Raw genomic sequence first — 68735 nt, 5'->3', positions numbered from 1 at the left:
TGCTGAACAGTGACCACCTGTGGCCCCAATGGTACTCATGTTGCCAGAGTCATGTCTGGAGGACAGGCTGGCAGGACACAGGTGGTGAGGAGAGGGCTGCAGGTGGCCAGGGATTCGTGGGGTCAATACTGCGACACTGTGCCAGGGATGACCAGGCTCCTGGAGCGAGGGGAAAGCGAGGAGTCAGTGGTGGTGGAGTGGGGTATGGAGCGACTGCACGTGCAGAGAATGTTCTCAAACCCTGCAATACCCAGAGGACAAGTAAGGTCCCGGGTGGGCTTTGGGAGTCCTCACCTTCCCATGAACCCAAGCACCCAACAGAGCAGGTGACCGCGCCCAGCGAAGTGGCCCGGTTTGTGGAGCTCTGGTTTGTGCGCCCTGGCTGGGGCGGAGGTGTGCGGAGGACGCTTGCTCAGGGTTCAAGGCCTTGGGGGGGGGGGGGGGCGCAGGCAGGCGAGGAGACTAGGCCCGGTTAGGAGCTGAAGCGATGTCCCAAGAGGCATTTTGTCACCCCTGGGCGTCTGTGTTCTTGGCGCAGCTCCTGCGGCCGGAAGCTGTGCCCAGCCGCGAACTCAGCCCCCTCTCCGCGTGCCTGGGCACCTCGCTGGGCATCTTCCATTCACACCCGGGACCTGGGGGCGTGGTCACCGGCCTCATGATTTCATTGGCTGCTGGCTAGCCTCGTCATTGGCTGCATGTGGTCAGGTGCTCTGTGCTGTCCAATCAGCTGTGGCCATGGTGACAACCCGGATGAGGTGCCCCGGGGCCACCACGTGGGCCTGGGGTTGCTTCTTTGGGGGAGACGTGTGGATAGTGGATGAGGACCCCTCACAGGGACCCAGGAGGGGTCCGAATTCAGGGCCGTGTCCAGTACACCCCTTGACTTCATCCACCTACCAGGTCCGGGGAGCACCCAAAGCCCCCCTTTCCCCTCCGAGTTCCTCGCCTGGTTGCACCGCTTAGTACCAGTGGCACCCTGCTGGGCGGTGCGCCCGCTGGGCCTCAGGTCAGGTCTGCAGGGCATGCGCTGTCCTGGGAGTGGTGGCAAAGATTAGTGTGGGCGCTAATCTCCCCGAGGCAGAGGGCTTGGGTTGCGTAACTCCGTGGAAAGCTGCGTCCCCTGCGGGCTGTGCTGGCCTGATCGCAGATTCAGGGTCATTCACAGATGAGTTAACTTCCTCGAGTGTCCAGGGGGCTGCTGTTGTGCATTTGTTGAATCTCCCAGAGTAAATGCCGTCAGCACACTCACTTCCTGCCCCTGTGAGCTGGTTGGAACCGCTAAGAGCTTGTCCTGTGCATGAAAGTTTTGCCTCAGGAATTAGACTGACCTGATTGGATCTCACTTGAAAGAGCAATAAGCACCCGCGTGCGTGATGGCACTTGCCTGTAACCTCAGCTACTCTGGAGGCCGAAGTAGGAGGATGGCAAGTTCAAGGCCAACCTTAGCCACTTAGTGAGACCCTGTCTCAAAATAAAAAGTAAAAAGGATTAGGGAGGTAGCTCAGTGGGAAAGCATCCCTGGGTTCAATCTCCAGCACTAAAACAAAGCAAGCAAGCAAACAAAAAATCCCAGTAGTACCCTCAGCATCCATGGCTTCCAGCTTGAAAGGAAAGTGACCACAGCACTCGGAGCAACCAAAAGATCTTTATTGCAGCACTGCAACAAAGAGAAAAGAAGGAAGGAAAGGGGGGGGGGGGAAGCGCATGCAGGAGAGAGACAGAGAAAGCAAGAGAGATAGCGCAAGAGAGAGGGAGCAAGAGAGAGAGAGAGAGAGAGAGAGAGAGAGAGAGAGAGAGAGAGCGCAAGGAAGATAAAGAGCAAGAGAGAGGGGGGCCTGGCAGGAGGGAGTTTTTACAGCCCAAATCTAATGGGGCCTCTGGGTCTGCAAGCTGCCTTGTTGGCCCAAGGGGGGTTGAGTGCTCAGCCTTGAGCAGGGTTGAATGTTCAGACTTGAGGCAAACAGGTGATAAAGGACCAGATAGAGGGGGGGTTTGAGTGCGTGGGCTGTCTTGCAGCCAACATCTGTTCAGCCTGCCCTGCAGACAACACAGTTCAGCCTGCTCTGCACCCAACACAGCTCAGCTGGGTGGAGGCGGGAGGCCATAGTACCGGACTGCCCCGCTGTGGCTCGGGACTTGGGTTCCTTCCTGCTTCTCCGCTGATGAGCTCATCCCTGGCAGGTTACTCAGCCTCTCCAGGCTCAGTTTCCCCTACTCCAAAAATGTAGTGAGAAGATGTCATGGTGAGGCAGTCACAGAAAATAAGCACTTTTCAGACCGTAAAGCTTGACCTCTAGTCTGGCTTTGTGATCACAGGCCAGAAGAGTTTTTTATGTTTTTTTAACAGTGATTTGGATTTGCCGGGGTAGGTCTTTAAGGCCAGCTAGCTCAACACCAGCTCAACAACACAGACAACAGTAATGTCCTACTCCCTGGTATGAGATATGAGCCAATAGCAGGTGCTTCATCCGAGTCCAGTCGCCTCTGGGAACTCTGTGTCAGGTGTCCGAAAACAGTAGGAAACCAGAGAAGCATAAGCCCTGGAGCACTGTATTAGCCAGCGAAAGGCAGACCACATTATCCTTGCCTCTGTGTGCAACTGTGCTGGCCATGAGGCCGCTGCAGGTCAGATGTGGGCACTGGCTCCCCAAGCGTACGGAGTCCAGTTGAGAAAGGCTGTGAGTGTAAAGTCCACTCGGGATTCAAGGCCTACTACGAAGGACATGTGAAATATCTCATCAACTTAAAAACATTGATTGCACTTGAAAATAATATATTGATAAAAGAACCACCCACCACCGCCACTGCTGCTCAACACTTCTGACACCAAATACACGGATTTTCCACACCAAGAAATTCTGACACTAACTTCCTGAAGTTAGGACAGCCCCAGAGAATCCAGGCTCACGAGACTACAACCTCTGTTTCAGATGTCCATTGAAAGTCTTCTGGGTTGTAAATCAGAGGTTCTCACAACACCCTCAGCAGGTTTAGGGTGAGAAGGTGTGTTATACTCCAAAAGAACTCCTTGAGTTTTCTACTGAGAAATAGATAGAATTCTGGGTACATGTGTAAAAACATTGAAGGAACATAAAGGATCGGACGTTCTATATTGACATTGATTCGGTCTTAATCTGTTCTCAGGTGCTATAACAGAATCCCTGAGGCTGAGTAATTTATGAAGAAAAGAAGTTTATGTCTTAGAGTTGTAGAGGCTGGGGAAGTTCAAGGGAAAGGGCACATCTGGTGAGGGACTTGGTGCTGTTGGAGACTCTCTGCAGAGGTGGTGCTGGATATCACAGGGCCAGAGGAAAGCAGCTGCCAGAGAAAGCTCCTTCTGTAAGCAAGCCACTCCCTCCGGAACCGTTAACCCATGAGTGGATTAAGCCACTCACCAGGACAAGAACCTTAAGACCCAGTCATCTCCAAAGGCCTCACCTGCAAATGCCATTATTATCTGGCTTTGGGGATCACCTTTTCAACACGTGCATTCCAGGGAACACACCCACACCCACACCCACAGGCCTCCAGGGCAGGGATCTGCGTTCATCAGCTCAACTCAGGGCGTTAGAAAGGGCTCTTGCCGTTTGGTGGACTGGTTGGCTGAACCACGACCCAAAAGAGGCCCACCGTGATCACCCGTGACTGAGTATGACAGTGCATGGCTAGGATCCTACCCACCAGGAGGACCACAAGTTCAAAGTCAGCTTCAGTAACTTACAAGACCCTCTCTTAAAGAAAAATAGGGCTGTGCCTATAGTTCGATGGTAGAGTATCCCTGGGTTCAATCCCAGTACCCCCGAAAATTTATATATATATATCTATACACTTATGGAACGTAGCTAAACTTATGTGCTCTGTGTCTTCAATACCAGCTCCAGCCCGTGACCAGTCGGAAACAGACGTGGCCAGTGTTGAGAGCGCCCCTTCCCAGGGCTCTGGGTGCCTGTCCCTGCGGGGCCTTGTTCTCTCCCCTCCTGTTCTCCCGTGGTGCAACCTGTTCTGATCCTACGTCACAGGGTTGAGGCTAAGCAACCTGGAGGGAAAAGGGAGGTCACTCCAGCCTCACATCCTCTTCCGGGAGGGGCAGGGTGGACGGTGGTGGTTAGGCACTTAGTGGGGCTGCGCCTTCACCTTCCCGGGAGCTGAGGGGAGGTCAGGAGGCCTGTGCCTGGCGGACCCGGGTGGATTTTTGGTGGTTGATTTCACGCGTGGACTTGGCGGGCGCAGCGGGCCAGGTCAAGCCTGCTGTGTGTCCGTGAGGTCCTTCCAGAGGAGACTGCTCCCCTCCGTAGCACAGAGCGCCCTCTCCAGTGCCAGCCTCCATGGGTCCACCGAGGCCTGGAGCCGAGGCGGAGGAGGCAGGACGGAGCTTTTCCCTCCTGCGGCCTGAGCTTGCTGGGCAGATCCTGCGACTCCCCAGGAGCCAACTATGAATCATCCAGAGTCCTTCCACGTGGGAGGCTGTATAATGTGGGGACACGAGCATCTCCTGTCGGGTCTCTCCCCAGGGAACCCTACCTAATACGGGCCCTTATTATGCTCGAATTTGGGACCCCCAAAAGAGCACCCGAGACCGAGGTCAGTGTCAGCCGCAGAGGCATTTATTGCCAGCTAGCACAGCAGCTGCTGACCCTGAGAGGCCAGAGCCCAGGGTTTGCAGCAGTTTTATACACTTTTTGGGGAAGGCAGGGACTTTACATACGTCATAGCATCTCTTAGCAAATCATCACACACGCGGGAAAATCATAAAACATGATTAGCACAGTCACTGGCGGGAACAAGTTGGGTAAAGGTGGTTGGCTAGTACAAGAGGGGGATTCGTTCGATTGGTTTAGGCCATGAGGGGTGTAAGTGCTGAACGACCTGGTTTCCCAACACGTTATCAACCACCATAAACTACTGGGAGGGTCACCTGGCATCCCAGGTATTTCCCTGTCTCATGCTGATTAGTGGCTGCTAGGGGGTTGCTGTGGGTCCTCACCTAGCCTGACTGAGTCAGGGACACCTGACTCCACAGATCTCTCCTGTTATTTATAGATAAACAACTCAGAGGGTGGGTATGTGCCTCGGAGTGTTCTGGGGGTCTTTCCAAGGACAAGGGTCACAACCGCCCGCTTCCTTGGACAGGCTTTGCTCTGAGGTAGAGGCTGGCTTTTCACAAACCTTTTTCCGAGTGAGGTGGATTCACAGGTGTGGGGGTTAGGGCTTGGATGTACCCCTTTAGGAGACACTTCCAGCTTACTAGAAGCAGGTCATCTGGGTTCACTGGCAAGGCTGGATTGCAAAGGGCTCACAGCACGGGGTGGGCCAATGAATAGATCTTGATTTTTTTTTTTTTTGGTACTGGGGATTGAACTCAGGGGCACTAGACCACTGAGCTACATCCCCAGCCCTGTTTTGTATTTTACTTAGAGACAGGGGTTCATTGAGTTGCTTAGGGCTTCACTAAATTGCTGAGGCTGGCTTTGAACTCTCAATCCTCCTGCTTCTGCCTCCCGAGAGGCTGGGATTACAGGCGTGCACCACGGGATCTGGATTTGAATCCTCCACTTGCGATCACTGTATGACATGACGTGGGCTCCCCGCTCTGCCCCCAGCCTCTGGAATCCTCTTTGAAGACTGAGTGAATAGTGCTGGGAGTTCTTCCTCCAGAGGACTGTCATGGAGCGAGAAACCCCAGTGCTTATTAAGTATGGAGCTGCGTAAAGTACACAAGGACTCTACAGCTGTGTCCTCATCTGCAAAATGGAAATAATAACACCGAGCTCAGTCCACACAATAATTTCCAGGACATAGTCGGCATTATGTAAGCACTATTTAAAAAGGATTGCCCGGCACGGCACGGTGGGCTATCTATAATCCCAGCAAGGGTCTCCATAAATTGCCCAGGCCCTGAACTTGTGATCCTCCTGCCTCAGCCTCCCAAATTGCTGGGATTATGGGAATGTAACATCACACTTTGTGGGATCCCATGTGACTGTCCCTGTTCTGAAATTCTCAATGACTTTTGCACAAAGGGCTTTGCATTTTCGTTTTTTCCTGTGGCCAGAACTGCTTGGCGTCACGACTCTTCCTGCTTGTAGCAGCCAGGGATGCTGGTCCCCCTCTGGTCCTAAATGGGTCGGTGGCACATGGGGTATGTATGCCCCACTAGAAGGGCCTTTTATGAACTGAGATGATCCAGTTGTGAGGCCGGAAAATGAGATCCCAGCTGATGGGGTGGTGGCTGTGTGTCCTGCCAGATGAGATGAGGGTGGGCCCAGTGGCGTCCTCCAGTTCTGAAGGGGGATGGGGGTGGGGGAGAGGGTGTGTTCTTGGCCCTCAAAAGTAGATCCAGCTCTGCCGAGGAAGGAATTGTGGACGACTAAACTGTTGTGCAAGAAGGGAACGGCCGGCCGGCCGGAATTCCAACCTCAGCCCGCCTGGGGGTAAGGGTGGGGGCTCCTGCTGGGGACAGCCTCACTCTGAGAACTCACACGAGGTCATCCGCCCTGGGAGATGAGGTGTGGCTTAGGAGGTGTGTGGTTTAGGAGCCCTGGATCTCCTGTACCTGTGAAATGGCCTGAGGATACCCTGCAGGGCTGGGTGTCCAGGGCCCTGGCTCACAGGACAGATGGTGGTGGCTGTGGCTGCTCCTGCTGTAACTGACAGGGAGCTCCCGGTGCCCAGCAAGGCTGAGGCCGAGCTGGACCCTCCGTGAGTTACATAGAAGACCCTTGTGTTACTGGGCACAGTGGTGCCCACCTGTCATCCCAGCGGCTCTGGAGGCCGAGGCAGGAGGATTGTGAGTTCAAAGCCAGCCTCAGCAACTCAGTGAGACCCTGTCTCTAAATAAAATATAAAAAACAGGCTGGGGATGTGGCTCAGTGGTTATGTGCCCCTGGGGCTAATCCCTGGTACAAAAAAATAAAAAGACCCTTGAGTCAGAAGTCGGGGAAGCTCACATCTCACCCCCTAAACATGTCAACATCTGGCATATTTGGGGGATTAGTAAGAAACAGTCATAAAATACAGTCTCGTGACAGAGTCCCCGTGGGGGAGGGGTGGTGCCTTTGGAGCCTGCTGGGGAAGCAGGAGGCTCCTGGCCTTCCCAGTGTTTGAGAACCCTGGCCAGCTGTCCCAGCGGCCTGGCCAGCCCAATGTGAGGAATGCGCGGCTCCCCCCAGGGCTTCCCAGGAAATGGGTCCCTGATGTGTCCCAGGGCTGCACACAGGAATGGCCCATCTGCGCCAGGGCCCCTGGGAAGCGGCATCCGAGGGCGGTGCACGTGTGAGCCTCCACTGCGTGTGCCCCTTGAGGCTTGAGCTGCTGGCCTAAAGGCCCTCTCAGGGTGACGGCAGCAGCCCTGGAAATGTCTTGGCCGCAGTCTGCTCCCGTTCACCTCTGCAGTCAGCGGGGCCCTGCGGGGTGCGGGGGAGCTGTGGCCGCCGCTCTAGGCATCAGCAGTGGCAGGAGCAGAGGCCTGGAGGCCAGGAGCAGCAGAAGGCCTGCATCAAGGGCCGCTGCGGTCAGAGCCTGGCGCAGGCACAAGTGTGTTTGTATCTCCTGAAACAGGAGAGGAGGACAGTCAGCCAGGAACTGAGCAGCACTTCACCCACGCATTCAAGTGGCCGGCCTTCCATAAACATTGACTGAGTGCGGCTGGGCGCACACACCAGCCAGGCGCTGCCAGGACAACCTCGGACAGGACAGGGCCCCGCTCTTCCCTTTTTGGGGGATGGGGGACAGGTCCTGGGAATTGAACGTGGAGGCTCTTGACCACTCACTGAGCCGCCTTCCCAGTCCCTTTTAGTTTTCATTTTGAGACAGGGTCTCACTAAATGCTGAGAATCTCACTAAATTGCTGAGGCTGGCCTCAAACTTGTGATCCTCCTGCCTCAGCCTCCTGAGTCGCTGGGATGACAGGTGTGTGTCACTGTACCCGGTTCTCTTTTCTCCGTAACATAAAACTCACCACTTGAAAGTGTACCATTTGGAGACTGACAGTGTAGCTCAATGGTAGAGTGCTTGCCTAGCATGTGCAAGGCCCTGGGTTCAATCCCCAGCACTGCAACATGAGCAATAGCACAGCTCAGTGTTATTAGTGCAGCCCCACCAGTGTGCACTTGGCACCACGGTCCATTTCCAGAACTTACCGTCTTCCCAGAAGAAACCCCGGCAAGGCACCCCCACCCACCTGCCCCCACCCACCCACTGACTGTGGATCTCCCGCTCTGGACAGTTCATATCAATGGCCTCCTGTCTGTCTTCCTTTCATTAGCACCGTGTTCTCGGGGTTCATCTGTTAGAGGCAGGATCGGGAAGTCCTTCCTCCTGGTGGCTGCTGTCTGTGGGTGGGGTGCCACCTTGGGAGTGGGTGCCAGGGACGGGGTGGTTCACTGATGGGCAGCTTCCTGCTCTAACCACTTGTGCCTGTCAACGGGCGTCCGCCTCAGATTCTGCACGGCTGGGGGTTGGCGCTGTCACAGGGCACCTCAGCTTTCATTCCTGACTGAAGGATCCCAAGGGCAGGTGTTCTGGGGCCAGGCCCCCATTATCCGGCTCCTGTGCCAGCCTGACCGTCACCCTGCCCACTGGAGACACACGGGCCTCTTCCTGCCCTCTCCCGGCAGAGGTGCAGCCAGGCCCCGCAGGCATTCCAGGAAGTGGGCAGGGCCAGTCTCCTAGGAGAAACGTGGAAGTGTCTCTGTCTGGGTCTAGGTTCTTTTGGTTCTGAGGGACAGAAATCCAAACCAAATCAGCTTCTTCAGCTGTGGCCACCGGTCAGCTTGGTCCTGGTCCTTGCTGGTTCATCAGTGAACCTGGACCCTGCCCTGAGCAGCTGGTGGGCAGGGTGGGTCCAGAGAATTCAAGCCTTGGCCTTGGAGCTGAGAGCTATGGAAATCCAGCAAATCCCAGGCAGGAAAGGCCCCAGGGCCTCCTGCAGAACTGATCAGGTGACCAGAGCCCCTGGACCAGGTCAGGTTGAAGGAAGACTTGAAGGAGATCAGGGGTCGGCCCAGAGGGTCCCTGGGGATCAGAAGGCCAGGCACAGGGATCTGTCAGAGGGAGCCAAGGTCCAGAGGCAGGACTGTGGCCATCTTGAGAGGACAGTGTGGCCGGGAGACAGTGGAGGCGGCCTGCAGAGAGAAAACCGAGACCAGATGGGATGGGCCCGTGGCCAGGGCCAGACTTGGACGGGGACTGCCCGAGCTGGGGCCAGGGCAAAGTGGGGGGGAAATCGGATGTAATTCGACTGATTTTACTTATTTATTTATTTTTAAGCAAAAAAGGAAAGTCCTCGACTTCTGGGCCTGGGTGAGTCAGAGGCCGGGCCTCCTCTTCTCCTGGACACAGGTTCCCTTCAGACCACAGCCATTCACAGCCCGCTCCAGAGCCCAGGGCCTGTCCACCCATGTCAGCAGAGACCTCCCGGCAGGGCCTCCACTGGCCCTTCTTGGACCAGCCACTGTGGCCAGGCAGGGATTGAGGGCTTGGGTCCCACGGCCACCTGTTCATGGAGGCCCTTCTGAGGGGTCACTGTTTGGAAACCCACCAGAATGCCCACAGTTCCTTGAAGAGGCTACTTTCTTACAGAAGAAGGGAAGAGAGAGGGGAGCCGACCCACGGAGCACCGGCCTTTCCCTGAGTCCTTCATCCTGAGGGAGTCCAGGGCCTCTCCTGGGGGCCTCCACCCAGGGGGCTGAGCAGCCTGGGGAAGCACCCTCTGAGCTGTTGGCTCTCCTCTGCGGCCACGAGTTGGGGCAGGGTCCACTCCAGCACAGGTCACACTTGAAAGGTCACTTTGGCCACTGTCAGTTTCTCTTTCTCATCACTGGGCAGCCCAGAGATCAGGAGCCAGCGGCCGAGGCCGGAGGCTTCCTCCTCTGGTGCCCTGAGGCTCAGCCTCAGCCCTCATCTGATCCTCAGGAAATGCCCCCCAGGGAGCTGGGATGGGCCCTGGGGCCACGGGCCGCTTCCACACAAGGACCCTTCTTTGCTTAGGGCTGCAGGATCGTGAAGGGGAGAACTTCCCGTGGGTTTAGAAGAAAATGCCACCCAGCGCCAAGCTGAAAACACGGCAGGGGGATTTTATGTTCATGTCCCCCTGCGTCACCAGCACCTGAAGTGGTTCCAGAAGCTTCTCTCGCCCTCACTCCCCTGCCTCCGTCTCCCAGCTTGGCAGGGGACACCCACCTCCTAAAAGCAAAGAAAGCGAAACTGAGAGAAGCAACCTCTCACCGTCACCGCCGCCTCCCAGAACACAAAGCACGGGGAGCTGCTTCCATTGACTGAAATCCCTGGCCAGAGATCAGAGGAGGGTTGTCCTTCCTGCCAGGCCCCTGCTTGCCAGTCATTCAGCAGAGGACTGGAAGCATGTCTACCCAGAGTCACAGCCCGCAGCCAGGAGAATGTCCCTGAAAAATCCCTCTCGCTTTGGGCTCAAGGTGACCTCACAATCGAGCTCTTTATTCTTTATTTATTTTACTTTTGTGTGATGCTGAGGATGGACCCAGGGCCTGTGTGTACGCTACCCTTGAGCTGCACCCTGCCCCTAAAACAGAGCCATTTTTTTTTTTTTTTTTGGTTCTGGGGATTGAAACCAGTTGTACCACTGAGCCACATCCCCAGCCCTTTTCATTATTTTTTTTTTTTTAAAGAGAGAGTGAGAGGAGAGAGAGAGAGAGAGAGAGAGAGAGAGAATTTTTAATATTTATTGTTTAGTTCTCGGCGGACACAACATCTTTGTTGGTATGTGGTGCTGAGGATCGAACCTGGGTCGCACGCATGCCAGGCGAGCGCGCTACCGCTTGAGCCACATCCCCAGCCCCCTTTTCATTATTTATTTAGCCTCAGGTCCTCACTGAGTTGCTTAGGGCCTCACTAAGTTGCTGAGGCTGGCTTTGAACTTGTGATCCTCCTGCCTCAGCTCCCTGGGCCAGTGGGAGTATGGTGTGCACCACCGTGCCTTGATGCCAGAGCTTTTTATTGTTTATTTTGAGACAGGGTCTGGCTGAGGTTCGCCTCAAATGTGCCATCCTCCTGCCTCAGCCTCCACAGCCACTGGGAATGCAGGTGTGCGACACTGTGCCCCACCAAATAAGCTTTCAGATGAGGAGATGGCCTCCCTCAGCAGGCCCCCCCAGGGACAAGGAACGCTCACATGACCCCTGTGACATGCAGCCAGGAATGAACTGTGTGTCAGGACATCCCCTGCTTGCCTTGTCCTGTCCCTGAAGGTGACCTCCCATTTATCTAGTGGGGTGGGACAGCCTGGCCTGGCAATTCATGCTTTGGGCTTTCAGTTTACCAAGTGCATCTTTTGTCCAGATAAAGAAATCGTTGGCACCTGGTGAGGAGCACCCCACCCCCAGCAGCAGGATGGGGCTTTCCAACAGTCCTCCTCCTGACAAGCTGGCTGGCCAGGGACTAGTGTCCCTAGTTTGAGGAGGAGGAAATGGAGGCTCAGAGGCTCAGGATGAAGCAGGATCTACTGTGTGCCTGGTACTTACTAATGAGGCTGGGTAGAGGATTCCTTTGAATTTCCAAAATGTTTGTGGGAAATAACTGACATTCATCTGCGTTTTACAACCCAGAGAACCAGATCAGAGAGGGAATCTGCTCGCCTGAGACCACACAGTTGCGTGCGGCAAAGGGCTGGCTCTGGGATCTAGTGCCAGCTGAGCTTGGCTCAGGCCGGCCATTCCCTTGCTCTCTGCTGCTTTAGGGCCCAGGGCAGACTGGTCCTGCTGTCCAGCTGGCCAGTGCTGTCCTCAAGGACTGGCTTGGGAGGGAGAGTGGAGCAGCATGAGACACTGATTTTTCTCTTTCCTTCTTCCCTGGGCACCTCCTAAAGTGTCAGCAAAGTGACATGAGCCGGAACCTGGAGAAGGCCCTTGCCTAGGTCCCGGGGAGGGAGCAGGACCAGCAGGTGAGGGACTCAGAGAATCCTAGTCACCAACTGTCCATGCTTTCTAATGAGGAGCTGAAGGCTTTTCAGGAAAGAACTAGGTTCTGACGAAGACAGGTGTGACATGCAGCTCCCTTGGCTGCCATAACAAGTCACCAGGCTGAAACCCACACCAAGTATTGTCCTGAATTCTGGGGGTCAGAAATAAGTCTCACGGGGCTAACATCAAAGCATTGGCAGGGCTATGTCCCTTCTAGGGGCTCCAGGGAGGAGCAATCTGTCTCCTCACCTTTGCAGATTCCAAGCCAGGTGTGGTGATGTATGCATGTGGTCTCAGCGACTCAGGAGGCTGAGGCAGGAGGATCACAAATTGGAGGCCAGTGTTGAGAGCCACAGTTTAGTTGGAATGACACTTGGCATTTTGCTAGAGGGAATGACTGAAAGGTGACCCTGCTCTGGGATTAGGGCAGCTCTGGGATTAGGGTGGCTCTGGGATTAGGGTGGCTCTGGGATTAGGGCGGATCCTCTGGAATGGGGCAGCTCCGGGATTAGGGCGGATCCTGCTGGGATTAGGGCGGATCTTGCTGCCTTGGGCGCCTGATACTTTGAACTCCGGTGGAGTTCTCTAGGGGTTCCGGGAGAATTGGCACGTGGAGCCCGGTGGAGGGAGTGTGTTCCCGGAAAGTGTGTGTAGAGTGCTGGTGAGAGTTCGGGAATAAAGAGTTGCTGTTGGAACCTACAAGGCTGTGTGGCAGCTCGGTTATTTGTGCCCAGCCAGACTGCGACAGGCCAGCCTCAGCAACTTAGTGAGACCTTGTCTCAAAATAAAAAATAAAAAAGGTTGAGGATGTGGCTGAGTTGTAGAGCATCCCTGGGTTCAAATCCCCAAATAAATAAATAAATGAATAGAACCTTTCCATCTTCCAGAGGAAGGTGGCTCTGGGGCCCTCCTTCAGCTTGGAAGCCGGCAGCTCAGGCCTCCCCAGCGCCCATCTGCCCTTTCCCCTCCTCTGTCCATCCCACTTTGCTTCTGACACTTCTAACACCCCTCCTAGAAGGGCCTGGGGTGGCTCTGAACTCATCCAGACAGCCCTAGAGTCTTGAGATCCTTATGGAATCCCATCTACAGAGTCCCTTCTGCCACACGCCAGGTGACATATTTGCCAGTTTGTGGTATGGGAATGTGGACGGGGTGTTTATGGAAGGCCTTTTCCCGCAGTCACGTCCCTGTTTGGGGACTGTGGTTCCAGCGTTGGGGCGAGTGTGGGGCTTGGTTCTCACGCGCTGCCTGCCGTGACCCTTGGGCAGGTGGAACGGGTCGGCAACAGGTGCAGACGCTGCCAGGGGGTCGCCTTGCTGCAGCCCCAGAGGTGGGCTGTGCTGCACGCCCATGTCCCAGAGGAGACGTGAAGCCGACTGGAAAGTGCTCGAGGGCTCGCCAGGGAGCGAGGTCCAGAGCCAGGTCTGGGGGTGGGCGCGCGCTGCGCTCAGCTTTGGAAGCATCGGCGCGCACAAGTTGCCTTTGGTCTCCTGGGAGAAGGGGGTCCGCCGAGGGGCGGGGCGGGGCTGGGTGGGGCGGGTGGGGCGGGCGGGGCGGGAGGCAGCCCCGCCCCCTCACCCGCCCGCCTCCTTCTTATTTCTGCAGGCTGCGCTGCCCCGACACTCAGAACCACAGTCGCACTGTCCCGAGCCGGATCTCCCGCCAGCTGGCCGCGATGCCTACCCCAAGCCTGACGACGGTGAACGGGCCGACCCTGCCGGCCTTCCTGCTCTGCAGCACGCTGCTGGTCATCAAGATGTACGTGGTGGCGGTCATCACAGGCCAAGTGAGGCTGCGGAAGAAGGTACGTGCAGCCCGGGTCCCCGCCCTGGGCTCGCTGGCGGTCCCTCTCGCTGCGCTGGGGAAAGTGCGGCATCCGGGAGTCGTGGCCAAGATGTGCGGGGGGCCAGCGCGTGAGTGGCCTGGAGCTGCGCCCTCCCGCCCTGGAGGACCCCGGGGCGAGCAGCCCGCCGACTTGCCTGGCTGCCTAGTTGGGACTTGGCACGTCCCGGAAGGCGCAGCTGGGGATTCTGACAGCACAAAGCTCCTGTCCGATCTGGTGGCTTCCCGGCAATGAGACCCAGTGTCTGGGTGGAGTGGAGACCCGTAAAATAGGAGGCCGAGAAATTAAAGTGGAAATTCCCGCTCCGCAGCTCTCCAGGCTCGCCGCAGGCTCCCGAGGCCAGGTCGGCCCCCGCCACCGGGGTGTTTGGGGAGGAAATCCCCTTAACCCAAGTCCCTGATTCAAAATAATGATGAGGAGCTGGGCCAGGGCTGGCAGGAGGGCCCCTGTCGCCCCCGCGGGTCTGCAGCAACCTGTTAGACCCCGGAGTCCTGTACCTGTGCATTTGGGGCACCGGTACTTTGATAGAGGACTCCTTTTTTCATGAAGTGAAGGGAGGCTGCCTCTGGCTGGTGTGTGGGTGGGCCCTGGGGGCGGGGTCCCGTGAACCCCTGGAGCAGCACAGGCAAGATTAAAGGCCAGCGACAGGCCACCTGGAGTCCACTGGTTCTCCACCTTGACCTGCCTAGGACTTGGAGTGCAGGCGTGCATGGGGCAGGGGTGCTGCCTCACTCAGAGTCCTTCTTGGGGTCCGGGTTGCAGAGCTGAACAGGACTCCCCACCACAGCCTTGCTGAGTGGCTGAGGCTGGCTTTGAACTCATTTCCCTCTTGTGTCAGCCTCCCCGGGCTGGGATTGCAGGCCCAGAAGTCTCCTTTCAAACAGGTGAACTGAGAAGGGTGGAGGTGACCCTTTCCGGGCAGTGAGCAGCAGAGCCAGGCAGGAGGAACCACCCAAGGGGCAGCCTGGGCTGGGGTGGCAGCTCCTCAAGACCAAGCGTCCCCTCTCATTTCTGCGCTTGTCGGGAAGGACCTGGGGGTAGGGTACGGAGCAGAGGTGACAGAGGCAGCCTGGGCCCCGGGGCAAGCTGGGGAGGCAGCTCCCTGCACAGAGCAGAGCCTCCCAGACGTTGGTCCTCGTGATTTACTAGTAACTGTGACTCTGAGAGCCCCAGCAGCCAGGGGTCACTGGGAGAGCGTCCAGAGGCTGGGCCTCTGGCTCCACTAGAGCCGGGACATCCGACACCCTGGGCTTCTGGTCTGCAGGGCAGCTGGCCCCTGGCCAGGCCTACTTGTCTTTGAATCACATTGGCCAGAAGAACAACCTGTGGCCATGGGCTCCAGAGGCCCGCACCTGCCGCAGGACTCTGCCTGGGGCTTTCAGAGTCCATGAGACACTGACTTAAGGACCAGCCTAGAGAAGGGGAGCTGTCATCCTCCGGATGAGCCCGATTTGCCTGTGGCAGGGCAGGGTGGGGCAGGGCAGGGCAGGGGCAGGCCCACTGGGAAGGACAAGCCCACCCTGGGGGGAGCCTGAGCCAGAGGGTGGGTTTGGTACAGGTGAGCAGTTAGAAACCTGCTGCTGAGATTCAGGGTCTGCTGTTTGTGCTGTTAGATCTGCAGGGTTGACTCTGTTTGCCTGGGGGCCAGTGGGGACAGTGTGACAGGGCCTTCAATGACCTGTATGTGGTGGGAGGTCTCTGCTCTCCAGTGAGAAAGCCTGACCTTCCCTGGGCGCCCTCCTCCTGCGGGGCCTCTGCCCACGCCCGCCACCTGGAGCTCTGTTTCCTTCTGAGCTTCCTGAGGAGGAAGTTGAGGCACAGGGAGGATCGAGTCTGCCCAGGGCCTCCCGCTGCTGTTTACTGGGCTCAGCCTCTCCCTGGCAGGCAAGGCCTCTCCCCCACCCCAGCCACACCCAGCCCCTGAACTGCTTAGGGAATTTCTTAAATTTGACTTTTAATTATTTTGCAACTTAGAAATTGCAAAGGGCTTGACCTGCTACCATGTGTCCCCAGCCCCCAGGGAATCTGTGTTGGTACTGAACCCTAAAGCTGCATCCTCATCTGCATGCCAATCCAATAACTAAACAAGATCCTGAGAAAAAGGAAAAAGAAGTTTTATTCCTTTGCTAGTAAAGGAGCACAGGGGACTCCTGTCCCAGAGACTGTGATTCTGCCCATCAGCAGGAACAGGGGGCTTTCAAAGGGGGGGACTCAAAGCTGAATTCCCCGTGTTCTCTGTCCAGAGTTACAACTCACTTGTTAATGTGGGAGCTGTTCATTTCTGAGATCTGGTGCCATCCCCAAAGTCTGGATGACTTGGTTCCTGTGGTGGGTGTGTGCCTAGAATGTTTCCCCTGAGATTACAGAAGAGCAAGGAGAGAGGAAGAGAAAGATCTAATGTTAAAAAAGCCAGTGGCAGAGCAGCAAGGGCTGTATTCAAAGCATAAAATGGACCAAAGTTACAGCTTCAGGACCTCTGGTGTCCTCTGACTTTATCTTTGGCCCCTGTCCCTTGCTCTCTCTGCTTCAGCCAAGCTGGTTTGCTGTTCTACAAACAGCAAACCAGCTTGGCTCAATTTCTTCTGGACTCAGGGCCTTTGCACACACTGTGACTTCTGCCTTGAATGTTGTTGCTCCAGCCCTCCCTGCACCTAGTTAGTGTCAGGGTATCCACCCAGCCTCAGCCTTAATACCACCACTGTCCCATCTCTGACCCGAGTCTCAGGCCCCCTGTGAACATTCCCAAGGCCAAGTCTGCTTCTCTCTTCCTTTCCATTCCTTTCCCCTCCCCTCCTCTCCTCCCTGCTGAGGAGGAGCTCATGGTTGCTGGCTGAGTTGGGGGGTGGGGTGACTGTGCCCCTGCTGTGTCCCTGGGAACTCTGTCCATGAGCAAAACAGCAGGGTGCCGGGCTGTCCCCCTCATGATGATGTTCTTGGCTGTGTTTCAGGCTTTTGCCAACCCCGAAGATGCCCTGAGACACGGTGGCCTCCAGTTCTGCCGAAGCGACCCTGATGTGGAGCGTTGTCTCAGGCAAGTACCCTCGACCTGGGCCTGGCCCCACACAGCCCGTCCTTCAGTCCCCTCAGCACCTCGGGATTCCGGGAGGCTGAGGTTCTCTGCGTTCCTTTCTCCCTCTCACAGCTTTAATTCATTCGCTGATTTAATTTCTAATTAATCTTGGAAAAATACATGCTCATGTCTCAACTCCAATGTTAGCAAAGGATGTTCAGAGAAATGTAGTCTCCCTCCCACCGGCCTCCAGGTGTGCCCCTGATAAGGCTGACCAGCTCCCTCCGAGGGGCCTCTGGCTCTGTCCTCCTCCATGGTGAAGAGCGGAGGGCACCTTGTCTTCCTCCATGAGCACCTGTGCGCAAAACTCCAGGTGTAGGAAGCGTTTCGCATGCGCATAAATCCCGTCCTGGCAACCCCTGCCCATGCAGCGGGCCGTCCTGCTTGATGGTGGATCCGTGCCAACGCGAGGGGTGCCACTTCAGTTTGCATTTCTTTTATTCTGAAGGAAGGTAAACATTTTTTTTGGATGCTTAACATTCCCCAGACAAAAACAGGTTTTTTCTTATCATAAAACTACTCATTGAACTACTCATTGTGGAAAATTTGGATATTACTGAGAATACAAAGAGACAGGGAAACCACTCAATTCTAGCACTGTTGACGTTTTGTCTTCTATGTGCAAATATTGTTCATGAAATTCTGTCAACATCATTGGGGTCCTGATCTTCTACAGGGAATGTTCTTTGAGCACTTTCCATGTCAGTAACTAGTACTTTAAAAGAGGCTGTGTGCTGGGCATGGGGCACATGCTTGTAGCCCCAGTGGTTCAGGAGTCTGAGGCAAGAGGATTGCAATTTAGAGGCCACTATCTTCCTCAGCAACTTAGTGAGACCCTGTCTCAAAATAAAAAGTAAAAAGGGCTGGGGACTTGGCTCAGTGATTAAGTGCCCCTGGGTTCAATCTCTAGCTCAAAAAAAAAAAGATGTGGGGACCTGGGTAAAATTCCTGCCGAGACTAAGTCCATATAAGCAGGGTGACTATGGGAGTCTGTAGCAGTTTCTGCCTGGTACTTCTCACCAGCAGGCAAGAGAGGTGGTCACACCTCTGGGGGATGGAGGGAGTGTCTGAGGAGTAGTTGGACAGGGGTGAGACAGGAGACAAACCATCACACAGGTCCCAGCACGTCCCCATGCGTCACAGGCGGAAATGGGCAGGATGCCATCACTTTAATAATAGGAACTTTTCTTCTGCAAAGAAAGTCTGTGGGTTTTTTCCTTATGTTTTTCTTAGCCATTGACAACAGTATACACACTTGTGGTTTTAACAAATTACAGAGATGTGTCATAGGAAGTGAGGTCCATTGCTGTCCTACCCTTTCTAACAGAACTATGGTATCCAACCTTCCATCTGAGCTCCCATCCATCCATCCACCATTTAGTGAGCACCTACTGTGCTGAAGACTTTGCTCGCCTTCCCCACACCTGGCCCCACATTGCTGACCCTTGTGCCACCCTCGTTCCTGGGGACTCTCTGGGCCCTGGGGAGGGAAGAGATGAGAGGTCTAGACAGCTGTCAAGGACATGTTGTGGCTGGTCCTGGGTGGCAAGATGTGTCTGGGAGAGACAAGAGGCCTGTGTGGGCTGAGTGTTTTCAACAAAAGGACCTGTCATCTAGTGCTGATGTTAAGTGCTGAGATTCAAGCTGGTTTATGAGGACCGCTTCTCTGATCATGCTTTATATCCATTCACTGATGTATTTGGGAGCTATTCTGCACAGGTGACACCTGGGTCCCCGGGGCTCCTCCTCTGCCACCTGACTTTCTGGAGCAGCCTGGGGACTTGGGTGCAGAACTAAGAGCACGTGTCTGCCACTCCTGGCTGAGCCCAAGAAGGAGCCTGAGGCAGTGGCAAGTTACACATTAGACCAGGGTTCTGATGCTCGCAGGAGGCCTCCCAATCGCCCGCTCTGGAAAGCGCTGGGTCCTGGTTCTTGGGGTTCAAACCCGCCTTGCAGAGTAGCTCACCTGGAGCCACAGCTCAGCCTGGCCCCAGGAGACAGCAGGGAGCAGGTTTAAAAGGCAAGACCAGGCCAGTGTCTTCCCATGACACGGTCCACACTTCCTGGCGAGGGGTAGGCGCGTAACCACTGGGCTCCCAGCTCCTTTTAATTATTTCTAGATAAGGTCTCCCCAGGTTGGCCGTGAAGTAGAGGTCCTCTTGCCTTGGCCTCCTGAGTTGTGGGCATGACCAGCATGTGCCACCGTGCCTGGTGCAATGTGGCTTTCCAGGTGGCCCCTGAGAAGAATGGTGAGCATTTAACCCAAGCTTTTGGGTATTAGGACAATTTGGACCCTGGAGTCTTACTTCTATTTATTTTATTGGTGGTTCTGGGAATTGGAACTGGGAGCAGTAACCACGGAGCCTCCCGCCTGGCCCTTTTTTCCTATTATTCTGAGACAGGGTCCTGGTTTGTGTCCAGGCTGGCCTCCAACTAACTAGTGATCCTTCTGCTGCCGCCTCCTGAGCTGCTGGGGTCACAGGCGCATGCCACTGCATTTGGCTGGAAGGAGTAGTTTGGGTTTTGATAGCTTTTGTTGTTGATTGTTTGGTATCAGGGGTCCAACTCAGGAGTGCTGAACCACTGATCCAGTCCCCGGCCCTTTTTATGTTTCATTTGGAGACAGGGTCTCCCTAAGTTGCTTAGGGCCTCACCACGTTGCTGAGGCTGGCTTTGAACCTGTGATCCTCGGGCCTCAGCCTCCCCAGCCACTGGGATTACAGGAGTTCACCACTGCACCCGGCAGGAATGTGTAGTTTTAATTGAAGAGAACAGGTTTGTCGGGCATTGGACCCCAAAATGTCAGCCTGGAAGTCTCCTAGACGTTACTGAGGGTGGTCACTTTGTAGGTGGCGGACTCAGTCCCAGAGAGGCAGACTTGCCTGAGGCCACAGCAGTGGGTTCCGCAGCAGCGCTGGAGGCCGTGGCTGAGCAAAGATGCTTTTCATCCATGTGGCCTGGGGGCCAGGCCATCAGGAGTGTGGCAAAAGCAGGACCGGGGTTGGCAGCTGTGTCCAGCCCGGGCGCCGGCACTGGTGGTGACAACCCTGGCAGGGAACCTCAGGTGCACGCAGGTGGTGTCGCCTCTTGCTTTCTGGTAGATGCAGCGCAGCAGCATCCGCACGAGGAAGCCCTGGGCAGGGCTGAGCGGGTCTGACCCCCTGGTCACCGGGCAGCTGAACCCAGGAAAGGCCCCGCTGGGAGCAGAGCTGGGGGAGCGGAAGGGGGACTCTGAGTGGCCCGTGGCACTGGCCAGGCCGCTCCCCACCGCAGTCACCTGTCGCAGTAAAGGGCTCTGTGTCCTGCTGCAGCGGAGGGCGGGGGCGGGCCGTGCTGTGGAGCCCTGCATGTCCCGTCTCGTGGCCTTTGGTGACTTAGCTTAGAAGCCTGGTTATTGGGATGACACATTCCGCCTGCGTCTCCTACGTGACTCCCTCCGCGTCTCCACCGCTGTCCTGCCGGCGGAGGTGGAGGGCCCTGGTCTCCCCTGGCTCCACGGTGGCCTCCCGGGGGCCCTGCTGCGGTTTGAGGCCGGCCAGGGAGGGAGGGCAGGCTGCCGAGGTCCGGAGTCAGAGCGGCCTCCTCGCCCGCCCCCTCTCCCACCGCGACCTGCCTCCTGGGGGTGCCCAGCGGCCGGGCTGGGAGGCAGCTGGGTTCCCAGGGATCTGCAGGGCCCTGCTGCCTCCCCACACCAAGGTCTGCGGGCCCCTTCTTGGCCCTGTTGGCTTTTCTGCCCGGAGAACTGGCCTCTGGGTGGACAAGCCGCCCCCCCCCCCCGTGGGACTTTTTTTGATGGGGGGTGGGGAGGGAGAGTGGGGATTGAGCCCAGGGGTGCTTATCACTGAGGATGTGGCCACATCCTCAGTGAGATACATACACAGGGTCTTTGTGAGTTGCCTGGGGCCTTGCTAACCTCCAGCTTGTGATCCTCCTGCCTCAGCCTCCCCAGCTGTGCGCTGGCCTAGTTATGCTTTTCCTAAAGGAATATGCAGTTCACGAAGGGTCTCTTGGTGGCACTGACTGAGGTCACTGTGGCAGCAGACCTTGTTTTGAGACATGCTTAGCTCACTGGGGTTTCCAAGGGTGTCCCTCCAACCCATAGGTGGCAGATTCAGGTGCAGTGGTTTTGGGAGAAACCCATCATTTCCTTCATGACTCCCAAGCAAGGTAAGGGACTTGTTTGGGGACCATCCATGGCTGCAGGCCTTGGCTGCCTCCTCCCTGTGCACCCCCAGGATGCACCCCAGCTCCCTCCTTTGTGGGGGACAGCAGGCTCCCCATGGTCAGGGATACCTGACCCACCCAGCTGCAGACTTGCTTTCCCCATGGCTGGGTTGCAAGGTCAAGGATCAGGATAAAAGGAGAAAGAAGGCTGGTGTTAGTCTCAGGGAGATAGAGAGGCCAGCTGCTGCATCCTGAGAAAGACCCAGGAAGGCTCCATACACTCAGAACAAAATTCGGAGTCCTGCTCTGCAAGCCTATCACCCACGGTCATCTGCCTCCCTCCGTCCCCTGCAGCACACTCTAGCACAGGGTGAATGCATGTTGCTTATTCCTACCCCAGGGCCTTTGCAAGTGCTAGGCAAAATGTTCTTCTCTTGCATGGCCAGCTTCCTACCCTTAAGGCTCAACGCAAATGTCTTCTTCCCTCCCCTGCTCTGCCTGCTTTTCTTCTGGTCAGGCAGCATGCTGTGGCCTTTGCCTAAGACTCCTCTTGCCAGTGTGGGGAAGAGGTGGCCTCCAAGTCCCATGCAGGGGCTGCTGGGCTGTTTCTGGCCCGGTGACCCAGAGTTGCTGGTGAGGTGCATCCAGCTGGCAGGGCTGGGAAGGGGCTTCTGTTCCAGCAGAGTCTGTCTTTGGTCACAGCTAGGGCACTGGGGTCCTGTTTATTTGAACATCCCGCGTGGTCACTATGGCTTTGGGCATTTGCTTGGAATCTTAGCGGCCTCCCCAACCTCCCAGGGAAAAGCTGACCGTCACCAGGGTTCATGGAGAGTGTAAGCCAGGGCTGGCGGGCAGGGGGCCTCTTCTTTCTTGGCCATGTACTTATGGCAGGGTCTGAGCAGCCCATGGCAGGGTCTGAGCTGCCCATCGGCCAATGTACTGGGGCTGGGCTGCACCCAGTCAGTGCAGCCCCATCCTGTTGTCCTCACCCCTGAGCAGGTGGCACTTAGGTTTACAGCCAGGCGCAGGGACGGAGCCTGCACCCAGGGGGCCCTAGCCCCACCCTCACCAGCTCTTGCCCCGCTTTTCCTGCCTGGTGTCCAAGGGCCAGAGAGATGATGGGCGGGTGGCAGAGGCCAGGTCCCCACAAGCCCCAGGCTGTGGTGTGCCAACCCCCTGGCCTGGTCCTGGCCTTGGGTTGGCCCGAGTGTCTGGAACCCCTCAAAGTCCCCAGTGGATGGGCCCTTCAGGGGCACATCCCACCCTCCTTGACAGTCTCAGAAGACAGTGTCCCCCGTGCTGACGCCCGGCTGACCACCCCTGCTTGCCTCCCCAGAGCGCACCGGAACGACATGGAGACCATCTACCCGTTCCTCTTCCTGGGTCTGGTCTACTCCTTCCTGGGGCCACACCCCGTGGTGGCCTGGGCACACTTCCTCGTCTTCCTCCTCGGCCGCCTGGTGCACACCTGGGCCTACCTGGGCAAGCTACGGGCACCCATCCGTTCCGTGTCCTACACCCTGGCCCAGCTGCCCTGCGTCTCCATGGCCCTGCAGATCCTCTGGGAAGCAGCCCGCCACCTGTGACCAGCAGCTGAGTCCTCCTCGGCCACCAGACCATGGGCAAGAGCCGCTGTGACTGTCCCTGGGGACCCCGTGTCCCTTCCAGATGGTGATGGGCTCCGGGTCCTGGCTCCCACGGCCCCTGCTGGGGGTGTGGACCCCTGCTGGGGGTGTGGACCCCTGAGCTGGTGGCCTGTGAGCCCTGCGTGTGAGTGTGTGAGTGTCTGTGGGCTCCTGGGTGAAGTGGCCCATGGCAGGCTTGGTGGAAAATCCTTCTGTTCAGGAACAGCAGTGACCTGCTCCTGCCCCCTCCCTTCAGGGTGCCTGCACCTGCCATGGTCCAGTCCAGGTTGCAGTGTGGACTTTACAGAGCCATCCCAGAGCCCCTGCCCAGGTGGTCTGGAGCAAGGCATGCCCTCTGTGTTACAACAGCTGCCATGAGGGTCCCGTGGTGGCCAGGCCTGGAAGGACCCATCCCCTCCAGAGATAGGGCCCCGTTGGCCTGGCCGGGTGTGCTTCCACTGCGAGCCTCCAACCCTGTGGGGATCCGTGTGTGTGTGTGTGTGTGTGTGTGTGTGTGTGTGTGTGTGTGTGTCAGGTTCCTGTCTTGGTTGTGTGGTGGTTTTTGATCATTAATAAACAGTACTGTCCCACCCTGTGGCCACCGCCTCTTGCCCTTTCCTGTTGGCTGTTCCTGGCGTCTGTCCCCCTGGCTGTCCCCCTGGCCTGGTACTGCAGCTTGCTGGGTGTTCGGGGCCAATCTGGCAGGACATGATCTCTGGCACAGAGACCCCCTGGCTGGGTCACACAGCAAGTGGGCCGCTCCAAGCCAGCGTCCTTCCTCCCTGCCCAGGGCAGGTGAGGTGGCGCTTGGTCTGGGGTTCAGGAATCCTGACTCTGCCCTGACCAGGTCACCTGCCACCTCATGGCCCTATGTCATTAGCTGCAGGATCCGGGAGGCATACACCATGAGGTACCAGGTCTGCTCCACCCAGGTTCTGAACCTCTAGGCTTTGGCGCTGCGCTCACAGTGTAGGAGCCCTCCCTGCCCTGCCGCGCTGCCTGGCTGCGGGTGGCTCTGGCTGGGGGACCCTGGCCTCTACAGAAGGCAGGCTGGTCCTGGTGCCGCGGAGCTGGGCGAGGGCAACACTGACCCCTGGTGGTGAGATGGAGCCTCTGCTCCTGAGCTGCGGGGCCACATCTGTAGAGAAGCCCCGGGTCTGGGCTGGACACCGCCCTCCCCACACTCGCCTCCTCCTTAACAATTCCAGGAGGACATTTCTGCCTTTTAGGTGAGGACGTGGAGAGGTGACCTGGCCAATCTCCCTGAGCCAGGATGTGCTAAGGTGGGGGGGGGCAGCCCTGGCAGGGACAGTCCAGGAGCCACTCAGCATTTGTATATTGGTTTTCCCTCCTGGCTGTGGGGGCAAGAGCCCTCCTCAGAGCCTGCCATGTGCTGGGAGCAGGGACCTCTGTCACAAGGTGGCCTCGCAGCCCCCCAGGCACCCCCTCATTCATCTCACATGGTGCCTCCTGGGACACTGGCCAGCCCTGTCCACTGCAGCTCCAGTGGGTGGGGGGCAGAACAGAGCGCCAAGTGCTGAGCACCCTGATTGGGGTGGGAGTCCAGGGGAGGGTCCTCACCCTGCTGGGAGGGTCTGCTTCCTGGTGGCAACTGCCCCTAGATGTGGGTGTGGGGGGCTAAGTCTGCTCCGTGCAGGGACTTTAATTTTGGGGTGAGTCCTGGGGCTTCAACTCAAGGGCACTTGACCACTGAGCCACATCCCCAGCCCCCTCTTTTCCCTCCAGACCTATTTTGTGTTTTATTTAGAGACAGGGGCTCAATGAGTTGCTTAGCACCTCACTCTGGCTGAGGCTGGCTTTGAACTCTCATCCTCCTTCCTCAGCCTCCCGAGCTGTTGGGATCACAGGTGTGGCCACTGCCTGCCCAGCAGGGAATTTCAGGTGTGGACATCCAATGCAAAGACTAGGAGCTCCTCCATGTGGGGTGGTCCCTGGGCTCTAATATAGTGGCTCTCTGGGCTCAAGGCTTCCACGAGCACCCCTGGAATGAGGGCTTGGGGTTCAGCAAAGGTACGGGTAGACAGGTGCTGCTCTTCAGCCCTAGACGGTGCTCCGTGAGATGGGGACGGAGCCTGGGGACCCCTCAATTCCCCGGGTGTGTACCTCCGGAGGCCGTGGCCGTGGAGGGTGGACTTCAGGCTGGCCAGGCAGAGGGTGGACCCATCTCTGGGGGCTGATGGGACCCAGGCAGGCTCCCCAAGAGCATAGTTTGAATTTCAGCCTGAAAGGCGGGAGGGATTTTAAAAATGTAAGTGCTCCCAGGTGAGGGTCAAAGTCAAAGGTTCACAAACCACAGAAAAGCTCAAAGCGGAAACTGCTGACCCCCTGAGGCGCCCAGGCCGGATCCGGATGCTCGGGGACGTGGTGAGGGCCAGGCTGGTGGGCCCCTGCACCTGACCTTGGTCCCCACCCAGAGCCAGGGGCGCCCGTCACTGTGCAGAACCTCTGGTGGCACCGTCCCATGCAGAGGTGCCAAAAGCCAAGTGCCAATGTCTCGGCTTGGCACAGAATCACGAGCCACCACACAGCTTTGTAGGTTCAAACAGCAATTCTTTATTCCCGATCTCACACCAGCCTCCACACACGTTCAGGGGCAATTCCAATATGTCCACTCCCAAATCCTACTCCACGAGGCTTTTTTCAAATCCCATTTTAATCTCACAAGAACTCAACGGGACACCCTAATCCCAGCAGCAATAATCTTCAACCTCAACTTCCCTAAAACTCCTATTGTCACGCCCTAAACTCAAGGACGGAGATACTTCCTGCAGGAATACACCCTAATCCTGGATCCACCCTGGTGATTGAGCAGGGTCACCTTTCTCAAACACACAAGCAAGGTCGCAGCAAATTTCCAAGGCAAGTCCATTTAATATGGGGTACACTGGCAAGGATTACGATGCGTCATACCTACTTGGTAATGGCCCTCAGCACAGAGGAGGCCTGTCCTCGTGAGGACAGTGAGGTCCCCAGATCTGTGGGCACAACCCCGTGGTCTTTTGTGTGTGTGCAGTGCTGGGGACAGAGGGGGCCCCCCTGAGCCACAGCCCAGCCCATCTTCCTGACTTATCTTCTCCATGACCTCCTGTGTCCTTCTAGGACATGTCCCCAGGGGACAGAGGTGGGGTCTGGCTGGTCCCTGCTCTTCCTGCCCATGTCCCAGGTCTGGTTCTAGGGCATGCCTCAGGGAAGGAGTGCTGTGGTCAGCACGGGTCCACACCTCAGGGACAGATTCAGAGTCATTTTGGTCCAGGAGGGAATCCACAACAAGACACCATTTTTGCAGGTTTCTGGGCACCGTGGAGCCCCACGCACATCTCAGATGTGGGGACTTCCGTGCTCAGGGGCTCTGGGCCTGCCCTGATCCTGCCTGAGGTCTCCTCCTGGGGCTCTCAGTCGTCCTGAACCCGGAGCTTAGCCACACCCTGGCTTCCTCGGTTGTCAACCGGCCCCTGTCCTTGGCTGTGCGTTTCCCAGGTTGTGTGCACGGGCCACACCTCACCGGCACCTGTGCCTCCCGTCCCTCTGCCCGGCTGTTTCTTTTTCTTTCTTTGGTACCAGGGCCTGAACCCAGAGGAGCTTGACCACTCGCCACATTCCCGGCCCTTTTTATCTTGACACAAGTCTCGCTAAGTTGCTTAGGGCCTTGCTAAGTTGCTGAGGCTGGTCTCCAACTTGTGATCCTCCTGCCCCTGCGTCCTGAGTCACTGGGATGACAGGCCCGTGCCATCAGCCCATGGCATATTTACTTTTCATGGCTTGTGGTACACGTTGTGTGCTCCAAAAGGATCGTTCAAATTTGGATAAGATTTTAAAGAGTTTTGTCAATTTTTCTACCCAAGTGGAGAAACTTACAAGTGCATATATAAAGAACAGAGGCCACCCACAGGCCGACCTCCCCGAGAAGCCCATCCTAGAGATGGGGTGACCTGGGGTCACATTATGGTCTATGACTTTACAGATTGCTCACTGGGCATATTAAACATGTAGGTGACATAAGGTGCACACACCGTGCCCACACCGTGGTAGTTGGGTGCTTCCCAGTGACATGTCCCCGGTCACCCATGCACGTGATGACAGCAGCGCCTCTGGGTATCGCCAGCTACCAAAGAGATTTTGATCCGCTTCCCTTTGTGAAAAGTTTGATTATGAAAACCAGGAGGTATTTCTTTCTATTTTCCAAATAGAAAATAAGAACATTAAATTCTAGCTCTCGCTAAGTTAGATCTGCTGACATCTAAAATTGACCTGGGTGTTTTAAGTTATCATGACACTGGGGTGCCCACAGGGAGGGCTTCTTGCTGGAGACGGTTGGTGGGAGGACGTTGCTGGACAGGCCCGGGAGGAGCCGGCACAGTGGATGGGCAGGGGCGCTGAGTCGCCAGGGCTGACGGGCAGCGATGCTGGGGTGGGTGGAGCAGGATTGTGACCTGGGGAGCCAAGGCAGGCTCTAGGCAGGGGGGCGACACAGTCAAGCTGAGATCTAGGACTGTCTGCTCTGCAGGGGGACAGGAGGCTGTCGCTGTGGGGCTCCCTGTGGGTGCTGTGGACGACGGGCCAGGGAGGCTGAGAGGGGACCCTGTGTGTGTCCGCTTTTATGTGTTATGTGAAGTAAAGGAGGGAGGGGAGGGTCCCAGAGACAAAACTCCTGCAAACACCCAAACCAGAGAATCCAAGGCCAGAGTTTCTGCCTGTGACCTTGATGGGGCTTACAAGCCCACGGCTGCTCAGGACCACTTCCCACTGCTGAGTCACCAACTTATCAGTGTGAACTGGGATCTCTCAGGGTCTCAGCCAGGAGACTGGGCTCAGCTGGGCCTTTCTGCTCAGGGTCTCTCAAGGTGCCCTCAGAGCGTCACCGTCTGAGGTTCCATCTAAGGTCTCCAGTGCATTTGTGTCGTAGCCAGACTGGGTTCCTTGTGGTGGTGAGAGTGAGGCCCTGGGCTCCTAACTGAGGTCAGGCATGGCTGCTTGCTTCTTCAAGGTCAGCAGGAGGGACCCACATCATCTACTAAAGGGCTCACCTGATTAGTACAGGCCCACCCAGGGCAATTTCCCTTTTGATTAAGTCAAAGGTGACTGATGATGGAGCCTAATCACACCTGAAAGGTCCCTTCCCCTTGTCACCCTCTGTTAGGTGGAAGCAAGCCTTGGTCTCCACTCACAGTCCAGGACAGGGATCCTAAGATGGGGTGACCGGGGGCGGAACAGGGGACCGTCGTAGCACTTTGCCCACCACACAGTCTTTCCCTGGCCTCTTTCTGATCTTGAGGTGCCCATTCCTCACCTCCTCGGACTCCAACTTCCACCCAATCCCCTTCCAAGATGGGAACGAAGAATTACGAGGTTCTCCCACACACTCTTTCCAGCACTTGCTGCTTAGAAGGGGGATCACCCTCAGACGCAGGGGTGTTTGTCTGTGATCCCAGCAACTCGGGAGACCAAGGTCAACGGAAAAAGAAGAGAAAAAGAAAAAAAGCTCAGTGACCTGCATTATTTTGGATAGCTTTATTTTTCTCTGAAGTCATTATAATAATGTGCAGATGAGTGGACTGTGAACACCATGTAATTGAATCCATTTATGTTTTGGTTTGTGGCTTCCCAGATTTTTTACCTCGCACTTGTAAAGTATGTGGAAAACGCCCTGTGCGCGTTGCTTTCCCTGCTTTGGGTTACAGCTCGATGGGGGCTCAGAGGAGGGATGACTGGGCGAACATTTTCATGGCTGTTACAACGTTTCCAAAATGCTGTGGGGCTTGGGGTTGGCTGTGTCCTTGAAGGAGCCTGCGGCCAGCCCCGCTCCGCGGCCCCGCAGCGCCCTCCAGTGGTGGACACCAGGAGCGCAGGAGCCAGATGGACCTGTCTGGTTTTAGTCCCTCGGTTGGGTTCCCCAGGAGTGGGGTGGGACAGAGGGAACCGGGAGCAGCCCTGGACCGGGCGCAGGGTTTCCTGGACATGGAGAGTGCCGTTTCCAGGAGATTTTGACCCCCTTCAACCCCACCCCTCACTCTGTCCTCCACCGTAAGGAACTGCTGTGCCCACAGATGGCCCAGGTGGGGGCCCACGACCCTGGGCGGTGGCCTCTGAGATCCTCCACTTCACAGAGGAGGGAACCAGGTCCTGGAACCTTTCACGGCTCAAGGTCACGGAGCCAGAAACTCTGGCCTTGGTTTTTCTGGTTTGGGTTTCTGCAAGAGTTTTGTCTGTGCCTCTCCCCCTCTCTCCTGTATTCACATAACACATAAAAGTGGACACACACAAGGTCCCCTCCCAGCCTCACCTGGCCAACAGGCCAAAGCAGGCAGACAGAGTGTGGGTTCCGCCCGCCTGGACGGGGCCTGGGGCCCCTGGCCTTATGGGAAGGGACGCAGGAAGGGTGCCCGGGACCTGCAGTGAGTGCCACCTAGCTCCGCAGGGTGTGAGGCTCTGTCCTCCGCGTCCTCCAGGCCAGGCAAGCTTGTTTCCCGCAGCACCGGGAGGGCACGGGTGGACGTCTCTGGTCCAGTGGCCCTGGGCTGCCCTGGAACCGGCCCTGACCCTCTCCAAGGCTGGTGCTCCTGGGACCCACCTTTCAGGCCCCACCCGTGGGAGACCATCTCTGGCCAGCAGCCCCAGCCCCACTCCTTCATGGAGCTTCAGCGTGTGAGGAGGGGCCGAAAGGCAGGAGGACAGGAAGCACCGCCATCGAGCTCTGGGCCTCGCCAGGTGCCCGGAGGGACTGTCCTCTGCTTGTCCCCAATTTAGTGCTTCCAGGCATGAAAGAGGCCCCGGTTCCTGGCTGTCCATGGGGACATGCTCTGGGCCCCAATCCCCAGGTGGGGGGAGCAGCGATCTGGGCAGGGAGGACCCTGCTCCCGCCGGGGTGGCCCTCCACTCCAGAGTGGATAAAAGGACAAGCCATCTCCTCCTGGGCCAGCGAATGTCAAGTGTGTGGCAATATTCAGCGTACAGATGGCCAACGGGGGCCAGAGTGCCCTTACCCCAGGTGAAGACCACATGGAGCAAGGAAGGCGACTCTGATGACCCCCAGCCCCCAGCTCTGGCCTGGCTCTGCCCACCGGAGCCAGCTCCACGGGTCAGCAGAATGCCCCTCCCGGAGCCCAGGCTCTCCTGCCTCTGAGGAGCCCTGCAGCTGCCCACTGACCCTGCCCCTCTGAAGGGGCCATGCTCAAGCCACCGGAGCCAGGTCCCCACGGCCCAACTGCAGGTGGAGTATGGGGAACAAATGAAGGGTATGTCGGGGCCGCAGGGAGGGGAGGTCCCCAGGTCCCTCAGTGTGGCTACAGACCTCTCAAACAAAATCGAGGACTTCAGGGCCGAAGGCGTAGCTCGGTGGCAGAGCACTTACAGAGCACTCGAGGGGCCCTGGGTTCTGTCCCTGGCACCAAAACAAAGGTGTGCAGGGTGTCGGCTGAGGGGACACGGCCGACATGTTCTGTAATAGCATTGAGGCTTTGCCTGCTTGAGGCCATCTAGAAGGTGGGACCCACGGCTAGCACTTTGGGGACACTGATGCCATGCAGCGGGGGTAGAATATGGCAGATCTGCTCATCGTGTTCCCCCCCGTCCAGGTATCACGGGCTGTGTCCCCCCCCAGGGCCGGGGTCTGAACCTGAGGCTCCCGTGTGCAGATCCTCCAGTGCCCCTGGGCTGAGCTGGGGTCTGCGCCTCCCTGGAGTGTGAGCACCCAGAAGAGCCGGCAGGAGGTGGGGCGGCCTCCGTCCGCTCTGGCCACCCAGATTATGCAGGTCCCTCCTAAGCAGCGTCACTGGTGGCACGTGTGTCCTCTGCCACCTCCAGTTATTGTTTGTGAATGGGTGTGGGGGGACAGCTGTCCCATGCCTCGGTGTCCCAGGAAGAGGGGAACCTAATCCAGCATGGCCCACACTCCATCAGGCCGCTCAGAAATCGGTGGCTGCCTATCCTGTCCCTGCATAGAGTGGAGGTGCCCCCGCCCTGTCACACAGCAAGGGTCCCTGGGGGTTCAGAATGGGAGATGAAGCCCGGGGCAGGTTTCTGTCCCCTACCCCAGCCCCCAGCCATGGGCCCTGCAGGGTGACTGAGGACGACGTTCCAAGGGACTGTGCGAGTGTGCCTCTGAGACGGCTGGTCTGAGCCAGGCCCAGGGTGGCCCTGTGACTGCCGCAGGCCAGAGAAGGGTCCCAGAAGGTCCATCAGTCCCACGGGGTCCCAGCTCCCCTTATCCACCCTCCCACGACCTTTTGGAGCTTAAAAAAAATGGTTTTATTTCTTAAAGACAAAGCCTTTTGGTTTTAATACACAAAGTAATCCAGGTCCTTGGCGGGCTCCCGCCCCGCTGTCCAGCCCAGCCCGTCACGGGCCAGGGTGGCAGTCTCCAGCCGCTGCAGACAGATGCGCCGAGCCGCACTCTGGGTGCCCTGGGGCCTTCTGAGCTCAGGAGTCCAGGCTGGAGATGTGGGTAGGAGCGCTGACCAGCCCTGGCACAGGGACAGGAGGGGCCACTTCCTGTCCAGCTGTCCTCTTTCCTGCTGTCGGGCCAGGGCCGATGGATCCCTGCCTGTCAGTTCACTGTGGGCACCTGGCTGTGGTGCAGGCTGAACTCCTTGGCCTTGAGGCGGAGGCTGGCTATGCTGTTGGCCATGTTGACCCCTGGGGTGGTGGGGCCTGAGCCCCCAGGGCTGTAGGGTGGCACCGAGCTAGGGGGACAGGAAACACAGGGGTCAGTGAAGCTGGCCTGCTGCCTCGGGTCACCTGGTCCCCCAGCCTGCTCTCCCGGGGCCTGTGCCTGGGGCGCAGGGCTGGGCTACAGGACTTGGGAAGGAGGCAGGGGTCAGGGGTCAGAAACACCTGGGAGGACGCTGGGTCTAAGGAGCCTTTTATTTGTGGGCGTTCCTTGCTGACCCTCCCAAGAACAGTCCCCAGGGCACTGCTGTCCCTGAGCCAGATCTGGGCCTGGCCCCGCGGTGCCTGTGTCCCAGGGCGCCCTGGTGGTCCTCCAGGCCCAGGTGAGGGAGAGCGGTGTGGATGGGGTCTCGAAAGCCCGCCACTGCCTCCCAGGGCCAGACCACGGCCAGTGGTGCCCCTGCCAGCCTGCGCCCCGGGGCCTGGCCCCAGCTTCTCCCTCTGTCTGCCAGTTCACCGCAGAACCCTTCTAAAGTTTTAATTTGAAGGGAAAAAAAACTGCCCTAGAACTTGACTCTGCCCCCACCAGGACCGTGGACAGGAAGGCCATTCCCTCAGTCCTCCCAGCCTCAACTTCCCACCTGGAGAGTGGACACAGGGTGCTGGAGACCTGGCGTCCCCTCTTCCTGGACCCGAGGTGGGCACGTAGATGCACACGCCCCTGACACCCAGGCTGAGCTCTCACGCCCGCGCCTCACACCCAGGTGTGTGCATTCTCTTGACAGCCGCACGCACGCTCACGAGCGCACACACGCACAAGCAGGCCACTTGGTGGGGCCAAGCCCTCGGGTCCCCAAGGGGGTCTGGGCCCTAAGTGCCCCATGGGAGCCCCGCAGCCCCCGTCCAGCCCCCAGGGCCCCATCTCACCTGTAAGGGGACGACGCGGGCCAGGAGAGGTAATCGGCGCTCAGGGTGGTGGGCCGCGGGGCCACGGGCTGCTCCACGGCCGCCTCCTGGCCGTAGGACTTGAGCAGCGAGGCAGAGCGCGTGGCCAGCATGGCCCGCTCGTTCCGGCGGAACTTGGCGCGGCGGTTCTGGAACCAGACCTGGGGCGCGGGAGGTGCCGTGAGTGGCAGCAGGGCAGCCGGAGGGGCGGGCTGGTGGACCTGGGTATGTGCCCGCCCTGGCGCCCGCTTCCACCTCTGGAAATAGGGACGACAAGCGGCACCCGCAGGGTGGGCGAGTGAGGAGGCTGAGCAGGGCGGGAGGCTAAAGGAGAGGGGGTGCACCTGAACGCCCAGCTCAGCTGGTGCAGGTAAAGCTGCAAACTTAAAGTGGCTTTTACTTATTAAAGTCCTTGTCAGGCACTGTTCTCAGCACTTTACAAAAATATTAACTCCCTCAACTGTCATAGACCCCTACAAAAATAGACCGGTGTGTTTATTTTGCATGGAGGAATGAAAGTACAGAGAGGGTAAATAACTTGCCTAAGATCACACAGCTAGTTAAGTAGCAAGGTTTGGATTTGAACTCCAGCCCTCCTGCTCTTAAACACCCGGCGCCCCTTGGCAACTGCTTAACCCTGGGTGAGCGGTGGCTTCCTGCGCTTCAGGCGGCTCTCCCTGGTGCCCCCTCAGGGGTCATGCTCACCTGGACGCGCGCCTCGCTGAGGTTGACGCGCCGCGCGAGCTCCTCGCGCACGAAGGCGTCGGGGTAGTGCGTGCGCTCGAACACGCGCTCCAGCGCCTGCAGCTGGCTGCTGTTGAACGTGGTGCGGTTCCGCCGCTGCTTCTTCTTACGCTTGGCGGCGCCACCTCGCCCGGGGCTGGGACACTCGCCTGTGGAGAGGCCGAAAGGGTCAGCAGAGGGGCAAGAGGCCCACGGTGCGCGCTGCCCATCCTGGCCGCCCTCTGGGGCTGGGACAGCCTCCAGCCTTCTCCCTGTTTCCTGCGCTTCCGTCCACCCATCTGTCCATTCTTCAGCTGCATTTCCTGGGCACCTAGCAAGTGGCAGGCCCCGGTGTCATGGTGACCAGCAGCAGCCAGGCCCTGCCCTGCGGAACCCAGTCTGAGCAAACTAGTTGGGGGCCACAGCAAGAGCCCATCAGGGACAAGTGACCTGGTCAAGCAGCGCCCAGGAGACACCTAATTGACCCCAGTGCCTGGCCCAGCTCTGGGGCACAGTAAGCTCTCCCTCCACATCTGTCATTGAATAATAATAACAACAACAACAAATTGTAAAGAGCTGCAGGGGCCAAGGTGGTGAGGAGACCCAGGGCACGTGGTCCCTAGCCCCCAGGTCATGGATGTCCACAGGGACCTGAGGCGGGTACTGTGGGCCTCATCACTTGGGATTTGCAGAGGGGGAGGGAAGATGTGGAGGCTGAGGTCTCTGGCCCAAGTTCAAGGGCCCCCTGAAGTCACTGGTGGGGGACAGATTTGAACCCTGGAGTCTGGCACCAGGATCCTCATCCTGCTCCCCAAACCAAACCAGCTCTGGGAGCAGCCTTGGGGGTGTTGAGCCCCACTGTGTGTCGACGGGTACTGGCGATTGGCGTCATTGGCTCATCGGCTGGGATCCAGACACCACAGTGCCAGGGGTGAGCATGCGCAGCTCTGGGAGGCCATGAGGAGGGGTCAGGGGAGGGCCCTCGGAGGGTGGCTTTTTCTTTCTTTTCCAGTGCTGGGATTGAACCCAGAGGCACTTTACCACAGACAGGGTCTTATTGAGTTGCAGAGGCTGGCTTCAACTTGTGATCCTCCTGCCTCAGCCTCCCTAGTTGCTGGGATCACAGGTGTGCACCATTACACCCAGTGAGAGATGTTCTTGAACTGGATTTGAAGGATGCACAAGAGCCTACAGACCGGCATGGGGGAGGACACCCAGGCAAGGCACAAGAGGGCCAGCAGAGGCAGCCCGTGAATCCCAGCAGGGAGCTGGCCGACCAAGCTCAGCCTTGGTGCGGATTGAGCAGCTCTGGTAGGGGGGATTCTGCACAGCCCTGGGAAAGCACAAGGTCAGCCTCTTTCATGGTAATGGTCACACCTGGGCCTGCCCTGTCCTCTCGGAGGGAGGGGGAGTTCAGTGACTCTTTCCACATTTAAATTTTATCCTGGAGAAAAATCCCCCCAGACCCAGCTTACCGTCCCCTCCTCCAGGGAGCCCCCCTGATCACCTGTACCCCACAGAGCTCTGTCCATCTGCTCGCTCACCCTACCCCTGGGCCAACGCCACGCGGTTCGGCACAATTCCTCCTATGTCCGATTTCCTCATTAAAAATGTGTATTTTAATAGCAAAGTAATATCATTGCGTGTCCCGGAAAGAGTCAACCAGCACGGGGGTTGGGGGGAGTGGTGCAAAGTGCTCTCCTGTCCCTGTCACCTCCCCACGGTTTAGCAGAGGACAGAAATGTCAAAACCTGACAGGCACAGATCCGGCGGGCTTGCTGGCGCTCTGCCGAGTCTGTCCTTGTCCAACAGCATTCTGGACACCTTTCCGACTCAGCACAGCAAAAAAATCATTTTCCCAAAATATATTTTCCCTCTTGTCCCCTCTCCCCACCTGTAGGAATCATTTCTTTAATCAGTCTTTGCTGCATTTCCTGGATTGCTTTTTCCAAGGATAGTAAAATACGTGTACTGTTTTCTTTTTTCTTTTCTTTTTTTTTTTTTTTTTGATCCTGGGGATTGAACCCAGGGGCGCTGAACCACTGAGCCACATCCTTAGCTCTTCTTTTTTATTTTGAGACAGGGTCTCGCTAAGGTGCTTAGGGCCTTGCTAAGTTGCTGAGGCTCACAATCCTCCTGCCTCCGCCTCGGGCTGCTGGAATCACAGGTGTGCGCATCACCATGCCCGGCTTCTCTGTCCTTCTGTTAATAGAAAACAAGGCGGGCACTGTTCATCCCCAGCTAACGAGTCGTCACCCTGCGTCCTTTCTTCCCGGGCTTAGAAGCCCTTGCATCCTCTCCACGCCTGCGTGGCCCTCTGTGTGCGGCTGTACTGTGCCTTATTCAGCCAGAGCCCTCTTGACGGGCACTTGGCGTGTTTCCAGCATTTTGAAACTTAAGGAATGCCGCAAGAAATAGCCTTGTCCAAACAGCCTCTTCTGTTTCTGCCAGTGCATATTTGGGACAGGTTCCTAGGCGTGGAATTTCTGGGCCAGTGAGTAAACGCTGAATGTGGCCAAGTCCCCCACGGCCTGTGCTCGTCCGCTCTGACTCGTGGGGCGGGGCCTGTTCTGACCGAGGTTCAGCCGTACCTTGTATTTTCTGTTTCCCTGGTGACACTTTCCTCCATCAAAGAACACCATGTGGGGCTGGGGACAACTCAGAGCAGGGGCTTGCCTAGCAGGTAGAAAGGGGTGGGGGGAACAGGCTATGTTCTTTGCACAAGGCTGGACTTTTGTGCAGTGGTTCACTGAGCTTCTAGAATATTCCAGGCCTGGCGATGGATCCCACTTGGCACCTCGTCTATTCCTAAATACCCTGCCACACAGGACAGGCTCCCACTTCAAGGGATTATCTACTTCAAAATGCCCACGGTGCCCAGGCTGAGAGGCCCTGGGTGGGGGGTGGCAGGCGCTTGTTTGCACAAGCAGAGGCGGGGAGGGAGCACCGAGGGGCCCGAGTGAGCTGGCCTTGTCCCCTGAGCCTGCTTGCCTTGTCACTCCTCACCCCCAGCCTCAAAGGGGAGGTGAAGACGGACGAGAAAGTCCGGTGCCCTCGAGTCTCTGCACCACCGCTGGACGGAAACCCTACACCCCGCAGCTCGGCCGCTGCTGAAAACCAGCGAGTCCAACGGGGAAGGCAGTGATGGAAGCTTCCGGAACGCCAGCCACCCGGAGCTGACTTCCGCCCTCCTTGGGGCAGTGCTGCTTGGGCACATGCCCAGCTCAGGAGGCATTTCAGCCAAAAAAGGAGACTTTTTCGGGAAGTTTCTGAGCAACCCCAAACTGGGGGTGTTTAAAGGAAAACCATCCTCAGCCCCGGCGTCTCCAAGTGGCTGCTGGGGCAAGCAGTGCCACCCTGCAGGGAAGGGGCGGCCACTTGGAGCCAGCACCCTCACCAAAGGGTGACATTTGCTGCCCCCTGACCAGCACAGAGCCCCCCACTCTGCTGGGGTCCCCAGTAGGTCTCAAGTCCTGCCATCCCCAGGGACAGCTGTGAGGGGAGGTGCCCGCCCAAAAGTGGCCTGTGTCTTGCTCCTCATCTCCCACCCATGTCTCCCCACACCCACCCTGTGAGCCTTGCACAGCCAGGGAAACAGGCCCGAGAGCCTCACCGAGGGCACCCGCGGGTCGGATCCACGGCCGCTGCCAGGAGCCCATCTCCGTGGGGTCTCTGCTCCCACCACCCTGCTCCCAGGCTCCCGGGTCTGTCTTCCCAGGATGTCAAGGTGACATCATCTCCTGGGTGCAGAAATGCCCAGCAGAGGCGTAGCCCTGTGCAGCCCCATCCACAAGGAAGCCCCCACTGCAGGAGCTTCGGGGGACAGTGGCCCCTCGCCGCCAGGAGCTTGGCTGAGCTGCCTGCTGCAGACTTGGTCCCTGCCTGATGTCCCCGCGTGCCCTCAGAGCTCTGCTCCGTGGGACCCCAGGACAGGGCGTTCCTCCCCAGCTCTGGTTCCCCGAGCCCAGGCCCCCGGTGGACGCCTGGGCTCTGGTTCCCCGAGCCCAGGCCCCCGGTGGACGCCTGGGTGCACCCCTGCAGCGGGGAGGCAGAGGGGAGGCCGTGAGGACAGAGGCCCAGCAGTCCAACCCAGCCAGAGGGCCCTGGGGCGTCTGCCTCCAGCGGATGGATGTGCCGGATACTTGTTACCGGGAGTTCCTGAGCCACCTCCTGAAGGACCACACGCCCCAGGGGACTCCAGCTTGGGCTGCAGCATTTTGAAAATAAACAAATCCCCTCTGAGCCTCAGGCCTCTGGGCCTCTGCCCTCTCCGGCTTTTCCCACATGGGGGGGTGGCAGCCTCCCCTGTCCTGGTGGGGCTGAGCCCCGATTCCCTTCTGTTCAATAAGCCTTTTGCTTTTCCTGACCTTCAGAACCAAGCGGAGACCCCTGCCTCGGTCCCCAGGGCAGTCCCCATGCTGTTGTGCTGGGTGGGACAGGACAGGACAGGGCTAGGGGTGAGGAGTGACAAGGCAAGCACTCTCAGGAGGGGGAGGCCTGCAGCGTCCTGTGCTCTTTCCCTTAACCCAAGTCACATCTTCCCTGTCCTATAACATCGAGAAGACTGTGCAGGTCTCTGCCATTGTTACTCCACTCACACGGTTTCTTGGGCCGACTGCGGGCCACGCTCTGCTCTGGCCAAACGATGGTGCGTTCCCCTCTGCGCCCACAGTTTTTCTTATTCCGTGTAATTTAAGGGTCTAAATAGTCTGGAGGGAATTAACTGCAAATTCTTCGTAAGACAAATAAACTCAGCCCCTCTGTTGCTGCCTTTCTCAAGCTGTCAAGAGACACTCTCTGTTTGTTTTTGCTGCAAATAGTCAGTTTGCGCCTGACCCCGGGGCTGCGGAGAGCTCCAACCCAAATAAATGATTTTTATTAATTAGCATTTATTCTGACCAAATAAGCAAACCCCACCCCCACGTGGTCTCTGCCAACAGGATCACAAAAATAAACAACGGGTCCTTGGGAACCTTGATGTGGATTTAACAAATTAACACTGGGCCTTCATCGGAGGCGCTCGAAGCTGCAGAAATGTTTATGGCCAGGGAAAGTCACGGGCGGGAAGTGGGGGAGCTTCCGCCCCCCAGGGCTTCCGTGGAGGACACCTGGGTTCCTTTGAGGGGTCCTGGGAGAAGGGCTCGGAAAAAGCTTGAAACCCCCTCCTTGGCCTGGAGTGCGACCCAGAGGCGGATCTTTCCTCTCCGCTAAGAGGGGCCGCGCTCGGTGGTCAACGAGGGGCCAGGTTCCAGGTTTGGATCTTAGGTCAGTCACTAGCAGAGTGGCCACGCGGGACCCTTTCACGGTTCCCTGGAAACAGGGCCAAGCCTGCGGCTCTGGGCTCAGGTTGGCATGGGAGAAACCGAGGCCCGCAGGCCAAGCAGCCAAGGGCACAGCCCAGGCCAGTGCGCAGGCAGGGCCTTCTCCCCTCCCCACGTCTCCCCAGGCGCTCAGGGGTGCTGGAGGGGTGCCCAGGGCAGTGCCTCTGTTCCCAGGCTCGAAGGCCTGGGGGGCTGGCTGGGGGCGTGGCGGGCTGACCAGGCCTGGCCCAGTGTTGGCCTCAATACACTTGGAAGCAGGACCCTGTGGGGAAGGGCACTGGGGGCTTCCAGCCCCATCCCAGCCAGCATCCCAAGCAGGGGGCCAGGAGTGGGTGTGGTCACCGGCCTCCTGGCCTCAGCCAGGACACTTGGGGCCAGGCGTCGGCAGGAGGGCAGCTCTGGTCATCTGGTGGGATCTGCATGGGGAGCCTCCATGGGCCAGTCAGCCATGGGTGGAGCCAGCCCTGGCAGCCCTGGGTCGTCTCAGGCTATCCCAGGACAGCAGCCTCCCGTGTGGCCCTGCCTCTGCCACACTGATCCTGAGTCCACAGGATCTCCTTCCCGGGCTCACCTTCACTCCAGCAGAGACGTGGCCTCCTCCTGGAAGCCTCCAAGGCTTCCAGAGGCCCCACACTGCCCCCACCTCACCTCTGGCCCACTGGAGGGTAAGCCTGGGGTCGCTGGGTCAGTAGGGACTGGAACTTACTGCGTCTGTGTCCTTGAAACCCGCCCTCGGGCCGGGGACAGGTAGGCTCTCCATGAATGTGTGTTCAGTGTTGAAGGAATGGGCCAGGAGTGGAGGAGGGCCCAGGGGACTGCAGCGCCTGCCCTCCTGCAGGCCAGGCTCCTCCTAGGGGCCGTCCAGGCCTAGGCCTGAAGGAACTCAAGTTCAAGGCCAGCCTCAGCAACCTAGCAAGAACCCTGTGTCAAAATACAATTAAAAAGAGCTGGGATGGAGCTCAGTGGCAGAGGTTGCCTAGTATGTGCACTGCCCTGGATTCCATCCTCAATACAACAAAGAAAAAGGAAAAGAAGAAATATGCAAATTCCAGCAAGCTCAGGGAAACAGGCTCAACGCGGTTCAGATCAACCCACAGTGTCTCACCCACCCCAGGGGAGGGCTGCAGTCAGGACGGCCACACCCACCCAGCAGGGGCAGGGCGTGGGGAGACCGGAACCCACACTGCTGCTGGGAATGCAAATGGTTCATCCACTTTGGAAAACAGTCTAGAAGCTTCAGCAAAATGTGAAACAGAGTTACCACAATTACTACAGAGTTACTGCAATTCCACCCCCAGGTGTTTGCCCAAGAGAAATGAAACACATCCCCACAGACTTCCATAAACACACGTCCACCAGGCATTACGTCAGTGGGAACCACCCTATAGGAGCTGACAGGTGGGCGTGGCCTGACACACCATGGAATATTATTCAGCTGTGAAGGGACAAATGCGGCAAACGGTGACAACCTCTGTTAAAGGAAGGACGCCGGTCCCAATAGGGACCCCTTTATGGGAAGGTCCAGAGCAGGGCTGGGAAAAGAGCCCGCGCAGAGCCCGGTCCGCAAGCCTGGGTTTGATCTCTAGTACCACAGAAAAGAAAGAAATGTCCAGAGTGAGCAGAGAGGCAGGGACAACGCAGATCAGTGGCCACCAGGGTGGGAGGAGGCGGGCGGCGGCTGAAGGGCGTGGCTTTCCTTCCGCGTGTGAGCCTCTCAGCTCGGGGACTCACTCACGGCTGAATCCCACGCGACGGCCGCGGGTGACGTGCTCGAGGGACAGAGTGTATCTGGATGAAGTCGTTATTTTAAAGTAGGGGGCTGAGGGGAGCCTGGGGTCGGCAGAGGATCGGCACCCCCTGAATCACTGCTGTTGAGGTGCCGAGGGGAGAGGTGTCGGGGAGCCCTAGAAGCCGGGGAAGGTGCGGAGCCCCGGGGGCCCTGCCGAGGGTCTTTGGGAGCTGGTGGCTGGGCTGCAGCAGCTGACTCGGGAAAGCCCTAGGTGGGTCAGGCCCAAACTTCCAAAGCAGGGCACCAAGAGCCAGGGGCTCAAAGTCCCAGGCTCCTCTGGTCACATTCCACCCCCAAGACCCCCAAACCAAGCTCCAGAGAGTGGGGCACCGGCTGGAGTTGGGGTACTGGAGGGGTGGGAGTTGGGGGGTCTTCCCAGAGGAAGAGGAGCAGCCCTCTGCCCCAAATCTACTCTGAGAGGGGGTCCTGTCTGGTTTTAATCTAAGGTTGGTGGCCAAATGCCAAATTTATTGTAAAACCTACATTTTAAAAGGGGCTGGTATCTGCGGGAGAGCTGCCCGGTAACCATTGCCTGCCCAGGACGCTGCTCGGGCCGGCAGGGCTTCTTCTCCTGTTGGGGGCCCTGGGCCGCTCAAAGCCTGCAGCCAGCTGGGGAGTCCGGGCTGGACACACGGCTGTTCCAGGTTCACGAGGCTTGGTTTGGAAACAAACCTGCAAACCGCGCTGGGATCCCCAGCCTGCTGTTCTCATCCTCTGAGCATAGAGGGACCTTAGAGGTGGCCCATCAAAGCCCCTCATTTTGCAGATGGGGAGATGGAGGCACGGAGGGCACGTGACTTGGCCAAGGGCTCCCAGCAGGGCAGCGGGGCCCCAGGTTCTGTTCACTGAAGTCTGATGCCCGGGGACGCTCCCTGTCCTTCCCTCCCACTTCTGTTCCCAGGCTTCCAGGGCAGATGCTGACCCAGCCCCCACCCAAACAGCAGAGGCGCCTCCCCAGAGTATCTGAGGATCAGAAAAACTGGGCCCTGGGTGCCCTTAGACAACAGAGCCCCCCCCCCTCCTTTTTTTTTGGTACCGGGATTAAACCCAGGGGCACTGAGCCACTTCTCCTGATTTTTATTTTAAGACAGGGTCTCACTAAGTTGCTTTGGGCCTCACTAAGTTGCTTTGGGCCTCGCTAAGTTGCTAAAGCTGACCTTGAACTTGATCCTCCTGCCTCAGCCCACCCCCACCCCCTCCCGCAGACACTGGGATGACAGGTGTGCCCCACTGCACCCAGGGACATCTCCCCTCTTGAGTCTGGGCTTCCCGCGTGTCCACGGCAGCAGGAGCAGCGTCTGTAACCCCGTCTCTGGCCGTGGGGCTGGGTCCAGGATCTTCCTAAGAGCCGCGAACACGACGGTGCTTCACCACCTTCATCTCAAAATCCTTTCCCCAAATGGAGCCCTGGCCCAGCTCTCTGGCACTTCCCCTACTCAACCCTGAACCCCTCGAGGACTCCAAGGAACGCCACCGACCCCTCCCCAGGCAAGCACAGGTGTGCAAGAAGTCTGCAGGTGACGCCCAGGGGCAGCGATCCGGGAATCCTGCCCACCCACCCTCTCTCAAGTCAGCCGGGTGGGGAGTCCTTTTTCCTGTGCCTCTGCCCTTGCCCCACGGCAGGGTCCCCAGTGCACCACAGCTCCTTCTTCCCAGGCTGGTGGCCACCGCCCTGACCGTGGCTGGGGACAGTGCTGCCCTCCCCGAGGCTGAACTTGAAGCAATGCTGGAGGTTTTCCTGACCCAGTTGTGGGTTCCGGGCAGGCTGGAAACTGTGTGTGAGGCTCAGCTGGCCATGCTCCAGGGCTGTCTCAGGGCTCCTGCCCCTGCAGCCACGGTGGGGGGGGGGGGCTGTGGGGGGGGACAGGATCTCTTCTTCCCCATCCTTTTTTTTTTCTTTCTTCCATCTGCTCAACTTTTACCGTGCGCTTGGGCCTGGGTTACAAAGCCCTGCTTTCCAGGATGCAGAGGGCTCGGTTCTGAGCCAAGCTCACAGTGGGGACCAGGGAGATCAACGTGGGGAAGTAACTAACCAGGTCACACCGACAGGAAGGGCCAAATGGGGGTTTATGTCCAAACTCCCTGTGCCCAGAGTGGCTAGGGGAAGCCCTTCTTGGAATCGCCGTTTCCAGCCCAGGGTGACCGAGGCTGCTGTTGACAGGCAGCAGAGACAGGCCCAATTTCTGGGCTCAGTTGACCCCCTCCCTCTACCTGAACAAGCAGAGTGTGGTGCCCATGGTCCTCAGGCTGGTGCTCCCTGCTGGGTGGGGGCAGGTGAGCACCTGTGTCCATCCCAGCTACGGTCAGCCCAGGACTGCCTCTGGGGGCGGGGGATCAGAGCCAGGCCCTGGGGTCTCCCGCGCCTCGAACACGTTCCCAATCAAGCCCTCTCACAACAGCCAGCCCTGACTCTGGAGATTCCTGGCACAGTGGGCCCTAACTCTGCTCGCCGCGGTCCCCAGTTCTGCTGGGTTTAGACTGTGAAGGGGCAGCACTGGGGACTCCGGGACCACTTTGCTCTCTCCAAGCAGCGTCAGCCCTGACTCTGGGGACTGCCTGCCCCTGGACACACAGGAGCTCCCAGTGCAAGGGAAGATCCCAGATCTAGATTTCTCAGAATCTGGAATCAGCCACTGACCATTTGCTTTGGAATTCTACTGGTTGTAATGGGACATTCCCGTCCCGAGGGGTGCTGACAGCCATTACCAAGTGGGTATGACGCATCGTAATCCTTGCCAGTGTACCCCATGTTAAATGGACTTGCCTTGGAAATTTGCTGCGACCTTGCTTGTGTGCTTTAGTAAGATGACCCTGCTCAAGGTGATCGAGGGTGGATCCAGGTTTGAGGAAGTATCCTGCAGGTTTGAGGAAGTATCCCGGTCCTTGGGTTTAAGGCGTTTCCCGGTTTAAGAATATGGGTTTTAGGGAAGTTGAGGTTGAAGATTATTGCTGCTGGGATTAGGGTGTTCCTACTGCTTGTTCCCATTGAGTTCTCGTGAGATTCAAATGAGATTTGGAAAAAGCCTCGTGGAGTAGGTGAAGTGTGCGGGGAGATTTAGACTGCCCCTGAACGTGTGTGGAGGCTGGTGTGGGATCCGGAATAAAGAATTGCTGTTTGAACCTACAAAGCTGTGTGGTGGCTCGTGATTCTGTGCCAAGCCGAGACATTGGCACTTGGCTTCGGCAGAGGGGCCAGCTGAGGATCTGCAGCAGACCCTCCAGCACCTGCAAGTTTTGGAACCAGGACCTTCAGTGCAGCCATCTGGGAAGGACCCGGCTCAGCGCGGTGGACAGTGATGGAGGCTCCAGGTCTGCCCTGTGCCTCTTGGCAGCTGCAGGCTACACGCAGCCACCTCAACTTGAACTTTCACGGATTAAAACGAGGATGTAAACCCATTCCTGGGTCACACGAGCTGCATTTCAAGGCCTCAAGAGCCACATGTGGCCAGTGGCTGGCACGATGAACACTGCAGATGGGGAACGCGTCCATCACTACAGAAGGTTCCACAGGCCAGAGCTGCCTCAATAGGCTGTCCCCCGCCTCCGCTCGCTCTTCTCTTCCTTCTTAGTACTGGGACTGAACTCAGGGATGTTTGCCACTGAGCCACATCCCCAGTGCTTTTATTTTTTATTTTGAGACAGGGTTTTACTAAGTTGCTCAGGGCCTCACTAACTTGCTGAGGCTGGTCTTGAACTTGTGATCCTCCTGCCTCAGCCTCCCAAGTTGGTGGAATCAGGCATGCACCATTGTGCCTGGCTTCTTCTTTTTTTAAAGGGGAGTTGGGGGATGATGACAACCACAAAGACCATCACCGAAGGACATTTGTTTTTTTTTTTTTTTAATATTTATTTATTTATTAGTTATTGGCGGACACAACATCTTTGTTGGTATGTGGTGCTGAGGATCGAACCCGGGCCGCACGCATGCCAGGCGAGCGCGCCACCTCTTGAGCCACATCCCCAGCCCCACCGAAGGACATTTGTAAGGTGAGGTAGCTACCATACTGTTGTTGTTGTTGTTTTTTCCAGACTTTAGGTCCTGTGTCCACATGTATCCAGGTACTTACAGTGTGGATAACTGTGGTCTTCTCTTTCGGATGGGGCATGGATTGAGAATCTGGGAGTAAGATCACACACACCTAAAGACAAGGTATATGATCACACAGTTCGTGCACTGCCCAACTTTAAGACTGTCATTCCAATAGACTACAGTGTGCGGGTGCCCCCCACAGTTGTGCAGTGGACAACCTGTCCAACCACACTTTGCTTTCCTGAAAATAACTGCATTCAAAAGCTGGCATCACATGCCAGCTACATGAGATCTGTGAACAAGTGGCTTTACCTTTCTGAGCCTCAGAGTCCTCACTGTAAGTGGAGACTGGTATCTAAAGTGCTTTGACAACACTTGGCACCCTGTAAGTGTTCAGGTAACATCGCTGTTGTGTGTGTGTTCAGGCTGAGGGGATTGATATTACCTCGCCATTTTATGAAGCTGATTCAGTGTGGTGAGGCTTCTCCCTGCGGGTGGCCGGAAGCTCACTCCATCCACCCTCAGCCCCCTGCCCTAGTTTCGGTCGTCTTCACAGCCACGTGGAGACCAAGACTGCTGAGCCAGTCACTCCCCTCCCCTTGGACACTTAGGTTCCTCCCAGCTCCTGTCTACTGTAAACCCTGGGGGCCGGCTCAGTTCTATAGCTTTCTGGGGGGAAGGATGGGGGTGTTCAATGCCCCACCTGCTTCAGAGGAAGTCTTTCCAAGACGCTCCTCTCCAGCACTTCCAGGTTCTTACATGCAAAACCGCCAGGACAGGGGTGCCCACCAGCCCAATGGCAGGAGCTGTGGATGCCAGAGTCAGGCTGGGGCTCTGAGTCCCTCCTTCATGGCTGCACCCTCTCCTACAGCCTCTCACATCCTCAGTCTTCCCAGCTAGAAAATGGGGGTAACAACCACATCTCCTCCTGGGGCAGTGGTGAGAACTAGAAGGACAAATATGCAGGATCAGTCACATACACCTGAGTCACAGTAGCTGTCAGCGTGTCCCTTGGAGCCAGATTCCAGACTCGGGTCCCAGACTTGCCATATACTGGCTGATGGAATGGCAGCTGGCTGGCGGTCAGATGCTGGGCCCCTGCAGATAGTGCAGGCCTGCCCACACGGCCTGTTGATGTGTGAGGCCCACAGCTCCCCCACCCCACGCCCCGGTTCAGGGCTGGATTTCACTACTTCCTGTGGCCCACTCTTCTCCCAGGCAGGGTCCTGGCTGCAAGCCAAGGGGTGCTCCCTACCCTGAGGGCCTGCGAGGCCTTCTCCTCAGGCCTGGCCTCTTCTTTACTCTCCATGTGGCCTCCATGGAGATGGACATAAGTGCCCCTCCTCATCCACGCCCTGGGCTTCTTCCTAACCTCCCCTGCCCGGAAGGGTCACCCCGGCAGGGCACGGGAGCCCACCAGGTCAGCATGGGGCCCCAGAGACTTGAAGGGGCTGATCCGGAGGAGCAGAGCACCCAGGGCTGCCGGGGGCGGTGTCGGGAGTCACGGTGGTGACCGACAGCTGGGGCCGGGGCTCCTCCGGTGGCTCAGGCAGATTTGGCGCCATTGGGAAGGGCCTCAATGGGCGTCTTGTGCCTGAAGCCCCTTCCGCAGCCGCCGGGTTCCCCGCCCTCCGGGCCTTTCTGGTGGCCAACGAGGCCGGCGGAGGGGAGGCCCTGACTCAGAGCTTCGAAAGATCTTACGCGCAAACTTAAGAAAATAAACTTTGGGGGACGGGGAGCCCCCAGCCCGGAGGGGGGCTGGACTCCGGGCGGCCACCCTTCCGTCCCCTCCCTCGGGGACAGGCCGCGGGCCATGGCACTGCCCCGGGAACCGGCGTCCCGCAGCCCGCTGCCCTCGCGGGCGGGGGTCCCTTGCCGCGCCCGCCGGGCGGGGGTCGCGAGGCCCGGGGTGGGTGCCGCGCCCCGCGCCAGCCGCCGCCGCCGGGCCATGTGCGCGCCAGCCCGTGCGTGCGAGCGCGCCGCGCCGGTGGCGGCCAGAGCGGCGCCGCGGCACATCTGGTTCCAGGCGAGCCCCTGGCGCCTGCCTCGCCGCAGACCCGCGGCCCAGACACACAGACGTTAATAGCCCGGCGCGCCCAGCCCGCGCGGCCCGCCGCCCTGGGAGTGGCCATGGCAGGACCGACAGGACGGGCGCCGCCCCCGCCGCCTGCTCGCCCGGCGCCCCCTCTGCGCCCGCCCCGCCGCCCTCCCTCTCCCTGAGCAAAGCGCAGGGGACTCCGACCCCCAGTACCGAGGGGCAGTTCCCACGGCCGTGCCACCCAAGGCCACCGGCTGGACGGGCTCCGTGACGGACTCCACCCGCCATCCCAGCTGGACAGGCCGGGAAGTGAGGCGGGGGAGGGCGGTCACAGCCGCAGGTCCAGGGCCGGCAAGGCAGCAGATCGGGCACTCGGCTGAGCTGTGGGCCTCCCGCCGCCACCCGGGCCCCCGTGCATCCTGGATCAGTGCCCGCTCCTCCACTGCTAACCGCGCACCTGGAGCCCTAAGTCACCCCCGCCGGCAGCAATGTGGACCCTCACCAGGGCACCCCTCCTCCACTCCCCTTCCTCAGGGTCCCTTTGATCCCTTAGCAGAAGTCCTCCTATCCCAGTACCTGCCTGGGGAGTGTGGCCTCCCGGGGCACTCACGAATGTGGGTGACTCCTTTCCCTTGACAGGACCGACTGCAAGGCCTCCACTCATGGCAGATCTCACCCCACCCAAGCTGGAAGCCCAGGGCACATTCGGAGCCTTTCTGTCCTTTAAGGGCATGGGTGGTTGTTGGGGAAAGGGGACTGTACTCCTCAGGAGCTGTCCTTCACACCAGTGTGAGTACTGGATGCCCCTTGGTGGTGCACGGCTCACCAGCCCCTCTCGGGGAGCATGTGCCTGGCCAATTGCAGGCCATCTGCAGGCTCCAGGTTACACTAGCTCCCCCTCCTCAGAGGGGGCTTTATAAGATATGGGTCCACATCAAAGTGCCACACTTGCCCTTAAAGTTTTTTTTTTTTTTTTTTTTTTCCCTGAACAGCGAAGTTCTGGGTAGAACTTTCCCATTAATACTCTCTGAATTCACTTGGGGGCTCGTTAACTTGCGCTGTCAGAAATGCTGGGTTTTAGAACAAACTGCACTTTAGAAAAGCTCCCGCCTGCAGGTAGCAGGCCCTGCGTCTGCCACCCGCGGAGAGGCTCCTTTTGCTTTCCAGCCAAGCCCCATGTTAAATATTCTGTGCTGGTGGGGCCCTTGCTCCCCACACCCCACAAAGGATGCAGGGGTCCAAAAAGGGGGGCTCCAGCCTTGAGGGGATCCCCACCCAGCTCTCCCATGGTGGTGAAGCAGGCTCTTGCCCTCCGCCCGGGAGGAGGGAGACGAAATAAAGCTCTGGGGTAAAACCAAACCAAACAAGCAAGTTGGTCCCATGGAGCAAGAGGAAGGTGGCAGAGGGTCTGGAAGGAAGCCCACTCTACCAGGCAGCCGCCCCTTGCAGCCTGGCTCCCCAAGGCAGGTTCTCATCTGCACTAGAGAGAACTTTGTGGCAGTTTCTGGTCATTTCAATCTGTCCCTTTGCCTGACACCCACTCCATGGCCTCCCTCGTCCTCCTTAGCCAGGAAGCTCTGAGGATGTGCCAACTGCAGGTGTGTCCGCACTCATGGGCTGGGGGGGGGGGAGAGGATCCCCCCAAATATCCAGGACGACCCTGGACCTTCATGAGCTCTGGCCTTAGCCAGGCCTGGCCACCTGCGTGGGCGGTGTTGAGTTTCTCCCTGGGCTGCAGAAGGACTCCAGGAGATGAACCAGAGGGTCCTGCAGCCACCCTCTCCCTCTCCCTGGCCCCCAGTACTTGCATTTGGGGAGGTCCTGCACCGGTCATAGAAGTGCATGTTCAGTTCTGCTTTTTATTTTTTTAACATTTTTAGTTGTAGATGGATACAATACCTTTATTTAGCTTTTTTTTTTCCCTAATGTTTTGCTGGGGATTGAACCCAGTGCCTCATGCATATTAGGCAGGTGCTCTACCCCTGAGCCATAACGCTAGCATCAGTTCCACTTTTTAAAGGAAATAAATCCATAACTATCTAGCATTGCCAGTAGGCAAACCCTTGTCCACAGGGCTTGGTGATAGCAAGAAAAATTTTCTAACATATTTAAAATACAGACAGCAGAGAAGCTCTGTAGATAAATACCTATAGTCAGGTTGTGGTGAGGCAAGCTTTGCCCCAAGAGTTCAATTAATTTTTTAAAAATACTATTTACCGGGCTGGGGCTGTAGCTCAGTGGCAGAGCGCTTGCCTAGCATGTGTGAGGCACTATGTTCAATCCTCAGCACCACATAAAAATAAACAAATAAAATAAAGGCATTCAGTCTATCTACAACTACAAAAAAAATTTTAAAAAAATACTATTTACCTAGAAGAGAAAGAAGGAGGAGGAGGAGGAAGAGAGAGAGAAAAAGACTATCTACCATAATTTTTTTTTTACAAAAATGATAAACAACCTGGTTAAAAAATGGGCAAAAGACCTGAGCAGACACCTCACCAAAGACCTACAGATGGCACATGAGCATACAAAAGATGGTCCATGTCATATATCACTGGGGAATGGACTTAAAACAAGAAGACACCATGATGCGCCCATGAGAATGGCCAAGGTCCAGAACACTGACAATTGGCCAAATGTGCGTCTGTTGCTGGGGGAGAGACGTTAGACTTGGAAGAAAGTCTGGCAGTTTCTTAGGAAGCTAAGCAGACCCTACACGTATTGACCCACATGAGCTGAAAAATGTGCGCATGAGAACTGCCCACGGCTGTTCACACCAGCTTTATTCAAACTGCCCAACTTGGAAGCAACAAAGATGGCCTCGGGTAGGTGAGTGGATAAACACACAGTGGCCCATCCAATTCTATTTATTTATTAATTTGGCACCAGGGATTGAACCCAGGGGCATTTAAGCACTGAGCCACATCCACAGCCCTTTTTTGGATTTTATCTTGAGACAGGGTCTCACTGAGTTGATATGGGCTTCACTAAGTTGCTGAGGTTGGCTTTGAACTTGTGATCCTCCTGCCCCAGCCTCCTAAACTGCTGGGATGACAGGTGTGGGCCACTTACTTTAACCCCTGAAGCCTGAAAAAAGTCAACCTGGAGAAAACCGGCCCCACCTTTTAAGCCAGCTCTCAGGACAGGAGTGCACATATCCCACAATATAGGAGGAGGAGAGGGCAGGGGAGAGGGAAGGGACAGTGGCTGCAAGGCCTCCAGTGTCCTCAGCCCCAGCTGCACAGTGCAGGGGTCAGGCGGGGTGGGGGTGGAGCTTAATTGGATGCCAGACCCTGGGCCCCACCCCTGAGAGTCCCACTGGGCTGGTTTGGGGCAGGACCCACCAGGCCTCACTGAAAGCTCTCCAGTCAGCCCTCAGCCAGGGTGGAGGCCACTGGTGCAGAACACCAAGTGCATGGCCGGTGCCACACAGGCCTCGAGGCCAGCTCCAGCCCTGTGGCCATGGACGTCTACCCAAAATGAGCCTGCTTTTTACCTGCAAAATGGAGACCCACCTACGAGGAGGTTACAGATGACGACTATAAGGTAGTGAGCCCTGCAAGGAAGGAGAGTAGGACACACAGTGGCTCCTGCCAGCTTGCGAGGAGCAGTCCCCAGAGCCAAAGGTGCCCGCCCACAAGGTCTGGCACCCTCCTGGAAGATAAGTGCTATCATCCCCCTTTTACAGATGGGGGAGCCATGATGACTGGCCTGAGGTCATCCAGTCCCCAGGGCAGGCTGCAGGCAGGCTCTTGCTGGAGACACAAGCACTTGGGGAGTTGGGAGCTGGGGATGGAGGGCGCAGGAAGGCCTGAAAGAGGAGAGCCCCAGAGAGGAGACAGGCATGTGTTAGGGGGCACAGAGTGTCTCCCTGTGTCCTGACACCAGCACCCAAGCCATGAGCCCATGTGAAACTGGGGACTGACACCCAAACTGAAAAGGCTACAAACTATGATTCCAAGCGCAGAGCAGGCGCTGTCCACCCCATTCTATGAAGGAGAAGGCTGAGGTCACAGAGAAGATGCTAGGCCACACGGCAGGAGGGCAGGGATGCGTGGACTGGGGCAGAGGGCAAGCAGTGTGCTCCTCCTCATCCTACAAGACCCTGCCCAAAAAGCCCTTCCCTGAAGTCAGGACCCTGGAGCACGTGTCTGCATGTTTCCCCACACTGGCTCTTAGGCCTGGTCTCCTGTCCCAGGCCCTACTCTGTGTGAGCTCCCAGGTTCCAGTGTCTCTCTGGGCGCCATGCTCTTGAATGACAGCAGACAGAGTGACAGAATTGGCTCCATGAGCCTTCCTGGCCTCTCTCCCTCAAATAGGCCTTGTCCAATGTCAACGATGCACCTTGGGAGAAATATGAGACTGATGTGCCAGTACAGGTGCTTGGGGGACAGGAGGGGCAGAGACCAGGGGCAGTTCCTGGGTCCAGGTATGGCTTTAAACAAGCCCCTCACCTCACGGAGCACAGAGTGTCTCCCTCTGAGGGACTCACAGAGTGAATCCTCAGCACCCCGTCTCATTCCCTCAGAGTGGACGTGGCCTGCCCAGGCCTGCACAGCTGGGCTCTGAGCCAGGCTGGGCCAAGATGCCTTCCTGTTCCCGACCTGGTTGTTATCAGGACCCCATGGCCTTGGGTCCAGTGACCCTCGGGGAGCCAGGCTGTTCTTTCAACCCGTTCCTCCCTCTCTGCCTCCATTCCCCGTCCATACAGCATGGCACGTGGGGGCTGAGAGATGGCATCTGGAAGACGGTCAGGGGATGGGACCTACTTTGACCCTCTGCACCTCTCCCCTCTTCCCTGCCGAGCCAGAGGCCACTTTGGTCCATGAGCCTGAGTGCCCTGAGCAGCCCACATCTCCCAGGCTCCACAAGAAGACTTGTCATTTGAGGCAGCAGATCTGTCCCCGCTCTGACTCTGCGCTGCAGGTGTCTATCCCTCAGCCCAGACAATCAAATATGGAAAAGAGCCTGGAACAGGAAGTGTAGTTTGCATAATTCTCCCCTACGGGTGGCCCCACCGGGCTCCACTGATTTCATTAGCATTCCCACCCCCCTGGGCCCACCCAGGCCCCCACTCAGGGAAGGGGAGGGGTGGGAGCAGGGAGGGTTAATTTCAACAATCTTATTTTCCTTTTCAGTATCGAGGATGGAACCCAAGACCTTCCCCACACCAGGGAAGTGCCCTACCACTGAGCCACATCCCCAGTCCTAATTGCATGAACTGGGACCTAGTTCTGAGAAGGCCCTGGCTTGATGACGCACCTGTTACCAAGGGGCCCACCCTTGGAGCCCACCCTGCACCAGCACAGGCCCAGGTGAGTGTTTCATTCATGCTCACCTGGACGTCCCCCTCCTCCTACCCTGGGCGAGAACCAAGGAGCGCAGGGCATGGTGCCGCACACCTGTCATCCCAGTGACCCGGGAGGCTCAATCAAGAGGATCACAGGTTTGAGTATAGCCTCAGCAAATTAGCCAGGACCTAAGCAATTTAGCGAAAACCTGTCTCAAAAAATTAAAATAAATAAATAGAAAGGGCCAAGGACGTGGCTTTGTGCTAAAGCACCCTTGGCTTAAATCTCTAAAAAGAAAAGGCCTGGAGCATGCAGATACACCAGCTCAGAGGGTTTCCTTGTGCAGCACTGGAGATGGAACCCAGGGGTGCTCTGCCACTGAGCTACATCCCCAGTTCTCTTTTTTAAATGTTTATTTTGGGACAGGGTCTCATTAAATTGCTCAGACTGGCCTGGAACTTGCCATTCTCCTGCCTCAGCTTCCTGAGGATTCTAGGTCACTTCCTGTCTTTGCGTAGGCTGTCCCTTCTGGCTAGTAGATATTCCAGTCTTGCTCTTACCCCTCCGTGAAGAACCCAGCTCTTTGCCATCAGCGATTAAGCTTGCCTGTGCCTGGCACCACAGGTGCTCAGTAAACTCTTGGGGCGCAGGGATGAAGGGTTCTGAGCCTCCAGCCATTGAGCCTCTAGGAACACAAGGGTTAAGGCCCAGGAAAATGAAGGCCTAGAACCTAATTTTTGACATTACAGGGCAGAAGTATAATTTTAAAATAGTTTGAGACATCTTGAGTGCGGGAGATGGCATGTCACCACTGTTCTTGGCCATGGGTCAAGGGTATTTGGGTCCAAGGCAACATGGTGGGGGACCTTGCTACTGGAAGAGGGTGCTGGGCCTAGTAAGAACCAACCAGCCCAGCTGCCCAGGCCTGGGCAATCTCCCCAGAATCAGGTAGGGCTGGGACACTCCCTGGCCATCTAGGGGGCTTCCTGTCATCACCCCTGGCATCCCTTGGCTCACAAGCCTGTGGCTGAATAGATGGGTGCCCTCAGCCTCGGTGGCACCACTACCTGCCCTGGCAGAGAGGCCAAGAAGGCCAGCCAGCCGTCCAGACCTCATGGGCAGACAGGGGGTGGCTTTGAGTCATGATTGAAACTGAGGTCCTGAAGTGAGTTCTGCTGCCCCACTCACAAGCCGAAGGCCCTTGGGAAAGTTACTGGACCTCTCTGAGCCTTGGCTGATGCAGGTCCTTCAGTGAGGCCTGCATGAGGCGCTGCACATGAAGCACAGCGGGCCAAGCTGTCCTGGGAACTCTTCCTTTCCACACCGAGCTCCAGCACTCCCAGGCCCCTCTGGACAACAGCCTCCCCTAGGGCCCAGGGTCCAACCAATCAGCACCCAGCTTCTCTTGGCCGCTGTGATTGGTTCAGAGGTGGGCCGGGGCCCAATCAGGGCATAAGGAGACTTTTGCTGGGACTTCTGGCATCTTTTCTTTGGCTGCGTGTGAGTGAGTCTGTCTGTCTTCGTAGATCCAAGCCCCATGGCCGTGCTGAGAATCGAACCCGTTCCTCCCACATGCTAGGCAAGCGCTCCACCACTGAGCCACAACCCACAACCCACAACCCACAACTGGTTTTCTATCCGTCTTAGGTGACGGCCCTGACAGGCACACCGCCTAAGCTCCTTGTCCTCGCTCTGGACCCTTGCCCTCCCTCTGGCAGAACTAGAATAGTGGGTCCCCTGCTCCGGGAGCCCCTTTCCACCCTAATCTGCAGCGAGCACTGCGCCCAGGGACTTGCGGACCGCCTCGTGAATCCTCTCTCCTCTACTCGCAGACCCCCTGCCACATGGGCGGGTCAGGGGTCCCTCTCCAAGCTAGGTTTGGAGGATAATCTGTGCGGCCTGTTGGGGGACTCTGGCCAGCTGCAGCCGTGTGCAGTGGGGTGAGCAGGGACAGGGTGGGGTGTTCTGGATTCTGCTCCCCGAGTGGGACGCTGCCTCTGCCGGCGGCGGTGGGAGGGACTCTCTGGCTGTCTAGAGCCTGAGCTTAGTAGGGGGTCATGAAACGCACTGAATAAAGGAGCCTCTATTTCTCATCTGTGAAATGGAGATATCGACAGCCTTCCATAAAGAAGAGGAAGGTCCTGCTAGTCTAGTGCTTCGCCTGTAGTGGGGGACCTTGAAAAGAAGGAAGCGGGTCCCAGCAGGGGCTCCTGTACACGGGCGACATCACCCAAAGAAGCCACCGCAGAGAGGCTGAGCTCGGCCCCGCCCTCAGGCTGTTCCGACCCAGCGCTCAGGCCCGGCTTTGTGCGTCTGCTGTGCCAAGGGCTGAGGAGGACTGCAGATACCGGAGCAGTCCCCCGGGAGCGGACAAAGCCATTGCCCAGAGCCGGTGGAGGCCGCCTGCGCTCCCCCTCTGGCTTGGTCCTGAGTTTGCCAACAGACAATGGGGATAGACCAGCTCCTGCTCTCGCTGCCCCGCCTCGGGGTGGGACTGGGGTGGAGGGACAGAGATTTTGCCTTAATATGGAGCTAGTTTGGGTTGGGACACTTCCTGATCCCTATGCTGGGAAGATGAGGGTCCCTGGGGACCCACAGCCGCCAGGGGTGTGGCTGGGCCCTCAGTTCCGTCCTCTCTCTGGGTCCCATACCCCGAGATCCTAACAATAGCAACGGCAGTAATAATAAGGACAGGAGGAGCCTGCCATGTGCCCAGTGCGCCTATCCCCTTCCTCCTTCTGGGTAGGTGCTGCCATTGTCCCCGCCTTACAGATGAAGAAACAGAGGCTCAGAAACTCCTTGCCCCAGGGGCCCGGTGGAGCCAGTCTGACTCCATGGTCCCTTTCTGGGCCACAGACAGCTGGCCAGCAACTCCCGGGAGCTGCCACCCTCCTAACCACACCTCTTCCTCAGGGGTGTCCATAACCATGGGAAAGTGGAAAGAGGGAAATCCGAGGTGCCCAGAGTGGCCCCTCTCCCATCCATTGCTGTTTCCCCCTTTTGAAGAAGACAGGAAACATTCATCCGTGATTCCCCACGGAGCCCAGAAGTGCCAGTGAGACCTCCAGAACTCCCAAGTTCCTTCGCCAGGGTCCCCGAGCTGGCCCCTGCATGCCACAGGGGATGCGTCCTGCCTTTGGCCTCTCTGAGAATGGGGCTCTCTTATCCTGCCTCCTCCCGACCAGGCCTCCCTTCCCACACGTCTCCCCGTCCTCATACCACTTTCCATCTGGTTTTGGTTTGGAGGGCGGGTTTATGGAGAAGCAGAGAGCTGGCACCTACAGCCATAAACCTGATCTGTTCACTTCTTTTCTTGTCCCCCAAGCTCTGGGCATTTCCCTCCTCTGCCATCTGCCTCCCAAAACCCCAGGACTGCTTTGTCCTGGGGAACCTGCTTCAGACGGCTGCTGACAGGGGGTCCTAGGCAGAGAAGTTAGCCAGGGTCCAGATCAGCTTCCCTCAGAAGGCGAACAGCACGTCTGCGCCAGCTTTGCAGGGCCCGGGACTGGTGGCGTGTGAGTGCGCATGCGTGTTCGTGCTCTAGCCAGGCCGGGAGGGTAGGGGAGAGCCCTCCGGACACACATCCGAACGTCCCAGCCTTCTCCCCGGGCTCTCTCACCCCCGGGTCTCCTGGAAGTTGCAATTAATCTCTAATTTGAATTTTTAACCTCAAACACCACATTATAAAAATAGTTGTGCTGTGTTTTATGGATGGTATTTGTCATGAAATTAGACACGGTTACAGTCAGTGCCGTGGAAAATAAAGCAAGACGCCTCCTCCCGCTCTGGAGTGGTGGTCAGGTCCAGCGGCAGCGAGGCAGCAATTCAGCACTGTCCCTCCCAACAGGGGTCCCCAGGCAGACGGGGCAGGGACAGAGGGGTCTGGGTCCTGTGAGGTTGGGGGCAATGGGCTGGTCAGTGTCCCCCTTGGGGACACTAGAGTTAGGTTTCAGCAAAGCCCCCCAGTGAGCTGCTGGGGCCCACTGGCTTAACTCAGTGTCCTGCCTGCGGGGGGAGGTGGCTGCAAAGCTTCTCCCGCCCCTCCTCCTGGGGGACAGGGAGGGGGCCCAGTAGGCACAGAGCTGAGCTCCCACCCGCCTGACCTCATCGACTCTCCTGAACAGCCCAAGCCCCAGGTCCTTCCATCTTGTGGAAGAGAAATTCCAGGATCGGAGAGATGAGCACGTTTCAAAATCACTCAGCAAGTGAGGAGGAGGCTGAGGCCAGAATCCCCACAGTACCCCTAAGGGTACCTGCAGGAACTCTCTGGGGCTGGTCTTATCTAGGCCCAGGTCACCTCAAGCTGCATGGGGACAGTGGGGGCGGTCCCAGCTTGCCTGTCTGCATCCAGGACAGCTTGGTCTTGTTTAGCAAGTCCTGCTCTAGATCGGTGGAATCTTTGCTGCCCACCGTAAAGGAACCCATGGAGGCAAGGTCACAGGGAGACCGTCCTGGGCTCTGGGCCGGCAGGGTGGAGAATTCCTGCAGACAAAGGCCCCTGACCTGCTGGCCCTGGAGTCTCACTGCGTAACCCGACTTGCTGGGCCTCAGCTGGAAAACGGGGCCAAAGGACGTCCAATGAGAGGATCCACACGGAGAGTAAAACATGTAGCAGAGGCACAATTAGTGGTCCACACTGTCAGGATCATGGTGACGGAGACGAAGGAGACACCTGCCACCTGCACCCATCTTCCAGGTCCCCCTGCCCCGAGCACCCGACCCGCCGTCCCCTGGGGTCTGCAGCCGATTGCCTGGAACAGCCTCCTGTGCTGGTGAGTGGAACTCTGTCTCTAGGTCTTTGTGCATCTGTGACCCACAGCCCTGATGCCGAGCTGCTGCCATCATGCACTGTTACCAGGGATGGCGCTGCCCCCCCACCCCCGCTGCACCCCGCCCACCCTCCTGATGGGTGCAGGGGACTGGTGAGGCCCACACAGGTGGGGCACAGGAACCTGCCCACCCCTGACTGAGGGCTCCTGGGCCTTCCCTCCACCTGGGCTCCCCAACTTAAGACCTGGCCTTCCCAACGGAGTTGAGCAGGGGCCTGGGCCTGATAGGCGGCGGCAGCCTGTGATCAGTTCCCTGTGGAGGCGAGGGCATCCCAGGAGGCCCAGGGAAACTGGGATAGGGTTGCTGCCCCCACAGAACAGGGGACACTGGCCCTCTCGAGAGCCCCTGGGGAAGGCCTGGGTGATCCAAACACTCCAGACACCTGCCACAGAGGAAGGACTCCACTGCTCTCAACCGTGGAAAATCTACGTTATTTATTGTTCTGCTGCTGGGGATTGAACCCAGGGCCTCGCACAGGCTAAGCAGACGCGTTACCAAGGAGCTTTACCCCAGCGCCTAAAAATGGCAAAGCTCGAACAAGATGGGCTTGCTGGACCCTCTCCTGATCCTTCTGCTCCTGGAACAGCCACACTCCTTCCCACCCCTGAGCCTCTGCATGTGTCCCCTCCACCCAGAGCAGTCATTTCTCACTTCACTCATCCTTCAGGTCCCTACTGCAATTCCACTTCCTCCAGGAAGGGACCCGACACGCCTGACCAGGTGGGAGCCTCATGGTCTGCTCTCAGCAGCCGGGCCCTTCCCTGTCTCCTCCAGGGCCAGCCAGGACTGGCATGTAGTAGGTGCTCAACGAACATGTGGGATGGGGGGGTTCCCAGGGCGCCTCCCCCCGAGTCTGCTCCCTGAGACATGAGCTTGCTGGACCAGCAGCCGCCTTCTAACAGCCAGCCTCCTCTGCTGTCAGGTCTTTGCCTTTCTCTCGTCCTTCCTGGTGGAACCGGAGCAGAGTCCCTTTTTACTTCTTGTCAACAGCAACTTGGGACGCTCTCCTCCGCGGGCTGTGGTGACCAGGCGGCTGGCTCTTGGGGCGAGGCTGCCCTTCAATTAGAACATGACGTCTCTAGGAAACCGAGCTTCCCGAAGCCGGCCCCTCCCTGGCTCTCGCGCCCACCCCCAGCCCCCCAGTGCCCCTGCCCCACTGTGCTGCGGGTCAGCGTCCACTCAGTGGCTCCCGGGAAGAGTGGGGTCTGGATTCCTGGCGGGACAGGGAGAGCTCCTCGGCCCCCTGGGGCAGCGTGGACCTGGGGGCTGTGGACAAGTCCCTCCACCTTTCTGGGCCTCTGCTCTGTAAGCAGAGTGAAGGCCTCACCTCCCTCCCTCACCTGCAGAGAATCCAGCCAGAGCCACAGCACGTCGCAGCTGAGAGCAGGCGGCCATGTTGCTCTGAGCGCAGCCCCATGGCCGCAGGGCCAGGCCCGCCTGTCCTCGGGTCTCCCGCACAGTGCCCCCGACGACAGACCAGGGCCCTGAGTGGATGAGCGGACGAATGAATCCCGTCCAGTTTTCTTGGAGCCAGAAAGCAGAGCATATCTCGGTGGGAGCAGAGAGTTCATGTTCCTGGCTCTCAGGACAAGGCAAAAAGGTCCCTTTTCTGTGGCTTCATCACAAAGGGAAATGGAACAAAGTGCCAATTTGTCATTCCTCCCAACTTTGGGCTGTTTTCTCTGGACTTCTTCCCCCAGTCTGGGATGTAGCCCTTCCTCTCCAGGTTTGGGCTGCGAGGCTCATGTTTCCGGTTTGGGGGAGGCACCCAGTGTCCCAACACCCAACCTGAAATGATGTCCGCAGCTAGAGCCTCTCTGGCTTACAGGGCCACAGGGTCAGTGGGGGGGGGGGGCTTTGCAGGGATGCACAGCCTTAGGCTATGTGGTCTCGGGCAAGTTGCTAAGCCTCTCTGAGCTTGTGATTCCTCTCTGTAACCAGGCCAGCAGACACCCTTTCTCAGCACTCCTCAGGAGCTCAGCTGCCAGCACCCTGCATCCATCATCTCCCAAATCTTGAAGAGCTGGTGCCACGAGGCAGGATTCTCCTCCTATACCAAGTGTGGAACTCAGAGAGGAGGACCTAGCAAGGCCTCAGCAGGTTCAGACCCTAGCTGGGACTCAAAACCTGGCCTCTGGTTCCAGCTGTGCAGCCCACCACCCGGGGAACCCTCCCCTGCACTCAGACCCCCCCCCCCCCAGCCAGAGGACAAGGGAGAAGGAGCTCCCAGCGCCTGCCTGCCTGCCGGGTGCAGGAGGAGGCCTGGAGACAGGGGCTCCCAGGCGCTCCCCAGGGCCCGCGCCCCCTGGTGTGGGGGCAGACCAAGCCCGCCCCGCTGCCCACTGGCTGGACTGGCCGCCGGCGGCCCCATCTTGAGAGCATTAGGGGCTGCTGTTCACAGCTGTTTTCTGTTACGTGTTATTTGTTAGTCTAATGAAAGGAGGTGCATGGCTTTCAAGACCTCGGCCCTCGGCGGGGTTTTATATGGGAGGCCCGTGCACAGCTCTGACGGCGGGGAGGCCGCGAGGCCCCTGCCAGGCGCGCCCGCCTGGCGGCTCCCACTTTGATTCAGAGGTTTGCAGCCATCCGCGTGGTAATTCCAGCCCTGGTTAAATGTCATTTTTAATAACGCCATCTCTGGCGTGTGAACGTCGGCGCCCACGGCAGGAAGGGAGGCCAGGGGTGGGGAGACCCGCGGCCAGGAAGGACCGACAAGGGGACAGGAGGAGGGGGCAGAAGACAGGCTAGGAGAAGTGGCCGTCTCCTTGGGGACAGTGCATGCCCACCCTAGGGGCACCCCTGGAGGGGAGCCCGTGGGAGGTGTGGTGGGCAACAGAGTGAGGGTGGCGGAGGGGCGGAGTGGGCAGGGAGCCAGGAGGGGACTTTTCAGTGGCCACGGTCGCAGAGACCCCAGTTCTGCAGGTAGGGGGGAGTAAGGACAATGACCCCTTTCCCCCTAACTCCTTGGGCCTCTGAAGGCGGGTACCAAGGGGTGAGACTGCTGTGGGTGGCAGAGAAGAGCTGTCCTCCCCTCACCCCACAGGGTGGCTTCCTGCAGCCAGGTCTGGGGGAGGGTTCAGCCTCCGAGCAGCTCCCTCCCTCTCCTGGGCTCCAGCCCTTCCCTCTGGAAGCTTCCTGAGCCTCGCCAACCTTTGCACCCTGCGGCAGCCTCGCCAGCCCTGTGGGAAGATGGAGGTGAAGGAGCACAGCAGCTCTGGGGAAGCCTTCGGCAGGGTATAAAAATCACTGGGGGCCCCGTTAAATGTGGAGGTCCAGGCCCTGGAGCCAGATTCTGATGTCGTGAGCTGGGACACAGACTTCAACCAGCTCCCTGGGTGATTCCAAGGCAGCCATTCGTGGACGCTCATAAAATATGGCCAGAAACACACGGCCCAATCCTCTCGTTTTGCACACGGGGCACTGGGCTCAACCCAACAACGAGGCGTGCCCCGGGTTGGAGGGTCGGGCAAGGCCAAGTGGGAGCCCCGATTTCCCGAGCCCTAGTTGAGGGCCCCTGACTGCATCTCAAGGCTCAGAAGCACCTGCTCAGCTCTGGCTTGGAGGGTCCCTCTGTGGACACTTCCTGGCCTCCAGGTCCTTAAGCACCCTGCCCTTTTCAGGCCTCGATCCAGGACCTTCTCGGGAGGGCGCCACCTCTGTCCAGCAACGGCCTCTGGGCGCCCTCCAAGCCTGCCCAGCGACCCTCCAGACTGGGGCTTCCGGCTGCCCATCCCACACGTAGAAAAGCAGAACCGATCACAAAGAGACCAAAAATAATATCTTCCAGAGCCTGCTTCATTTTTAGGACACAATAAAAGATATCATTACCCGTAAAGGGCCTCACGCAGACCATGTCCTGTCATCACGGTGGTCCCCAGGAGCCAGGCTGGCAACAAACAGCTTCCCAGATGTGGAAGGGACCCGGGCTCAGTGCTTTGTCACTCCCAGGACAGCCTGAGCGTCCAGGCTGCTGGGCTGGGCCACAGGGGGCTGTGCCTGGCACCGCTGGGCACACAGTCTCTTTCTGGGCAGCTGGGGGTCAGCTCTGCCCTGCCAGGCCAACGAGCATGGTGCAACCTGCTTCTGTCGCACGTCACCTCCCCTACTGCTGGATGCTGGGGGACACCCTGTCTCAGCGCCTCTGCTGGGTGTGGGAGCCTGGCGAGACCCCCAACCTCCCTCCGTCGAAACAGGAAGCTCTGTAGCTCCCCACTACAGCACATCGCAAGAGGCACTTGACCCCTGGCCCGCGCACAGCAAATCCATCTGCTCATCCACTAGCTGCCTGCGGCCACCCTGGCCACCAAGAGCCTGGGAGGGATCATCCAGGCAGGACTGGAGCCTCGGGATGGGGTGTGTGTGGTGTGTGTGTGCATGTGCGGCGTGGGGTGTGAGCGGGTGTGTGTGTCGTTTCTGGGAGTTGGGGACATGTGGTTCCCAAATGCCAGCTTTTGACAGGGTTCTCACCGACCTACCACAAAGCAGGGTTAGAGAGTGTCTTAAGCTAACGTGAGTCGGGCCTGAAAACCCCTTTCCTCTGAGATGACAGTTCTGGAAGCTTCCTGGACAGTTGCTACAAGTGGCTCCTGTTGGCAAAACTTACAAACCACCCACTGTGTGCACAGAGGGAGCTCCTGGCAGGAGCCACCCACGCTGGGGGCAGAGGAGGTGCCATGACTGAGGAAGGAAGGGAGGGAGGAGGGATGAGCAGGGAGCTGGGGGCTGTCCCATCTCTGCTCCACAGGGACCCTCCTGGGCACTCCAAGTCCAGACAGGTGTACGGAGAGTGAGGGGTGGGGACTCTTGCCTCACTCCATCACCTTCAACCCCCGCAAAGCTGGGCAGCCCCCACCCCACCAGCCCCAGACCGGGCTGCAGAGGACCTGGAGAAGCCCCTCCCCCAGCTACTGCACGGCCCCCTGAACACAGCCCGCACCTGCCTGGGGGTGCACACTGGGTCACATTGCCTCAGAACTCCCGGGGCTCCCGGGTGGCTTTGGATGGTGGCGGCCAGCACGGCGGGGAGCAGGAGGCTGGGGCCGCACAGTGGGCACTCTGCTGGCCATGCGCCCGGGGGAGGCCACACCATGGCCACGCCCCTCCCCCTCACTCCCCAGGGTAGTGCACAGTCACCCCTCCTGTGGGGTGTGTTCAGGGACACACGGCCCCCCAAGCAACCCCCAGGTCTGCTTCCACCCACGGTTGGCCACTGTCCTTTCAGGCTTGGGTCACCATGAAGACATGCCAAGTTCTGCCCGGTCCAACCTGACCTCCCAGCCCTGCCCAGGACCAGCCACCCCAACCCCAGGTCTCTGCTGCTCAGAAGCCCCTGATGCGTACACACAATGTCCATCCCAAAACCCCAGTCGGCGCCGGCCCTCAAGGCCCAGCCCACCTCCCTACCCCTCTCGGAAGTTTCCCCACAGCCAGGGGCAGCTCCTCCTTCACCCTCCCCAGCCAGACACGGAGCTGTGCAGGAGACGAGGCCCAGCCTTCCCTCCCCAGCTGTGAGAGCTTGGGCAGGGTACTTAGCCTCTCTGGGCCTCAAAAAAATAGGGATGATAGTCACCAGCCGGGCCTGATCTGCAGGGTCACTGCGGGCATCTCAAGCAGCTGTCACTTTATTGAGCACCTACAGTGCTGGGTACCCCATACACTCAGGGCTCCCCCATAAAGGATGCCCCTTGTTCCCGTTTCACAGATGGCAACACTGAACTTTGGGATTCTTTTTAGGCCTCAAGGGTGTGGGCAAGCAGTGTTCCAGAGGTACCTTCCAGAATCTTCTGGGGGAAACAGCTCTAGACTGTTGAGTGCCCACCTGAAAGGAAGGCCTTGCGGGATGCTGGGGGTCTGAGGTCCCTGTGCCAGGCCCCAAGCCCCACTCCAGGTCTGCTGCACAGAGGGGCAGGACCCTCCTGAAACGGCAGGTGTCCTCCCGCGGACAGGCACGGAGAGGCCCACTACTGCCCCAGCCACTGGCTGCCACCAAAGGTCCTCCTCTCCCCACTCCCGGGCCTGTGCCGAGACGCCCTCATCTGCTTGAGGGTCCAGGCACCAGGTCCAGGCTCTGAGACACCACAAGCCCAGGGGACGGGCCACAGAGTGGCTTTCTTTAGTTTATTTCTACGCGGGCTGAGAACGGAACCCAGGGCCTCCTCAGGCCAGGCCAGCGCTCCACCACTGGGCTACGACCTCAGCCACCACAGAGTGGTCTTCTAGGCCGGGTGGAGACGTGACCAATCAGGAAGGGACTCATGAACACCTGTGTGCCATCTCCCATGTCCAGGTGGGACCCGGAGAAGGCCACATGTAGAGCCGGCATCACAAGCCAGGACCGGTCCTCAGGCGCCCCATGGCTCAGCCAGCTCTGGCTGAGCAGCATGACTCGGTTTCCCAGCAGGAACGAGAGAGGAGGAGGCTGGGGAGGAGAGGAGGCCGGGGGAGAGGACTCTCCTAGAAGACCTGCTTCCAGAGAACGCTTCGTGTCCCCTCAGCCCACTCCCGGCGGATGCAGAGCAACCCAGAGTCCACCGAGAGAACCGAACTACGGTCCCTTCGAACTACAGAGAGGGCTGGGCCTGGGGCTGGGCCTGGGGCTGGGGCTGGGGCTGGGGCTGGCGGTGAGCACTTGCCCCGCATGTGTGAGGCACTGGGTTGGATTCTCAGCACCGCATAAAAAAAGATGAAATAAAGGTCTATCAGCTAGTGATAATTAAAAAAAAAAACTGCAGAGAGTGTCCACAGGACCCGGCCAGCCCACTTCCGGAAACACCCCAGAGAATGGAAAGCTGGGGTGTGTGGCTGTTTGCACACTTCGCAGCAGCACTGCTTACAACAGGTGGCGAGACCCAAGTGCCACTGGGGGGGATGAGCCAAAGCCACGCCCACACGGCGCAGGACCCCAGGGCTGCGACCTACTCCAGGGTGAACCTCTCAGAAGTCACACCAAGGGAGGTGCCAAGCACTAGGGACAAACACTGTTTGATCCCACTTATTGGAGCCCCCCAGAGTGGCCTGATTGATAGACAGAAAGTAGAGCGGCCCAGGGACCCGGGGCGGGGAGGCAGAGGTTACCTGCTGGGTGGGAGGTGGGGACCGCTGCATGGCAGTGTGAACATCCCTGACGCCAAGGATCTGTGCCCCGCTAATGGTTAACCTGGTAAAGCCTGGGCTCGACATATTTTATCACCACTAAAAAAGTTGAAAGCGAGTCTGCCTGTCTCCCAGATTCAGTGGTGTCTCAGGCCCTCCCTTGGCCCTGCCGGCCCATGGCTAGCCACCACATCACCCTGTTGGATTTGGTGGCCCACCCCAGGGCCACGCTCGCCCTGGCCACCCCAGGCTCAGACTGCAAGCAGCGCAGCAGCATCCTGGATGTCTGAAAAGTGGCCCCGCGGGGGATCTGCCAGGTCCCTCCTGCAGCAGGCCAGGGCCTCATGGCCAGGGTCTCAGCTCTGCCGCCTCCAGGGCCTTTGTTGATTTTCCCAGTGTGTCCCGTCCTGGTTTCCGCCCTGCCCACAGGAGGGAATGCTTCAGAGAAACTCTGGTGATGAGCGTGGGTTCTTTTGTTGTAAGTCACTGCTAAGGCGGCGAACGAGGGTTTATTTTCCTAACGTGCTTGGCATAGCTCAGCGCCCGCACAGCCCTCAGCGTTTGATTTGGGAGGAACCCGAGACCCTGGTTTGTTCTGAGTCACGGGTGAAGCCACAGCCTCCCCGGCCAGCCCGAGGCAGAGACGGGTCTCGGGAAGTCATTGGCAGCAAGGAGAGGTACTGCTGGTGGCTTGAGGAAACAAAAGATTTTTAAAAACTTTTCAGAATTTCGAGCCTGCTAACTCAGCAGGTTGAAAACCTACCAGATTTTCAGCCCCTTCGTCTCCCTACTAAGCCCAACTGTTCTAGGAGGAACTGTGGCTTCTTTCTTGGCCAGTCCTTCTCTCTGGACCTGGAGAGAGCCCAGAAGCCACAGGAAAACACACTTCCCAGCAGGTAGGAGGCCTCAGGGGGTGCCAGGATGGGCCAGTGTCAGCCACAGCCCACTGTGCTGCCCCGGGGTCTGGAGTCCCAGCACCCGCAGCCCTGGATGCCCACTTTCACAGGGTCCAGGGGTGCATGCTGTGCTCACCAGGAGAAAGGTCCCCCGCCTTTGGATCCCTCGGGTCGTGGGAATCCCTGACAGATGGCAGTGGGAAGAGGCACATGACCAGGGATGAACAGACCTGGACTCACCGCTGCCACCTCACAGTCCCAGGGCAGATCTGGGTGTGGCTCCTGAGGCAGAGGCCAGCTGGTGAGCAACTCCTTGAGCCTGGCCCAGACTGTCCCAACTGACCCCACAGGGACCCAGCATGTCCTCTGCCCCTCAGGACACCCCCAGTGTGCAGGAAGCCCCTCCTCAGGAGGCCTCATAGGCTCCTGGGGAAGGTGGTCAGGCCCCAGGGGGCTGCTGGGGACTCCCACCATGGACCCAGCTGCCCAGCAGCTCAGAGGTCCCCTCCAGGTGCTCACATCCCCAGACGACAGCAGCCACCTGGATTCCCAGGAGAATTCCCCAGGGAGACCTTGGGGGCCCCACCTGGGAAAGGCCCGGCCTCCTGCCCAGACCCTCCCGCCATCCCTCCTCTCCTTCCTTCTCTCCCACCAATGCCCTGGGGCTGTCATGGCCTTCCCCACCTTCCCATCAGGAGTCTAAACCCCAACCCTAGAAGGTAGAGGGAACAGCCAGGCCTGTGCCTGGGGGCGGGCAGACACCCTGTGGGCAGCCAGCGGCCCCTCCTCACCAGGCTGGCAGGGGCAGGGTGCCCTTGGAAGGTGCTCTGTGGAAGGCAGCAGGATGCTGTCCTAAGGACACACGTGCTCCCAGATGGGGTTTCAGACTAGGCTGCCGTCACCTCCACTGTCCCTGTCCCCCTCTTGTGGGAGAACCAGGCTCCTCACCAGCCTGGGCATTCCGGGAACCAAGAGGCTGGTGTAGGAACTGGGATGCCAGAGGTGGGCGGGAAGGTAGGGGACCCCAGCCCGGCTCACCCCGCAGACCCTGTGGGGGACTAGAACAAAGCCAGGTGGCCCAGAGCCCCCAGCAGGCCAGCCCACCCCCAGAGCTAGGGCAGGGCGGGATGGGTGAGCTTGGGCGATCTGTCTTGCCCTCTGCCTTGCCTCCAGGAAACTGTCCTGCTGGGACCTCTGCTGCTTTATCCCCATCTCCTGCTCTCCCCGCCCCCACCCCTTCTTACCAAGGACTGGGACTCTGTGATCCTGTGTGACTTTTTGAAAAAAGCCACTTGGGTGGATTGTTTGTTTTTAAAGCCCCTTCCTGATGGCCTTTAACCTCTGCAGGGGAAGAGAGGCCCGGCTGGCTCTTTAGGGCTGAGCCCTTCCACCCAGGACGCGATGCTGGGCACACTGCAGGGTGGGGGCACACAGGCGTCAACACCCAAGAACCCTCTGCGGCAGTAGTTGGCGGGCATGGGGGACAGTGGAAACCCAGCTGCCCAACCCCGAGGCTCTGCCCCTCCAAGGCCTCGTCTTCCAGCTGTAACAAGGCACCGACTGAATCGCACCCACTTCCCAGGCGGCGCGGGCTGCCTCCAGGGCCGGGCGCCAGGGCAGCCCCTTCCCCGAAGTCGCACACCCACGACTTTAGGCGGCTCCGGCCGAAGGTCCCTTGCCCTAGTCCAGAGTTCCAGTCCTCGGCAGCCCGCCCCGGCTGCGGCGTGTCCCGCGCCCCAGGGTCGCAGCGCCGCCTCCCTCCAGCGCCGCACTCCGCCCGGGCCGGTCCCGCGGTCCCCACGCCCTCGGCGGCCCCGGCCCGCGCCACTCACCGTCCTGCGGCGCCGCCTCGCTGCCGCTGCTGCCCCCGGACGGCTCCCGCGCCGCGCCCTCCCGCGCCTCGGCCCTGGCCGCGGGCCTCGCCGCCAGCCGCCCGGCCGCCACCTCCTCCAGGTCCAGGAGGTGGCTCACCGTGAAGTTCTTGCGCGCCTGGGCGCAGTCGCCGGGCCCCAGCGCGGGCGGCGGCGGCCCCGGGCCCAGCGCCGGCTTGTCCAGCGCGAAGGCGGCGGCGGCCGCGCTGTCCATGCCGCGGGCGGCCCGGGGCGCGGGGCCCCGGCGGAGACGCGCGCGGGTGGAGCGGGGCCCGGTCCGCCCGCTCTGCCGTCCCGCCGCCGCCTCCCCGGCCGCGCTGACGTACGTCGGGGCACGGACCGTCCGCCCTCCCCTCGCCGCCGGCCGCTCGCGCCCAAGTCGCCGGACGGGCTGCGCCGGCCACACGCCCCTCTTGAGGCAGACCTCGCCCCTTCCTCCCTCCCCTCGCCCCACCCGGCCGCCGGGAGGGTCCGTCGCTGAGCCGCTGGAGGCGGGGCCCGGAGCCCCGAGCGCCGCCCCCACCCCACCCCCCACTACGTCTGGGGAGCCGCGAGCTCCCGCGCGGGGTCGCTTCTTGGGGGTCAGAGAGGAGAGACTGGCCCCCCCCTTCCAAGCTCCTCCGCAGGTGCAGGGGGCGACTCTGAGACGGGTGACAGGGAAGATGTCCCCATTCCCAGCTCCACCCTCACTGCCCCCAGTGCTGCCCCGCCCGACGGAAACAATCCGAGGTCCACTTGGACCACCTTGTTCGCTCCGCCCAGCCCCGAGATTCCCTCCCCTAGAAAGCTGGGATGTTGGCTGTGCCCACTGCTCCTGTTTCCCACCGGATGATACCCCAAGGAAAGCCGAGCGAGGAGCAAAGCGGTTCCCTTCAGAATTCCTAGTGTACACACAGGGTATGGGCAGCCAGAGAGCCAGACTGACAGATGGGTGACAGGGAGAGAGGGCTCGACTTGGGTCTCAGCTCTTGTTTTTGTTTTCTAAGGAGAACCCAGAAAAGACCCGCGGAGGGAGCAGAGGGAGACTCTGAGCTCTCTGGCTGACACTGGTCCTACCCCAGGACTGCTGCTCACTGTCCTGTCCCTCAGTCCTTATCCCCAGAAAAAAATAACCCTCCAAGAGCCTTCCGGAATGTCCTCTCTGGGCTCCCCGCAGAAAACAGGCCCCGCACCCACATCCCCAGACCCCCGCAGCCTGGTTCTGTAGCATATGAATCACCCCCAGGATGAGGCTGAGTGGCCAGCCGTGGAGGTGCAGGCCAGGGTAGGCTGTGGGTCTGGAGATGGTGGGGCTCTTGGTCCTTGGAAATCTGCCCCAAGCAGTGCCCAGTGAGAAGGCTGGCAAGGAGGTGGCCACCTGCCTTCTCCCAGGGCACTGGCAGGGGCCAGCCTGCCCCGGGGGTTCCCAGCACTACCCAGTGTGTGTGGCTGGACCACTTTCTGAGAGACTGAGTCCCGTAGAGCCCTGAATAATGTTTGGAGGGGAGGCCTGGCTGGAGCACCCAGAAAGCCCACAGAATGGGGGTCTCATCCCAGGACAGTACAGGGCCCCCAAGTGGGGCTTCCCCAGGGTCAGAACAGTTTTGTGTCAGAGACCAGATTCCCGCCCAGTGTACTAGGCATGGTGTACTGCTGTGTGCCTTTAAATGGGACACCAGCCCTCTCTGAGCCCAGCTCCTGCCCTGCAGATCACATTAGAAACCTATGGGCACAGCTGGGCGCCATGGCACACACCTGTAATCCCAGCAGTTCGGGAGGCTGAGGCAGGAGGATGCGAGTTCAAAGCCAGCCTCAGCAAAAGCAAAGAGCTAAGCAACTCAGGGAGACCCTGTCTCTAAATAAAATACAAATTAGGGCTGGGATGTGGCTCAGTGGTCGAGTGACCCTGGGCTCAATCCCTGGTACCCGAGAAAGCAAAACAAAACAAAGAAAACCTTTGGGCATTGTGGGGATGCTGCTGCAGGTGAAATTCTGGGCTCATGGCCTAGAACATGGGGGAGCAACCCGCATCAGCCAGGGGTGCCGGAAGGGCCTGAGACACCATCTTGGTCCCATTTCCTTGCGTGACAGATGGGAAACTGAGGCAGCAAAGGCAAAGGCTGCTTCTAGAGCAGGAAGAAGCACCTTCCCTGAGTCGGCTCCATCGTGGGTGAAGTCGGGGTGCAAAAAGAGCCAGGCCAATGGTGCTGAGGCTGAGCCGTCACTACCTTGGAGGGCAGAGTGGTACAGGATGGCAGGGGGGAAAGGCTGCAGCTGTAGTCACAAAGCTCAGCCCTTGAGCAAGAGTTTCAGCCCCTGATTCAGCCTGGAAGTATATCTAAGGCAATGTCATTTAAACAGGGAGGTGAGGACTCAGGGACACAGGGCCTAAGGGATAGGCCTAAAAAATAACTAATTTCTGTAGTGGTTTGGATGCAGCTAAGATGCTCACCCAGAGCCAGGGATGGAGGCCAACAGGAGCCCAGTTTGGTTACTGATCCTGGCACCGCTCTGGGCAGCAGGGATGGGGAAATAGAAGGGGGGCCAAGAGGGATCCTTCTCTGGTTAGCTGCTGCTCCCTGGAGGCTGGGTCCTGGGTCTCATCTTGAAAGAAAATGCTGACTTGCCTTCATCTCAAAAGCTTATGTGTTAAAAAAAAATTGTTGTTAC

General features: G+C 58.6%; 2 protein-coding genes across 2 annotated transcripts; one reads left to right on the top strand and one right to left on the bottom strand.

Moving 5' to 3' along the window:
- The first annotated feature begins 13568 nt into the window (after positions 1 to 13568).
- Positions 13569 to 23207, top strand: Ptges (prostaglandin E synthase). Its single transcript, XM_026386505.2, has 3 exons — positions 13569 to 13737; positions 16725 to 16807; positions 22347 to 23207. Exons 1-3 carry the CDS (start codon positions 13609 to 13611, stop codon positions 22594 to 22596), a joined length of 462 nt encoding a protein of 153 aa, XP_026242290.1. The 5' UTR covers positions 13569 to 13608; the 3' UTR covers positions 22597 to 23207.
- A 7682-nt stretch (positions 23208 to 30889) lies between these two features.
- On the bottom strand, positions 30890 to 66300 carry Prrx2 (paired related homeobox 2). The gene is made up of 4 exons (XM_026386520.2): positions 66048 to 66300; positions 32911 to 33098; positions 32188 to 32366; positions 30890 to 31334 (listed from the first exon to the last, which is right to left on the bottom strand). The coding sequence occupies exons 1-4, from the start codon at positions 66298 to 66300 to the stop codon at positions 31199 to 31201; spliced, it is 756 nt and encodes a 251-aa protein (XP_026242305.1). The 3' UTR covers positions 30890 to 31198.
- Between the last annotated feature and the right edge of the window lie 2435 nt (positions 66301 to 68735).

Source organism: Urocitellus parryii, chromosome 4 (genome assembly GCF_045843805.1).
Source record: "Urocitellus parryii isolate mUroPar1 chromosome 4, mUroPar1.hap1, whole genome shotgun sequence".
In the NCBI taxonomy this organism is placed as follows: Eukaryota; Metazoa; Chordata; class Mammalia; order Rodentia; family Sciuridae; genus Urocitellus; species Urocitellus parryii.
This window is presented reverse-complemented; position numbering and strand designations above follow the sequence as displayed.

Coding starts and splice junctions, on each gene's coding strand:
- Ptges (XM_026386505.2), top strand. CDS start 13,609: ATGCCTACCCCAAGCCTGACGACGGTGAACGGGCCGACCCTGCCGGCC. Junction 13,738..16,724: donor AAGTGAGGCTGCGGAAGAAG/GTACGTGCAGCC, acceptor GCTGTGTTTCAG/GCTTTTGCCAACCCCGAAGA. Junction 16,808..22,346: donor GATGTGGAGCGTTGTCTCAG/GCAAGTACCCTC, acceptor TTGCCTCCCCAG/AGCGCACCGGAACGACATGG.
- Prrx2 (XM_026386520.2), bottom strand. CDS start 66,300: ATGGACAGCGCGGCCGCCGCCGCCTTCGCGCTGGACAAGCCGGCGCTG. Junction 32,367..32,910: donor TCAGCGAGGCGCGCGTCCAG/GTGAGCATGACC, acceptor CCCGCGCCCCAG/GTCTGGTTCCAGAACCGCCG. Junction 31,335..32,187: donor CCCGCGTCGTCCCCTTACAG/GTGAGATGGGGC, acceptor CTGTCCCCCTAG/CTCGGTGCCACCCTACAGCC.